This window comes from Myxine glutinosa, chromosome 4 (genome assembly GCF_964187855.1).
Source record: "Myxine glutinosa chromosome 4, kmMyxGlut1.1, whole genome shotgun sequence".
Taxonomy (NCBI): Eukaryota; Metazoa; Chordata; class Myxini; order Myxiniformes; family Myxinidae; genus Myxine; species Myxine glutinosa.
In genome coordinates this window covers 75473793-75543688 of record NC_136264.1, presented here as the reverse complement: position 1 = coordinate 75543688, position 69896 = coordinate 75473793, and the positions used below count along the sequence as shown (strand labels likewise).

Here is a 69896-nt window from a genome sequence, read left to right as displayed (position 1 = left end):
TTCTGTGGCCTGGCACCTCTGCTGGGACCGACCATTGTTGCCAGCGGTATCTGGCTTGTGGACCACTGTGTTTTAAAGTGGCATCTATGCCCAGCGGTGGACCACCTACGTTGGCCCTGCTGGCCATGAGTAATAAAAAGCGGACGCGGTGTGTGCCCTTTTATTATTAAAATAACATCAAGCAAGGAGTCAGCCAGAAATAGCGGCCCAGCAGAGAAGAAGAAGACGTCATCATTTTATTATTTAAAAAATGTGATGACTGTGCATTTCTGGTGCTTTTGGTGCATATTTTTCTTATTATGGTGCATATTGGGTACATATGGCATGGTGTATCGGTGCAGTGCATGGCAATGGCATTTTCCCCTTATCAAAAACATCTTCTCTTTTCCCACAAAAGACAGGTCCTGGGTTGCAGTTTGTAAATAATTAGTGTTTTGTAAATAATGCTCCCCACCGGCGAAATGTTTAGTTTGAAGACAATTCCACAATTCGATTAATTGTGGGCGTGAGTCAGTTAGATAGGATGCAACGCAGCAGGTGGGACATATTTAGTGTTAAAACTGTCGCACTCAGGGTGAGGTTAAAAGTAAAGGGTAACCACACCTAAGTGTCACACTAAGTTAAAAGATAGTTCCTTTTGTTTCGGCTCGGCACGAGCCTGGAAAAAGGGAGGGTGCAGTGTTGCGGTTTTAGAACCCACACTTTTGTAAATAAATAACTCTTGTAAATATGACATTAAAGGTTAAAGGTTGCACCCCTAGTTTGTCCACAGCAACACGTAGGCCACCTTAGAAATTCCAGTTATTTCATTATTATGTGTTTTAGTTAAGGCCGTGTTTTGAATCGTTGAATCTGCGTTGCATCAATCAAATAAGGAGTAGGCCCTTTCGTCCATTTTGCGACCTCTCTCTCCAAGCAACGCCATTACGCGCCTTCGTTAGCAGCGTTCGCTGCCATTGAGCTGAAGCTCGTTCAAACAACGCCATTAACAATGCGGTCAGGCTCGAGGAAGAAGGGGGCGGGACGCCAAGAACAAGATGTGGCCCGTCAACCAGCCGTCAAAGACGTGGCCGGTAAGCCCTTGCCAACCAACCAGGGCTGAGGTGAGATCGCTGGCGGGCATGGTTTTGGAGTGTGCGGAGTGATCTGGCTCGCGTTATATAAGCGCGAGCACAAAGCCCTGTTACGGACTTGCACGGACTTCTTCTTTTGGTGGACTTGATGAGAGAGCGCTGTGTGCATTGCGAAAGCCTATACGGAGCGCACATTGGCGAAAAAGGACTCACTCGCTGGCGCTTTGAAGAAAACATTGGAGAGGGTGCGTTTGACACGACCATACGTTTATTATGTACAAAGGACACGAGCCTCCCCCCCCCCCCCCCCCTGCCATATGTAAGGTCATGTCGCGTTCCAACTATGCGCGGAGCTGCCTGCCGGGTTTCGCCCACGGAACCGGTGCCTAGACGGAGTCGACTGGAGCCTGGACAATCTACCTGGACCTTCCACCCTACCAGCCACAATCCCCGTGTGAGTGTGTATTGTTACGGATCTCGGGGGTCCGCGCTCCCCTTATCAAGGGGGGATTAATCCCCTTGTCCTTTAAGCTGGCCGTCCTGAGTCCTGGAAACTACAACGCTCCTCCCGGTCGATCTTGGGTTGGGTGATTGGTCAATTTGGGTCCAAACACCTAATTACCAACACCGACGGCGAGCAGGGAAATAACTCCTGCCCGAACCACGGATATTGATGGAATATTGCCCAGCGGTTAGCAATCCGCGATCAGAGCCATTAACAAATACTAAACCCGATTCTAAGCGGTTCTGAAATCATGCCACAGGTACTCAATGGAAAGAAAGGACGGAGGCGATCGGATTAGGGAAAAACCAAGAAATAACAAGGTGAATTTATTTACAATCAAGAAGAAGAGGAAACAAAAGGAATATACAAGGAAGAAGAAGAAGGAGCAGAACGCAGGACAGGCTTAACTATACAGTCTTAACATAATGACCCCAGACGAACATGCACACTCACACGGGATTGTAGTGGGTAGGGTGGAAGCTCCAGGCAGATGTCCAGGCTCCTCATCCGGTCCCGACTCGTGCCATGGTGGTGATGGAAAAAGGCAGCAGGCCGGCAGCGCGCCACGTGTCGTTGACCACGAGCGGACCTTACATATATCGGGGGGACTGGGATGCTGTGTATGTAATAAATGTATATCGTGCGAAACGCTCTCTCTTTCTCGATCAATGTTCATAGGTGTTACGTGTTCCTCTACGATCTCCTGGTCTCGGTACACCTCGGAACCCCGAGAGGGGCCACGGCAGAAAAATATGTTACTCTGTGTTAGAAATCAATCGTAACAACACACAAATGATTATAAATGAAAAAATAATATTTTGAAAATCACACAGGAATAACGGTACAACAAATGGCAATTAAGAGTTCACTCTATATACCATCAATAAAGTCAGATAACTCACTGCTCTCAGCGAGTGAAACGGACACTCCTCAATGTCTCTATAACCTTTTCCAAGGCGATGTGATTCGCTCCAGCGGTCACTCGAACGATATCCAGTCGAAGCCCGAATCTCGCTCTCCAGTCGATATTTGAATCGCGTACAGTTGACAATGGTGACCGCCCCGCCGAAATGTACAATGGCGCCCTTCAGAGGGGCACCTTCACCGCTCACTCAGCGAACCGCAACGTAATTGGAGACGAAGCGGTCGCACACACACATCCCCGACAAACGGTACGATGTTGGGGTGAAGATGACGCGAGGCAAAACCTTTGTAGGTGTCCGAAGCGCGTGGTTCAAAATGGCCGACAGCTCTTACTTGAGCCGATTCGACTAGGCGAGGATTCGTCGAAATCTCAGCGCCCAAATCTGATAACGCAGATTTTCCACTCCAGCGATAATTCCTATCGCAGGATGTCCCTTCAAGGAACTCAAAATTCCCTCACGACTTTCGGTAGACCAGCCTCGCTATGGAGCCTTGACGTCACGCATCTTCTCCAACTTTGCTCGCGCCGCCTCTTCCTCTTCACCTCCTCATCTTCCGGTTCGGTTTCCTGTATCATTTTAAGTTAACCTTTTTAACTTTAGATAGCTGTTACTGAATAATAAACCTTTTGAGAATAATAATAGTACATAATATCAGAAATATGTCAAGTGGGTGAAAACCACAACAGCGGAAGTGACAAATCCGTAGCACTTCCCCCCCTCAAGGAAGAACGTTTGAACACAGCGAAAACTTTATTTGCATGCAAACTCTTTAAACAAACAAAAATAAACTCACAACCCAAATCACCAATTCCCGTGAACAACAATTATCAACATCTCAAAAATAAAGCAACAAAATGTCACACAACCCACAGAGATTCCCAAAGTTAATTCACTCTGGCCAAAGCATCAGCAACGACATTGTCCCTGCCCTTTACATGTTCAATTTCCAAGTTGAACTCCTGCAAAGCCAAACTACATCTCATCAACCTCTGATTTTTAATTTTCATTTTTTGAATGAAGTTTAAGGGGTTGTGATCAAAATACAAAGTCAAGCAAGTCTACAGCACTTTTCCCCGGGAGGCCGAGCTGAAAGCCAGGTTCCATGGTGGTTGGGTGGTGAGGCCTGGAAGTATTCACTACATGGACGCCTTTAGGAACGTGGAGTTCACGGTTAGTCCGTGCAGGAAAGTTCAGCACATGGACGCCTTTAGGAACGTGGCGTTCACGGTTAATCCGTGTAGGAATCTTGGCTCGGCGGCTCCGCAGCATTCAGTGCTTCAACTTTTCCGAACTTTCATAATAATTACGGTGGGACCACTTGTCACTGTAGTCACATGAATAGCGGTCTCCTTCTCGGCCACTACTCTGACAATCCTTCCTTCAGGAGCTGCCGTAACTCTGGGAGCCTCCATAATAATATCGATTGCGGCCACCACCAAAACTACGACTCCGTGGACCTCTTCTGTAGCCCCCACGACACCTTTGAAATGCCTTCCCTACTGTTATGGTCCGACCCTCCAACTCCTTGCTATTCAGATCCTTTTCTGCATCTCTGGCATCCTTTGAGTTTTCAAACGTGACAAAGCCAAACCCTCTTGTCTTTTGTGTCTCTCTGTCTTTTATCAGCAGCACTTCCAAAAGCGGTCCATATTTGCTGAAGGCAGACTCCAGAACATCTTCCTTGGTTTTGAAGTTCAGTCCCCCGATAAAGAGCTTGCCAATATTGCCTCCATCCCTGACTTGCGTGTGCTGACACTTAGTTTCAGGGTACTTCCTCCTAGGCTTTTCAACAAACCTCGAGTTACCAGAAACTTGACCACCGGCCAAGTCATTCCCGATAACAAAAGATACTCCCTCAACAGGAAGAGTGGCTTGTAAACCTACGGTGACCGGTCCTGACACCAAATCAGACTCCAAATGGATGACATGAAGTGGAGCTCTAACACAGCCACCAATCCCCTGTAAACGAACACTATCACCAGTTGCCGTCTCCTCTGACAATGGCAAAATGCCTTCAAGCATCAAAGACTGATGTGCTCCTGTGTCCCTCAAGACCCTAACCGGTTTCTGGTTAGTCGAGTCTCCATCCAAGGACACAAACCCCTCTGAAATAAATGGTTGGTAACCCTTTTGAGGGCGATTTCTCACATTTGCCATTGCATTCGGAGTGGTACTAGTCCATCGTTTCCCAACCGTTTTCTGATCGAGTACCACTTGGAGGTCCCGTACCGTCGTCGCGTACCACCTGGTTCCAGAAAAACTCAATCCGCGTCCCACCTGGTTCCAGAAAAACTCAATTCGATAAGATATCAGGCTTATTTCAATTTAATGCGAGGGCTGCATCTGTTTCTTCTCCACCAGCTGGTCGATGCGGGCATAACTTTGCTCACAGCACATCGGAAATCATGAAATATATCAGAAATCAGAAATAAAAAAATTATCAGGCCAAATCATTTTTTTTAAAGGTCGAGTCGCGAACCACCTGGAAGGCCCTCGCGTACCACAGGTTGGGAACCATTGTACTAGTCGAACTCCGCTCCTGATTTTCCTTTCCCAGAGCATAACAGTGGGACATCAAGTGTCCCGATTTATGGCAAAAACCTCAAGTAGGCCTGGAGGAGAACCTTGTGGTCTGCCTCGAGCCCCCGGGAGGATACGTCTGCCTTGGAACTGTTGTCTTCGGATTTCTAGAAGTCGTGGTATCAGAGTGGTCCTCAGAGTCATCTCGAGGCCACACCCATGAATTTTCGTTCTCCGCCCCTGATGTACCATCGCTCCCCTGGCTAAGTCTAGGCGAGTAGTTAGGTTTGTGGAACCCCATCCTGTGTGTTAAGGCATAGTCATCTTCCATGGTTGCTGCCTCATACAACTTTGGTACTTTCCTTTCCTCCAGATGAACTTTAATGTCCTCGTGGACACCCTTTTTTTTTTTTCTTTTTTTTTTTTGTATACAAGATCGAGGCTCGTGAAAGAGCGAACATTAATCACACAGAAAGACAAACCGACACATAAAACAAGTAACATCGGGAGCGGTAGACAAGATGGGGAGAGAGGGGGAAGGACACAAACACAACATTTGAGAGCAGGGACCGAGAGACATGGAGACATCGAGAGATCTGTGGGAGGGAGAGGGCTTTGGGGGGGGGAGGCATGGGAAGGGGGGGTGGGAGAGGTATAAAACATATGGACACTGCCAGGACGTCCAGGAAAGAAGTTGGAATTTCAAACAAGGTGGATCTGGGGTGAATTAGTGGGGGTAGAAAAAAAACAAGGTTTTGGATGGGGGAAGATAAGAGATGGTGGTGAACAGCCGTTTTAAAGACCTGTAGGGAGGAGTGGGATTGAAGAGAGTGTGGGAGTTTGTTCCAGAGGCGGGAGAAAAGAGGAATGAAAGAGTGAAGGTGAGCAGACAGCCGAGATTTCGGCAGTTTAACCATCAGAGGGTTGCTGGCAGATGTTGTGCGACCTGTAGGAATATTTGGGGGACAGAGCACAGAGAGAGCTGGGGGAACAAGGCCGGAGAGGAGTCGGTAGAAGACAGAAAGACCACCTACCTGCCTGCGGTGAGTGAGTGAAAGGCCCTCAGAGATAGCTTCATCGCGGGAGATTCCAATGATTCTGAAAGCTTTGGTTTCAACAGCGTGAAGCCGAGCTAGGTGTGAGGCAGGAGCACCAGCCCATAGGGGAGAACAGTATTCCATTGAGCTGCGGATGAAAGCCTTGTATGTGGTGAGGAGCTCAGGTGTGCCTAGGAAGGACTTCGCACGACGGAGGATGCCCAGTCGGCGACTGGCTTTGGAGGCCAGCTTGGAAATGTGGTTTTCCCAAAAAAGATCATGGCAGATAGTGAGACCCAAAAGCTTGAGCGACAGAACTTCTTGGAGAGGATTGTTGAGAAAGTAGATGGGAGGGTTGTCCAGTCGATCTTTTCGGAGAGACATAGTAAGAGTGTGAGATTTGTCAGGCTTGAAAGACATGTTCCACTTGTTTGACCAGGCTGTGATTTTGTCCAGGTCTTCAGAGAGTGAGGAGGCTGCAGACTGCCGATCTGAGGGAAGAGGCATGGAGCGGCAGAGAGTGGAGTCATCATCAAAGAGATAGAGAGGATTTTCCAGAGAGTCGGAGAGATCATTGATAAAGACCAGAAAAAGCACAGGGCCCAGCACACTGCCTTGGGGAACTCCAGCCTGAACAGGAAGGGGAGATGAGAGAAATCCATTCAGGGCCACACGTTGACTACGGCCAGAGAGGAAGTCCGCAAGCCATGCATGGAGATTTCCATGGATACCATAGGAGGAGAGTTTGGTGAGCAGAGCTGGGTGCCAGACCGTATCGAAGGCACGTGATATGTCAAGGGAGACAGCTCTGATTTCCTGTTTGGCATTGAGGACCTCCATCCATTGTTGAGACAGCAGAAGCAGCATGTCCAGAGTAGAGTGACCTGGTCTGAAACCAAATTGATGATCAGAGATCAAGCCATTGGAGAAGAGGAAAGATTTCATATCCGAAGCAATGATGGAATCCATGACTTTGCTGATAATTGGGAGCAGGCTGATTGGTCTGTAGTTGCAAGGATCTGTTTTTGCACCTTTTTGTGAAAAGCGGTAATGTTTGCTGATTTCCAGGATGCTGGCAGATGACCTTGAGCAAAAGAGAGGGTGAAAAGAACAGAGAGAGGGTGAGATAGAGTGGCAGAGCAGGATTTTAGGACCCGTAGGCTGATGCCATCTGGTCCAGTTGCAGAATCAGAGTCGAGGTTTGACAAAAACTCCTCCACCTTGTCAGGAGAGAAGGACACAGAGTCCAGGAGCAGTTGGGTTCGACTGGGAAAGGTGGGAACAGAGAGAGATGGGTTTGGGACTAAAGATTTTGAGGCAAACACAGAGTTGAGGCATTCGGCTTTGTCACATGCGATGTCAACTGTGTGGCCATTTGAGGTAAGGGAGGGGATGGAGGGGGAACAAACACCAGAAACGGATTTGACCAGACGCCACCAGGATTTGGAGGAAGGAGACAGGTTTGAGAGTTCATTCTTGAGTGAGGAGAGATAGTGCTTCCTGGCACTCCTGAGGGTAGACACACACTTGTTCCCTGCTTGGTGGAAGGAACTGAGATTGCCTTCAGTTGGATTAGCCTTCCAAGAGGCAAAGGCAAGTTGTTTCAGGGCAACTGCCTCACCACAAGATTCAGTGTACCATGGACGGGAGGAAGGGTAAGACAACTGAAGACGAGATGGGATAAATCTGTGCATGAGAGAGAGCAGTTTGCTTTGGAAGAATTCCCAGGAAGAATTGATGTCAGAGGCAGTGGAGATGGGAGACCAATCCAGACGATTGATGGCTGCTTGAAGACCGTCCCAGTTGGCCTGAGTGAAATGCCAGACTCGTCGACGCTGAGGACGATCTCTGAGAATGGCCAGAGAGATGTCCACTTTGACAAGCACATGATCAGAAGAACCGATTGGGGCAGAAGAAGAGCAGCAGACATGAGCAGGGAAGTTTAAGTTTGTCATAACCAAGTCTAGAAGAGAAGATACTCCATTGGCTGAGATCCGGGTCAGGAAAGTGACAGATTGTGTCAATCCCAGTGAGTCACAGAAGTCCTTTGCTGAGGTGCCATGACTGGTGAGAGAGGAACCCACACCCAGCCAGGTTGCATGATGACAGTTGAAATCACCACATATGAGGAAGAGAGAGTTGGGATGAGTGGATAGAAGTTGGTCCATGTTGTCAGACAGTGAAATGTAAATGGAGTCATCACTGTTTGGGGGACGGTACAGAACACATATGAACAAAAGGTGGGAGCGGAGAGGAAGCCGCAGCCAGAGGTACTCCTGGGGGTGAGGAGGAGAGAGGGCAGTGCAAGGAGAGTGTGGAAGAGAGTTTTTGATAAAGATAGCCACCCCCACCACCAGGACGAGGCTCAGGTCTATCATACCGGAGGAGGGAGTAACCAGGAAGAGATATTAAGGAATCAGAGACATCTTGAAGGAGGAAAGTCTCTGTTAAGCAGATCAAGTCTGGATTATCAGAAGCAACCTGTATGGAGAGATCAGTCAGGTTTGAGCGAAGGCCCCGGATGTTTGAGGTCCATAACTTTAATGAAGAGAGAGGGGGAGCATCGGGTACAGGACAGGGGAGGGGAGGAGTAGGGTAAGATGAAGGATGAGAGGGGGAGGTAGGGAGAGCAGTTGATAGTGTGTCAGAGATTACAGAAGAGTTCCAAGAAAGGGGAGGATGAAAGGTTTGATGGTGAAGGGATGAGGCACAGTGAGGGGTTGTTTGAGGATTTGGAATTCCTCCACCAGGATCAATTGTCGAAATAGTTCGAAGTCTTTCCCAACCCCTTTTGAATCACACCACCGATCAAACATGGTTTCTTTCATTCTGGCCAACTCCACATGGGTCTCACTCTCCCTCTTCCTGGCATTCCGGAATTTTTGCCGGTAAGCTTCAGGGACCAATTCAGAGGCTTTGAGAATGGTTTTCTTCACTCGCTCATAATCTGCACATTGCTCAATCGGTAAAGCCGAAAAAATATCCTGAGCTTTACCCACCAGAACACTTTGCACTAACATGGTCCGACACTCCTCTGGCCATTTTAGCATTCGATCCACTTTCTCAAAGTGTAAAAAAAACTTGGCTACCTCCTTTTCATTGAAGAGTGGAACCAGCCTAACATGTCTGCAAACATCCCAGGTGTTCTGACTAGTTGTCGAACCCGTCGGCATGGATGGCACCTCTCCCAGTTCTCTCCTTAACTCCAGCTCCTTGCATTTAATTTCCTGCTGAAGCCCCATTTCACGGGCCTTTAACTCCCTTTCGGCTTTTCTCTCCTCTGCTTCGAGTTCCCTTGCCGCTCTCCTTTCCTCTGTTTTTCTTCTCTTCTAACCTTTCCTGGAGTTCTCTTTCCTGTGCTGCTCTTCTTTCCTCGAGTTGAATTCTATCAGGATAGGAACACCACTAGGTAAGTAAGGACAACCTTTATTTAGCAAAGATTGGGCAAAAATTGACCGACTAATTCAAAATATTAACTTATATCAAATAGGTATTTTAAAGTGAAAACGCGATGACGTCACCATGTCACGCGGCACGAATGCGCACCTGTGTCGTTGGAGGTATTGACTTATATAGGGTTGGTTTTCTCAGGCTGGAGCGCAGTGACGTCATCACGTCCCCGGCACGAGGGTCGATTCTGAGGAAATCTCGTTTCATTGTGCACGCCGTCGTTTTACTTCCAAATTAGAATCTGTTTCATTAATTGTTGTTTCCACACCGCGTCGAGAAGCGTAAGTATACCGCGACAAGAAAAAGGTATGTTACGAATTTATGCGAGTTATATTGTGATAGGTATCGTCGAGTGAAGGAATCGTGTTCGGCCGTGGTCTTGACTAGATGTAGGCCGCACCTCATTTTGTCGAATAAAGTGGTATTCGGGTGGTTCGGGGACTCGGATCTTAATTCTGTTTTCAGATTTTGCAGTCGCCAGATTAGCTTAACACTCAATAGAACTGGACCCGCGAAATTTCGGGGATTTTTGGTGGAATTACCTCGGGGTAAAGTTACATAGGAAAGCCCCATGTTGAATTTCCGTCGCCGAAGGACTTTATTTTTTATTACGAAATTCATCCTGACTTCGCCTCTAGGAGGATAGAGGGGTATGTGTACATAACGGGAACCTTTATTTGGCGAAGATTGGACAAAAATTGACCGAGTTATTCAAAATATGGACTTATAAAAAATTAGTCTCTTAACGCTGTAAACGCAGTGACGTCATCACGTCCCCGGCACGACTCGATTCCGAGGAAATTTTGGTTTTATGGTGCACGGCTCCATTTCACAACGAATTTGAATTCTGTGTACAGTTTTGCCACGACAATAAGGTCCCCGCATCGAGTGTGGTATCTTATTTGGTGAAATTCGGTCGATTTGAAGTGGTGAAAATAATATGTGATCGTGGAAAATCGTAGCGAGGGGCCATTTTGAATCTGTTCACCGGGTTACTTACGGTAGATAGGAACACCACTAGGTCAGTAAGGACAACCTTTATTTTGCGAAAATCAGACAAATATTGACCGACTTATGGAAAATATTAATTTATATAAAATTGCGGATAACTGCGTTGTAGTCGTTGGAGGTAAGTAGTCGTTGGAGTAGGCACGTGCCATGGCACGCCAGTCACGCGATTGCGTAAGTAGTCGTTGGAGGTATTGACTTATATAAGGTTGGTTTTCTAAGGCTGGGGCGCAGTGGCGTCGTCGCGTCCACGGCACGAGGGTCGATTCTGAGGAAATCTTGTTTCATTGTGCACGCCTTCGTTTTACTTCCAAATTAGAATCTGTTTCATTAATTGTTGTTTCCACACTGCGTCGAGAAGCGTAAGTATACCGCGACAAGAAAAAGGTATGTTACGAATTTATGCGAGGTATATTGTGATAGGTATCGTCGAGTGAAGGGACGGAAAGTGTTCGGGCCATGGTCTTGCCTAGAGGTAGGCCGCACCTCATTTTGTCGAATAAAGTGGTATTCGGGGGGTTCCGGTATTTGGGACCGCAGGGACGGAAAGTGCAGGTTCGGGGTGCCAGTCACTCCCCAGCCGGCCCGCTCTGAAGGCTCGGATCAGGACACCGGGATTCATTCCGGTCGCCCCGTCGGCCCAGAGGTGGGGGTGCGGGGCTTGTCACGGAACGTCAAAACAAACGGCCTACCGGGGCCGCCCAAAAGTCGGGCGTGAGGGGCGCGTCCACTAATGGAACGCCTCTCGCTTCCCAAATCGAGGGCCACGTGGTCAGGAAAACCTCGTCCCTTCTGGTTGCCTTGCCGTCCCACCGTGAGCGCTGGTCAGGGTGTACTTCAAGCTAAGCTTAAGTGTTAAGTGTTAAGTTTCTCCTTGCCCTCGCAAGGGAAAGGCTAGGGTCAAGCTCTCCCAAATTTCCAAACATTAGAAATCGGACGTCTCAAATTAATTAATTAATTTGTTAATACATCTCAGTCGCCCGTGACCCCTCCAGCGCGGGCGTCGAACCAGTTCATTTCCGGTGCGACCGGGCCGAGTGGCAGAAGCCGTTGATTCCGCCGTAGCACGCTAACGCGTAGGCTCGCGCGTCCCTGGTCCGCCGGGGCTCCGCGGGTGTCCTACCGTGCCTGACGCCGTTACCCTCTCAACTTTCGGGAGTAGGCGCCAGTGCCCAGGGACGGATTTTGCTGTCTAAGCATGGTAGCGCTAGGCCAGTGGGACCGCCGGGACCCATGTGCACTCACAAGTTGTTATGCGCGTGGGCAGCAGTATCAGACCGGGGCGCCCAAACGCTCCCCGGCTAAAGTTCATCCTGAAAGCGCCCACATTGTGCGGACAAACTCCACCAATTGGCCGGTCACACTGTGCCTATCAGCCGGCCTCGAAGACCGAAATTGTGGCGGTTACCGATCCTTCGGGTTCGGAACTATGCCACCCTGAAAATCATGCAGCGGAAATGAAGGAAATTCATTCATTTCGTCATCTAACCAGTGACGCGCATGAATGGATGAACGAGATTCCCACTGTCCCTATCTACTATCCAGCAAAGCCACAGCCAAGGGAGCGGGCTTGACGGAATCAGTGGGGAAAGAAAACCCTTTTGAGCTTGACTCTAGCCCGACTCTGTGAAGGGACTTGAGAGGCCTGAGGCACTCAATAGGGCTGGACCCATGAAATTTCGAGGATTTTTGGTAAAATTACCTCGGTAAAGTTACATAGGAAAACCCCGTGTTAAATTTTCGTCACCGAAGGACTTTATTTTTATTACGAAATTCATCCTGACTTCGCCTCCAGGAGGATAGAGGGGCATCTGTAGGTAACGGGAACCTTTACTTCGCGAAGATTGGGCAAAAATTGACCGAGTTATTCAAAATATGGACTTATATAAAAGGAGAAGAAGAAGAGTTCAGAGTTGGACACGAGGCAGAGCAGACGCCATTTGGGGGAGCTGAGAGGATTCAGTCGTGATCGAGTACACTGGACACTTTTTCCCTCCCGTTCTTTCCTGCCTATGTTCCCTCCATCTTCCCTGCGATTGTGTGGGTGGGAGGAAATTCGAGGCGAGGACATGTTTGTTGGTGGTCGCCTTGCTTCGCCGTTTCTTCAACCTCGGTTACCTGTGCGAGACTGAGTCTGAGTGAGTATACCAAGACAAGAACAAGAACTAGGAGGAGGTATGTACGATGCGAATCATATAATATATTGTTTAGTTATCGTCGAATGAGGAATTTGGGGTCGGGATGCGTGGTCGGCCTTGGTGACTTGGTCTTGACTAGATGCTAGGCCGCGCCACATTTAGTCGAATAAACTGGTCTTCAAATATTTTTTGACGGCTATGGACTTATACAAAATTAGTTTTCCAAGGCTGAAGCGCAATGACGGCATCACGTCCCCGGCACGAGGGTCGATTCTGAGGAAATCTCGTTTCATTGTGCACGCCGTCGTTTTACTTCCAAATTAGAATCTGTTTCATTAATTGTTGTTTCCACACCGCGACGAGAAGCGTAAGTATACCGCGACAAGAAAAAGGTATGTTACGAATTTATGCGAGTTATATTGTGATAGGTATCGTCGAGTGAAGGAATCGTGTTCGGGCCGTGGTCTTGACTAGATGTAGGCCGCACCTCATTTTGTCGAATAAAGTGGTATTCGGGTGGTTCGGGGACTCGGATCTTCATTCTGTTTTCAGATTTTGCAGTCGCCAGATTAGCTTAACAATCAATAGAACTGAACCCGCGAAATTTCGTGGATTTTTGGTGGAATTACCTCGGGGTAAAGTTACATAGGAAAGCCCCATGTTGAATTTCCGTCGCCGAAGGACTTTATTTTTTATTACGAAATTCATCCTGACTTCGCCTCTAGGAGGATAGAGGGGTATCTGTACGTAACGGGAGCCTTTATTTGGTGAAGATTGGGCAAAAATTGACCGAGTTATTCAAAATATGGACTTATAAAAAATTAGTTTCTTAACGCTGTAAACGCAGTGACGTCATCACGTCCCCGGCACGACTCGATTCCGAGGAAATTTTGGTTTTATGGTGCACGGCTCCATTTCACAACGAATTTGAATTCTGTGTACAGTTTTGCCACGACAATAAGGTCCCCGCATCGAGTGTGGTATCTTATTTGGTGAAATTCGGTCGATTTGAAGTGGTGAAAATAAAATGTGATCGTGGAAAATCGTAGCGAGGGGCCATTTTGAATCTGTTCACCGGGTTACTTACGGTAGATAGGAACACCACTAGGTCAGTAAGGACAACCTTTATTTTGCGAAAATCAGACAAATATTGACCGACTTATGGAAAATATTAACTTATATAAAATTGCGGATAACTGCGTTGTAGTCGTTGGAGGTAAGTAGTCATTGGAGTAGGCACGTGCCGTGGCACGCCAGTCACGCGATTGCGTAAGTAGTCGTTGGAGGTATTGACTTATATAAGGTTGGTTTTCTAAGGCTGGGGCGCAGTGGCGTCGTCGCGTCCCCGGCATGAGGGTCGATTCTGAGGAAATCTTGTTTCATTGTGCACGCCTTCGTTTTACTTCCAAATTAGAATCTGTTTCATTAATTGTTGTTTCCACACTGCGTCGAGAAGCATAAGTATACCGCGACAAGAAAAAGGTATGTTACGAATTTATGCGAGGTATATTGTGATAGGTATCGTCGAGTGAAGGGACGGAAAGTGTTCGGGCCGTGGTCTTGCCTAGAGGTAGGCCGCACCTCATTTTGTCGAATAAAGTGGTATTCGGGGGGTTCCGGTATTTGGGACCGCAGGGACGGAAAGTGCAGGTTCGGGGTGCCAGTCACTCCCCAGCCGGCCCGCTCTGAAGGCTCGGATCGGGACACCGGGATTCATTCCGGTCGCCCCGTCGGCCCAGAGGTGGGGGTGCGGGGCTTGTCACGGAACGTCAAAACAAACGGCCTACCGGGGCCGCCCAAAAGTCGGGCGTGAGGGGCGCGTCCACTAATGGAACGCCTCTCGCTTCCCAAATCGAGGGCCACGTGGTCAGGAAAACCTCGTCCCTTCTGGTTGCCTTGCCGTCCCACCGTGAGCGCTGGTCAGGGTGTACTTCAAGCTAAGCTTAAGTGTTAAGTGTTAAGTTTCTCCTTGCCCTCGCAAGGGAAAGGCTAGGGTCAAGCTCTCCCAAATTTCCAAACATTAGAAATCGGACGTCTCAAATTAATTTATTTATTTGTTAATACATCTCAGTCGCCCGTGACCCCTCCAGCGTGGGCGTCGAACCAGTTCATTTCCGGTGCGACCGGGCCGAGTGGCAGAAGCCGTTGATTCCGCCGTAGCACGCTAACGCATAGGCTCGCGCGTCCCTGGTCCGCCGGGGCTCCGCGGGTGTCCTACCGTGCCTGACGCCGTTACCCTCTCAACTTTCGGGAGTAGGCGCCAGTGCCCAGGGACGGATTTTGCTGTCTAAGCATGGTAGCGCTAGGCCAGTGGGACCGCCGGGACCCATGTGCACTCACAAGTTGTTATGCGCGTGGGCAGCAGTATCAGACCGGGGCGCCCAAACGCTCCCCGGCTAAAGTTCATCCTGAAAGCGCCCACATTGTGCGGACAAACTCCACCAATTGGCCGGTCACACTGTGCCTATCAGCCGGCCTCGAAGACCGAAATTGTGGCGGTTACCGATCCTTCGGGTTCGGAACTATGCCACCCTGAAAATCATGCAGCGGAAATGAAGGAAATTCATTCATTTCGTCATCTAACCAGTGACGCGCATGAATGGATGAACGAGATTCCCACTGTCCCTATCTACTATCCAGCAAAGCCACAGCCAAGGGAGCGGGCTTGACGGAATCAGTGGGGAAAGAAAACCCTTTTGAGCTTGACTCTAGCCCGACTCTGTGAAGGGACTTGAGAGGCCTGAGGCACTCAATAGGGCTGGACCCATGAAATTTCGAGGATTTTTGGTAAAATTACCTCGGTAAAGTTACATAGGAAAACCCCGTGTTAAATTTTCGTCACCGAAGGACTTTATTTTTATTACGAAATTCATCCTGACTTCGCCTCCAGGAGGATAGAGGGGCATCTGTAGGTAACGGGAACCTTTACTTCGCGAAGATTGGGCAAAAATTGACCGAGTTATTCAAAATATGGACTTATATAAAAGGAGAAGAAGAAGAGTTCAGAGTTGGACACGAGGCAGAGCAGACGCCATTTGGGGGAGCTGAGAGGATTCAGTCGTGATCGAGTACACTGGACACTTTTTCCCTCCCGTTCTTTCCTGCCTATGTTCCCTCCATCTTCCCTGCGATTGTGTGGGTGGGAGGAAATTCGAGGCGAGGACATGTTTGTTGGTGGTCGCCTTGCTTCGCCGTTTCTTCAACCTCGGTTACCTGTGCGAGGCTGAGTCTGAGTGAGTATACCAAGACAAGAACAAGAACTAGGAGGAGGTATGTACGGTGCGAATCATATAATATATTGTTTAGTTATCGTCGAATGAGGAATTTGGGGTCGGGATGCGTGGTCGGCCTTGGTGACTTGGTCTTGACTAGATGCTAGGCCGCGCCACATTTAGTCGAATAAACTGGTCTTCAAATATTTTTTGACGGCTATGGACTTATATAAAATTAGTTTTCCAAGGCTGAAGCGCAATGACGGCATCACGTCCCCGGCACGAGGGTCGATTCTGAGGAAATCTCGTTTCATTGTGCACGCCGTCGTTTTACTTCCAAATTAGAATCTGTTTCATTAATTGTTGTTTCCACACCGCGTCGAGAAGCGTAAGTATACCGTGACAAGAAAAAGGTATGGTACGAATTTATGCGAGTTATATTGTGATAGGTATCGTCGAGTGAAGGAATCGTGTTCGGGTCGTGGTCTTGACTAGATGTAGGCCGCACCTCATTTTGTCGAATAAAGTGGTATTCGGGTGGTTCGGGGACTCGGATCTTAATTCTGTTTTCAGATTTTGCAGTCGTCAGATTAGCTTAACACTCAATAGAACTGGACCCGCGAAATTTCGGGGATTTTTGGTGGAATTACCTCGGGGTAAAGTTACATAGGAAAGCCCCATGTTGAATTTCCGTCGCCGAAGGACTTTATTTTTTATTACGAAATTCATCCTGACTTCGCCTCTAGGAGGATAGAAGGGTATCTGTACGTAACGGGAACCTTTATTTGGCGAAGATTGGGCAAAAATTGACTGAGTTATTCAAAATATGGACTTATAAAAAATTAGTCTCTTAACGCTGTAAACGCAGTGACGTCATCACGTCCCCGGCACGACTCGATTCCGAGGAAATTTTGGTTTTATGGTGCATGGCTCCATTTCACAACGAATTTGAATTCTGTGCACAGTTTTGCCACGAAAATGAGATCCCTGCATCGAGTGTGGTATCTTATTTGGTGAAATTCGGTCGATTTGAAGAGGTGAAAATAAAATGTGATCGTGGAAAATCGTAGCGAGGGGCCATTTTGAATCGGTTTTCAGTGAATCGGTTTTCGATTATGACACCGGGTTATTTGTGGTGGATAGGAACACCACTAGGTAAGTAAGGACAACCTTTATTTAGCAAAGATTGGGCAAAAATTGACCGACTAATTCAAAATATTAACTTATATCAAATAGGTCTTTTAAGGTGAAAACGCGATGACGTCACCACGTCACATGGCACGAATGCGCACCTGTGTCGTTGGAGGTATTGACTTATATAGGGTTGGTTTTCTAAGGCTAGGGCGCAGAGACGTCATCACGTCCCCGGCACGAGGGTCGATTCTGAGGAAATCTCGTTTCATTGTGCACGCCGTCGTTTTACTTCCAAATTAGAATCTGTTTCATTAATAGTTGTTTCCACACTGCGTCGAGAAGCGTAAGTATACCGCGACAAGAAAAAGGTATGTTACGAATTTATGCGAGGTATATTGTGATAGGTATCGTCGAATGAAGGGGTCGTGTTCGGGCCGTGGTGGCATAGTTCCGAACCCGAAGGATCGGTAACCGCCACAATTTCGGTCTTCGAGGCCGGCCGATAGGCACAGTGTGACCGGCCAATTGGTGGAGTTTGTCCGCACAATGTGGGCGCTTTCAGGATGAACTTTAGCCGGGGAGCGTTTGGGCGCCCCGGTCTGATACTGCCGCCCACGCGCATAACAACTTGTGAGTGCACGTGGGTCCCGGCGGTCCCACTGGCCTAGCGCTACCATGTTTAGACAGCGAAATCCGTCCCCGGGCACCGGCGCCTACTCCCGAAAGTTGAGAGGGTAACGGCGTCAGGCACGGTAGGACACCCGCGGAGCCCCGGCGGACCAGGGACGCGCGAGCCTACGCATTAGCGTGCTACGGCGGAATCAACGGCTTCGGCCACGGCCGGGCCGATATTCGGCCCGGTCGCACCGGAAATGAACTGGTTCGACGCCCGCGCTGGAGGGGTCGCGGGTGACTGAGATGTATTAACAAATTAATTAATTAATTTGAGACGTCCGATTTCTAGTGTTTGGAAATTTGGGAGAGCTTGACCCTAGCCTTTCCCTTGCGAGGGCAAGGAGGAACTTAACACTTAAGCTTCGCTTGAAGTACACCCTGACCAGCGCTCACGGTGGGACGGCAAGGCAACCAGAAGGGACGAGGTTCTCCTGACCATGTGGCCCTCGATTTGGGAAGCGAGAGGCGTTCCATTATTGGACGCGCCCCTCACGCCCGACTTTTGGGCGGCCCCGGTAGGCCGTTTCTTTTGACGTTCCGTGACAAGCCCCGCACCCCCACCTCCGGGCCGACCGGGCGACCGGAATGAATCCCGGTGTCCCGGTCCGAGCCTTCAGAGCGGGCCGGCTGGGAGTGACTGGCACCCCGAACCTGCACTTTCCGTCCCTGCGGTCCCAAATACCAGAACCCCCCGAATACCACTTTATTCGACAAAATGAGGTGCGGCCTACCTCTAGGCAAGACCACGGCCCGAACACGACCCCTTCACTCGACGATACCTATCACAATATACCTCGCATAAATTCGTAACATACCTTTTTCTTGTCGCGGTATACTTACGCTTCTCGACGCAGTGTGGAAACAACAATTAATGAAACAGATTCTAATTTGGAAGTAAAACGAAGGCGTGCACAATGAAACAAGATTTCCTCAGAATCGACCCTCGTGCCGGGGACGCGACGACGCCACTGCGCCCCAGCCTTAGAAAACCAACCTTATATAAGTCAATACCTCCAACGACTACTTACGCAATCGCGTGACTGGCGCGCCACGGGACGCGCCTACTCCAACGACTACTTACCTCCAACGACTACAACGCAGTTATCCGCAATTTTATATAAGTTAATATTTTCCATAAGTCGGTCAATATTTGTCCGATTTTCGCAAAATAAAGGTTGTCCTTACTGACCTAGTGGTGTTCCTATCTACCGTAAGTAACCCGGTGAACCGATTCAAAATGGCCCCTCGCTACGATTTTCCACGATCACATTTTATTTTCACCACTTCAAATCGACCGAATTTCACCAAATAAGATACCACACTCGATGCGGGGACCTTATTTTCGTGGCAAAACTGTACACAGAATTCAAATTCGTTGTGAAATGGAGCCGTGCACCATAAAACCAAAATTTCCTCGGAATCGAGTCGTGCCGGGGACGTGATGACGTCACTGCGTTTACAGCGTTAAGAAACTAATTTTTATAAGTCCATATTTTGAATAACTCGGTCAATTTTTGCCCAATCTTCGCCAAATAAAGGTTCCCGTTACGTACAGATACCCCTCTATCCTCCTAGAGGCGAAGTCAGGATGAATTTCGTAATAAAAAATAAAGTCCTTCGGCGACGGAAATTCAACATGGGGCTTTCCTATGTAACTTTACCCCGAGGTAATTCCACCAAAAATCCCCGAAATTTCGCGGGTCCAGTTCTATTGAGTGTTAAGCTAATCTGGCGACTGCAAAATCTGAAAACAGAATAAAGATCCGAGTCCCCGAACCACCCGAATACCACTTTATTCGACAAAATGAGGTGCGGCCTACATCTAGTCAAGACCACGGCCCGAACACGATTCCTTCACTCGACGAATTGCTAATAGAATTCCCTAACATCCTCGTCCAGATGAAAGGGGTAATAGGAAAGGGAGTGACATCAAGGAACTTAAGGAAATGGTGGCATCTGGAACCAAAGAGGAAATGGAGTGTCCGTCAGAGACATCTGGGAGTGAGGTTGAGCAAACGGTGCTGGTCCGAAAGAGACTTGTTGAAGAACAACACGGAGATTCGGAGATCCGGAGTTTAATTGGTAAAGCCGTTACAGAGGAAGAGGCCATGAAGATACCTGTTGGTTACTTCATGAAAGGGGAAATACTCATGAGAAAATGGAGACCACCGGAGGTGCCAGCAAACGATGAGTGGAAAGTTCATTACCAAATTGTGGTGCCACCGCCGTACAGGAAGGAGATATTGAGTTTGGCGCATGAGACACCTTTGGCCGGGCACCTTGGAGTGAACAAGACATGTGACAGAATATTGGGACATTTTTTCTTGCCAGGATTGCGACGTGATGTCGCGGATTTCTGAAAATCTTGCCATTCTTGCCAGCTGGTGGGAAAACCTAATCAGAAAGTCCCATCCGCACCTTTAAAACCCTTTCCAGCTTTTGAAGAGCCATTCAGCTGTGTCATTATTGACTGTGTAGGCCCTTTACCTAAAACTAAGGCTGGACATCAGTATTTGTTGACCATCATGTGCGCTTCCACAAGGTTCCCACAGGCAGTGCCTCTTAGAAAAATTAGGGCGGCAGTTATTGCGAAGGCCTTGATTAAATTTTTCACTTTGGTTGGCCTACCTAAGGTCATCCAGTCTGATCAGGGTTCCAATTTCACATCCACACTTTTTCAGCAAGTAGTACACATATTGGGAGTGGAGCAAGTAAGATCAAGTACTTACCATTCCGAGAGCCAAGGGGCCTTGGAAAGGTTTCACCAGACATTGAAGAATATGATCAGAACGTATTGTTTTGAATGTGACAAGGATTGGGATGAAGGAATACCCTTATTGTTGTTTGCTGCGAGGGAATCTGTTCAGGAGTCAATGGAGTTCAGTCCTTTTGAACTTGAGTTTGGACACGCAGTGCGAGGACCATTGAAATTGGTGAAAGAACAGTGGCTACAGGAGGAGTCACAGTCAGCATTGGTGGAGTATGTGTCAACGGTTAGGCACAGATTGGCAAAGGCTTGTGAAGTTGCGAGGAGAAACGTGAAAGTGACACAGTATAAAATTAAAGTGAGACATGACAAAAAATCTCAGATAAGAAATTTCAGTCCTAAGGACCGAGTGTTAGTGTTGCTTCCTGTTCCAGGTCAGCCACTGCAGGCTAGATATTTTGGTCCCTATGCAATCGAAAGGAGGGTTAATGAAAGATTACGTGGTGACAACTCCCGACCGACGGAAAAAGCGGCAGCTGTGTCATGTCAACCGACTGAAGAAATATTGAGAGGAAGCCTGTGGAAGAAATGGTTCCTGTCTCACCTGTCGTGCCTGTAGCCGGGGTGCAAGAGAATCCAGAGGTTGAGGCCGGTGTGAAGTTTGTTAACTTTGAAGACCAGGTTTGTCCCAGATTGACAACAACGGAAGTGACGAATCCATAACAATTGCTATAAGGGACACCAGGATAATAGGGCGGGTCATACTCAGGTGCCAAAATGATTCTGAAGGAAATCCTAACATGAGGGGTGTCCATATTATGTGTTTTTTTATGGGGAATTCAAATATGAGTTTATTTTTTGGATAGGATAACTCTAACCTACATCAATTTGTATTTCTAAATTGCCAATTTTACCCTTTCGAACCCCTTTATAAGATATTAAAAGATATAAGGGAAATCATTCATATTGACACAGCCAAATCAAATGTACATATTTATTAACAGGTGAACTACATGTATATCACTGGTTACAATTACAAAGATCAATCTCCTTACTTCTTGAACTTTACCAGGTTGCACAAGTCCTGCTTTGACTCATTCTTGGACATCAGCCTCCTGCTGGTCTCCTGAGCCCTGATGCCTCCATCCCTCTTTTCCTGTGAGAAGTACTTAGCAGAAGCCTCATTCACCATTTTAACAACCCTCTCAATGCTTTGTGTGTGGCAAGGCCAGTTGAGCACCTCCATGGGGGTGTTGATGAAGTTTTTCACCTCCGAGGTGCTTAGGGAGCAGGTGAGATGTGGCTCCGACACACCTTCTGACCAGCTGATCAAGTTACCAATGCTGGAAGCATCACAGTTGATGTCAGGTGTCTTTCTGGTCCTGACAGAGGAGTCCCCCAGCTGAGGGTCTGGGTCCCCCTCTCCCCTGATGGCCAGGATTCTCTCCACCCCTCAGTCCTCTCCTTCTGATCCTCAGAGCACAGCAGTGTTTGGAGGATGGCTTCACTGTGGGCATACCAAGCAGATCTTCTCACAGTCGGCATCACAAGGTCCAGCACCTCCTTCCTCTGGGACTTGAGGCAGTCCAGCTGAAACAAGATGTGCCTTGGCCCTTCGATCCAGGAGTGCTTGACTTTCACGTTGAACCAACATGGATAATACACTCCAATGATGAATTCCACAATGAATTGTAGATTCTTCCGGTTCTTTCCTTTCAGTTCATGCTTTGACACCCAGAGCCTGAGAAGTCTGTTCGCTGTGGTGAGCCAGCGGCTGTGGTTTACTGGTCCAATCTCCACTAGAGCCAGCCTTGCAGGAAGCACCCCATCCCTGATTGCACAGACAATTTTATAGCCATAGTGTTGATCAGTTGAGAGATCTTCAATGGCCTTGTCAGACAGCTTGATCAGTGGAGGGCCAACAAAGATCCGGGTGAAGTTTGGATTGATATCCAAGTCTGTAGCAGAAGCAAGGAGCTTTCCTATTGGCCCAGAAAATGTGTTGTCTGACAGAGTAGGGCCATCAAGGTGAACAATGAGATGGCGCAGGGGAAGTTCACCAGTGTGCAGGTTGCACACTAACCAGACCAGCTTTCTCCCCAGGTGCAGCTCCAGCTTCCGCATTACTCCAGCTTTCACGCCAGTGTTGACATTTGTTGAGTCTCCTCCAATGGCCCACAAGGTCTTATCAAAACCCCTCTCTTTCAGCCAGGCAAACAGGACCTTAGCAATCTGCTCTGCATGTGACTCCTCTTTAGTTGCTTTCTCTGGGGTAAAGTGGAACAGATAGTAGCTACCAGGCTCACGAACAACACTATAGTGTTCTTCCTTGATCTTTGCAGGAAAAGATTGGTCACTGCCCTCAGCTTCCATCCTCACATTGGTCAGGTCAATCCGCCCATCAAAGAGGATGCAGGAGATCCCCTCCTCCTCCCTGCACTTCTCATCAAACTCTTCCCCCAGCTCTGTCATCAACTTCTCCTGTGCTCTATTGACCTTGTTCTTATCAATCACTTTACTTGTATTGTCTTCTGTGATGATTCCTGCATCAATCAGAGCTGCAGTTGCTATCGCTGCAGTTGGCCTCAGCCCTATGCCATACCTTACACTAGCAAGGGCAATGTTTGGAATCTCATCATAGTTTTTCTGGACCTTTGCTGAAGCTGCAGGCTCAGTGTCAGTTTCAGGGAAGAGCTCAACTTCAGTGACAAACTCATCTTCAGCACCACTTCTCTCCAATTCCAGATCCTCATCACTATCTGACAAAAATCTCTCGACATACGCACTCAACTCAACTCAACAATCTCAACCAAGGAGTTCCGCACGTGAAAAAGCTGAATGCCTCAACTCTGTGTTTGCCTCTAAATCTTGTGTCCCAAACCCATCCCTCTCTGTACCCACCGTACCCAGTCGTACCCAGCTGCTCCTGGACTCTGTGTCCTTTCCTCCTGACAAGGTGGAAAAGTTTCTGTCAACCCTCGACTCTGATTCTGCAACTGGACCTGACGGCATCAGCCCACGGGTCCTAAAATCCTGTTCTTCCGCTCTTTCACTCCCTCTCTCTGTTCTCTTCACCTTCTCTTTTGCTCAAGGTCATCTTTCATCTGCTTGGAAATCTGCCAACATCACCGCCTTGCACAAAAAGGTGCAAAAACAGATCCCAGCAACAACAGACCAATCAGCCTTCTCCCAATTATCAGCAAAGTCATGGAATCCATCATTGCTTCAGATATAAAATCTTTCCTCTTCTCCAATGGCTTGATCTCTGATCATCAATTTGGTTTCAGACCTGGTCACTCTACTCTGGACATGCTGCTTCTGCTTTCTCAACAATGGATGGAGGTCCTCAATGCCAAACAGGAAATTAGAGCAGTCTCCCTTGACATATCATGTGCCTTCGATACGGTCTGGCACCCCGCTCTGCTCACCAAACTCTCCTCTTTTGGTATCCATGGAAATCTGCACGCATGGTTGGCAGACTTGCTCTCTAGTCGTAGTCAACGTGTGGCCCTGAATGGGTTTCTCTCATCTCCTCTTCCTGTTCAGCCTGGAGTTCCCCAAGGCAGTGTTCTGGGCCCTGTGCTTTTTCTGGTCTTCATCAATGATCTCTCTGACTCTCTTGAAAATCCTCTCTATCTCTTTGCTGATGACTCTACTCTCTGTCACTCCATTTTTCATCCCTCAGATCAGCAGTCTGCAGCCTCCTCACTCTCTGCAGACCTGGACAAAATCACAGACTGGGCAACCAAGTGGAACATGTCTTTCAATCCTGACAAATCTCACATTCTTACGATGTCTCTCCGAAAAGACCGACTGGACAACCCACCCATCCACTTTCTGAATAATCCTCTCCAAGAAGTTCTGTCACTCAAGCTTTTCGGTCTCACTATCTGCCATGATCTTTCCTGGAAAAACCACATTTCAAATCTGGCCTCCAAAGCCAGTTGCCGACTGGGCATCCTCCGTCATGCGACGTCCTTCCTTGGCACACCTGAGCTCCTCACCACATACAAGGCTTTCATCCGCAGCTCAATGGAATACTGCTCTCCCCTCTGGGCTGGTGCTCTTGCCTCACACCTAGCTCGTCTTCACGCTGTTGAAACCAAAGCATTCAGAATCATTGGAATCTCCCACGATGAAGGTAACTCCAAGGGCCTCTCACTCACTCACCGCAGGCAGGTTGGTGGTCTTTCCGTCTTCTACCGACTCCTCTCTGGCCTTGCCCCCCCCAGCTCTCTCTGGGCTCTGTCCCGCATATATTCCTACAGGTCGCACAAGATCTGCCTGCAACCCTCTCATGGTTAAACTGCCAAAATCAAGACTCTCTGCTCACCTTCACTCCTTCATGCCTCTTTTCTCCTGCCTCTGGAACAAACTCCCTCACTCTCTTCAATCCCACTCCACCCTCCAGGTCTTTAAAACAGCTGTTCACCACCATCTCTTATCTTCCCCCATCCAAAACCTTGATCTTTTCTACCCCCGCTAATTTCACCCCAATTCCACTTTTTTGAAATACCAACTTCTGTCCTGGAAGTCCTTGGTGTCCTTGTGTTTTATACTTCTACCTCCCCCCCCCCCCCCTTCCCACGCCTCCTCCCCCCAAGCCCTCTCCCTTCCACACATCTCCCTGCTCTCAAATGTTGTGTTTGTGTGCTTCCCCTTCTCTCCCCATCTTGTCTTCCGCTCCCTCTTTTTATATATTTTGTTTGTCTGGTTGATTTGTTTGTGAAGTAAATGTTAGCTCTTTCACGAGCCTCGATTCAGTATACAAAAAAACAAAAAAAAACAAAAAAAAAATCCTTCCTGGCTGCCTTCTCTGCTGCTGCAGCATTTTCCTACTTGCTCTTTCTCCTTTTCTCTGCATTCCTTTTCTTTTCCTGCCTTTCCAATGTCCTCACCTGTCTCTTGTGCTCTGGCAGATCAGGGCTCCCCATTTGATGGGGTCCTTTACTTCCAACCTTCTCTTTCTGTCCCTTGATGAAGGCAAGATCTTTCACAGGAATCATTTTCTCTCTGCTGCAGGAACAGTTAATGTGGGCTTGGATCACACAGCCCTCACCGGCCTCACAGCCTCCCCCCTCACAACTGGTAATCTGACACTTGCTAGTCAAAATATCAAATAACTTGTCTAACTTGACAATGAACCTCTCTTTGGCATCAGGTTTGCCCTTCCCAATAGAAAACTTCACTGCCTGATTCCAGACCTCCTTGAGCTTGGACATGATGGTCACCTTTTCATTGATAACAGGAGGCTTGAAAAGAGCATTAGCTTTGCTCCACTGACAAATCAGACCAGGGTAGATGTCAGACACGAGCTGGTCCACTGGGTAGTTCCTCCTGTCATCCTCACTTTGCTCCCTCAAGTAGATGCCATACCTCAGGATATCCCTCACAGTTGGCAGTTCAGTAACCAACAGCTCCTGCCCAGTGCCAACAAGAATACTTAAATGAGAACTTGATTTCATCCTTGTTCTGACTTGAGCCATTTTTAGTAGTTCACACTGAAATAAAAACAATAATACACAGGTAAGTATCCACTAAAAAAAAAAAAAAAAAAAAAATCCTTTCAAGGCCATTTTTCCCCGAAAAGCGGGGGTTGGCCTTTTTCGGGGACCGTGGTTGTTGTTGTTTTTCGGTCACCTTTTTGAAGCAATGTTTTACGGCCGGATGCCCTTCCTGCCGCCAACCCTTTTTGTCGGCTTTTACGATAAACAGGGAATTACCAGTGAACTGGTACTCAATTTGCCGACCCCGGAAGGATGACAGGCCGAGTCAACCCCGCTGGCATTAATTCAGCGATCAACCGGGATTCGAACCCACGATCCTAGGTATCCTAAGCCAGCACCCTAGCCGCTAGCCCAACACCAGGATACAGGTAAGTATCCACTACAGACAGATATTAAGGTATTACACAGGTATTACAGAAAACCGTCAAAATACTCACTTCACAGGTCACTATTTTCCTTCACATGAAACTCAGGCTAGCAATAGGTAAGTACACAAATCAATTAACAAATATAATATAAAACAAGGTAATTTACATCTAAAATTATTATCTATTTGTTCCTCAGGTTCCTAATCAAAAACGTACTTACTGGCAATGCCATAAGAAGAGAAGAGAAGACGGATGGATAAGGATTGCCAACCTCCTCAACATCGAGCTTTCAGCAACAAGATGGCTACAACTGCCGTCCCAACAGGAAGTTACCAAAATAAAAGCCTGAACTTCAAATTTAAAAACGGCTCTTTTTTTCCAGAAGAATAGCAAAATAATCAAAAATTTAATAATATAATCAACTGCAAATTGATGTAGGTTAGGGTTATCAGAATTTTTTTTTTAAACCTCATATTTGTGTTCTACACACCAAAATACGTAATATGAACACCCCTCTCGATTGATTTACAAAAAAAAAAAGAAGTATGGCCCGCCCTACCGGGATAATCACAGAGGTTTCACATATGTACAATGGAGTTAGCATAATCCCGAGAACTATTTATCATGCCCCATTCCTTGTCATGGGGACGAAGATACAGCTTAATCCGAATAAACCGCCCAAACAGAACTTATTACAGGTGAGGTTTCCCTATCACGACAGACGAAGCACCTACCTATGCAGATATACCGAAATCTATATATGCCTACCCAACCAACATAACAATATTGTTATGAATTTTGGGTTGGGCATAAATAGATCCAGGTAGATTTGTGTTGGTATTATGCTCCGGCTGTTGAGATGGGAATCCTCACCTGTAATAAGTTTGTTTAGGCGGTTTGTCCGAATTAAGTGCACATCTGTGATCATACAAGGATGATCATGTGATCGGTAGAGTAGGGATTATGCTGGTTCCCCTGTGTGTCAGACCTGTTGTTATGGATTTGTCTCTTCCGTTGTTGTGGTTTTCATCCCCTTGAAACATTTCTGGTTCTATGTCTTATTATTATTATTATTGTTTGGGGGAAATAGCCATTATTATTGTCACAAGGTAAAAATGTTAATGTTAAATGAAACAGGAAACCGGATCGGGAACCGGAAGACGAGGAAGAAGAAGAAGGAGAGAAGAAAGGGCGGAGCGAATGAGTCGGACAAGAAAGCCGAGTTGCTCCGGGTTCTGAAGCGAACGTTGGCGAGCCAGAGTCACTAGCGAACTTTCGGGTTTCCGGGAGAGGAATTCCTACGACGGAGTTGTCGTCGCTGTGACCGGTCAACCAGCATGTCAGGTTTTGTGATCGATTCAGGAGAAAATCATCGCCATGCCATGCGCCACGGGACCGGGTCGTTGGCCATTTTGACTCGCGCAGGATTTGTGCTTCGCTCGCGGTTTCGTTTCTTTTCGACAAATCTCACCGCATTCAGACGTCAATCTCGGGCGTGTGTGTGACGTGGATTTTTGAAGGCTAATTCGTCCATACCCAAGGGTGTGATCTCTCAGTCGCCTGTAGGGCACCTTTGGATTTCCCAGTCGCCTTGAGGGCGCCTGTGTACAGCTTCGGCTGTGTGACTGCCCTGGCCATCCACGCGGGCTTCTGGTCGTTTGGACATCGTTCTAGCGATTGCTGGAGCGAATCAACTTCGTCTTGGAGCCGGGAATAAGAAACATTGGGGAATGTTGTTGTTACACTCACTTGGAGCACAGTGAGTTATATATTGCAAAACTGATGGTACCATCATAGGACATATTGATTGTACTTTTGAATACTATTGTTTTTGTACCGTTATTCTTGTGTGATCTCAATACAATATTTGTTTGTGAGTAACAATTGGGGTGGCTTCTCCATTGATCTTTGACACACAGAATAACACATTTTTCTGCCGTGACTCCTCTCGGGGCTCGGATGTGCACCGTGACCAGGGGGTCGGGGAAGAGCACGTAACACCTGTGATCATATCTGGTGTCCCATATGGCAATGCACTCATATACATTAGTTAGGCCCAATAGCGCACCACACTAATTAAGTTCCCCCCTCCGCCACAATAACAAAGGAACTGATGGAAGAACAGATGGCAAGCGAGCACGCACTTGGACTGACAACACCTGCATGAAGACAGACATCGCACAGGCAGGCCGGGAACCACGCCCAGGAAAGTTCCTGACTGGCCGGGGGGAGGAATTAGCCTAATCCCTACAACTATTTAACACACGATCATCCTTGGATGATCACAAATATACACTTCATCTGACAAACCACCTAAACAAACTTATTTCAGGTGAGGATTCCCTATCACGACATACAAAGCACCTACCTATGCAGATCTACCTGGATCTAGATATGCTTACCCAACCGACATAACACAGCCCCCCCCCCTCCCCCCTGGAACCGTAGCCCCTGCGAGGTTCACTGCAGGCGCTACCATTCCAGTCTTAACACTTACTGACTGACACTTAATTAGCCTATGAAATAAAACAGGAGGGCTGTGGGAAGTGAGCTGAAGCTTCCTTCCTATGCTCCTTAACACGCTAACCCCCTGAACCAATCATGCATTTCACGTATTTACAATAATTTATAACGGGTCGTTCCTGCGGAGGGAGGAAACAAACAACAGCACGCAAAAACTAACTTAACCACAAACCTTAACCAAACTTGCAAAACTTTCAAAAATTCTAAACATTTGAACAACCCCATCCTTCAGACCGTGTCCCCCGGTGGATGCCACAGGACGCAACGTTACCTGCGGGGCCATCCCAATGCACCCCAAATTTCCGCAGGCCCCGTCCTGGTGTCACAGGTGAGTGATGTGGCTTGGTGGATTTCTCCCCCATTCATTCTACACAAACCCATAACCACTCATACACGTTCCAAAAATCATCACAACTCTAAAATCATAACCAAGCACTTATTCACCCCCTGCAGGACCATGGCATAGATGTGATACACATATGCGTTTCTCTCAACTAGGCAGCGGGGAGGTACCACTTCAGTAAGATGGTGGGGGCGCTTCAGGCTGTGGTGCCTGCAGTCCCAAAAACAAGTCACGACTTGCAACTTCATTGCCCTCCCCCCCTCTTTACCTCTTGGCCCTGTGACAGTCAAGCAGCCCTTTCTGCCGTTACTCCTCCGGTGGGGGTCTCCACACTCCAGGCTCCATTGGCTCCTGCTTCCTCGCAGCTACATGAGTCGCTTTGGTATCATCGTCATACATTGCCTTCCTTTGACTATAACCAGGGTCACCATCTTTTCCAGTTGTCATATCAGGAATAAAACCTTCAACACACCCCTTACACATTCTATCATTAAACGAATATAACGTAAATTTCATCATTTCAGTTATAGCAGAGACAAAATCAACCGCTTCCATGTCTTGCGTTCCAATATACAAACGAATACTATCAAAGATTTTCCAGAAGAAATCATTGTAGCGTTTGTGTTATTTGCAGCCTTAGTGAATTCAAATTTACACACCAAGAAACTATCGGCTAGATTCAAGTAAGTTTGTTGATTATTTATCTCAAAACTGTTTGTTCCATTCGTGTTCCAATCTGTTCCCGTTATAGCATTTACCTTAAAATAATCCTCTTTTCTCAGAGTTTGAGATGATAATCGTATCATCCAAATAATAAATACTGTCAATTGCTTCCATACCTTTTTATATGGCAATAAAAAAATATAATAAATAAATTTATTATATGTATGAATAATATAAAATATTTAAAACATTTGAAAACCCGACCCAAATAATTTAATTAATTTTTGTTTTTCTTGAGGAGTTAGTGAAGTTTTATCTTTCTTAATTTCTTTGATTGCTTGTAATTTATGAGACTCCTTTTGAGTGTCTTTTATACTCTTTACAGGACCTGCTACATTTCCCATGGCAGAAGTGGTTGAACCAATTAGGTCTTTATGTTCAAGAATAGTTGAACCCATACCCATGAGAGTATCAATCATCCCATCTCCTTTATTTCACCATCTCCTTAAATTAGTTTTATATTCTATCTATAATTAACTGGTTTTATTTATTGAAAAACTTCACGTAGGTGAATTCTGATGGATATAATTCCATCATTGAAAGAAATCATCCGATTAGCTTGATCGGTTATCCTAAAATTTACTTTATTAATGGTTTTTCCTGAGACGGGTAAATAGATGAGATTCTTTGGTTCCATATTGAATTTATAACCTATTGGGGTTGAGTAAGCGCTGAATGAAAATATTGTATTTGTTTTTACTCCGTCGTTATAAGCACCATCAATCAAATCACATTTAATCAATACCGAATTTATACCTGTGGATATTTGAATGACGTTATCACTGTAAAATGTTTTGTTTGATTCAATCTCTTTTGCAGAGAAACCTAATAGCTCTCGGAATGAATTATTAATCGTGAAATCGATTTTATAATTATTTTTAAGTCTAATAGTTGATTTTAATGTTTTTGAATATCTATAACAATATTTTTTGGTTAATCTCCCTGTGCTTTAATAAGACGATCAATTTCAGAAGATATTTGAGAAATCTCGTAAGCTCCAGGTGTAACTTCTATCGTTTTATATCCACTCCCTGGATTATAACTAAACTTGTTATTCTTTTCTGTGATATTAAACAATGTATTATAAGTTTCCATGGACAATAACGCCGCTTCATATTCTTTTGTGGGATCAAGTTGTAACGGGTATGGGAATGATTCTGCAGAATCACTCTTTGTAAAATTAAAACTAAGTACTGTGTTTCTCATTTTATATAACATGCGATAAAATATATTTGTATTGACATTTATTAATTATTTTCCGATTCAACAACTGATCGGGAATGGCTGATGCTTCATTAAAACAATTATTGTTTCCCGCCTCCTTACTACCGAACAACAATAATAGTCTATTGACTAATTGCGATGAGTCATTTGGAAGAAAACTAACACCTGAACAAAGCTTACTTAAAGCATTAATAATATCTTTTTCCTTCTCATTCTTCTTACCTTTACCAGCAACAGAAACTCGATAATCAAGCGAGTTTAATACATCAATATATACCTTATCTTCCTCATTTTCCATATCAAGCGGTTCATCAAAATATTTTGAATTTGTATACCCAACTTTTGTGAGAAGAAACATTAATCTAGGGGTTAATTTAATAGGCGGTAGGTCAGAACTTAAGATTGCCAATTTATCATTAAATATAAATACCTTTTCTTTAACAAGATAAAACTGTGCGGGTTCTTCTGTTGGAATGAGCCCCGCTTTGGTTTTTGAATCCGTTGAATATTCATTGTTTTGAAGAGCTTTCACAACATAATCAGGAGGTTGATTTATCTCCTCAAGGTGTCGGAATGATTCTTCATCATCAGATTTTGATGCTCCTATATCTCCAAGCTCTTGCTCTGTCATTTGACTAAAATCTTTTATCATTTGAAGTTTTTTTGGAGTATATTCCATCGCAGGACTTTGAAATGAAACCGCTTTTTGTTCGGAAGATTTTAAGAGGTTTAAAAAACTTCTCTTGTTTTCTTTCAAATATTTCTTCACCTGATAGTTTCTGTCTCCATTTCTTCTTTACCTCTTCATGTTGTTGAACAACTTTTGAAGCTAATAATTGATTATATTCCTTAAATTTTCTTGCTCATTCTTCAGCGTCCATTTTATTTATACAAAATGTTTTATTGGTTATTATATCATCTTCTCTAACAACAATATATTTCTATTTTTCAACGGAATGTTTCAGATACCCCTCAAATTCCTTTTTACTACATAATGTTGAACAATTATCTCTCCAAAAATTATTCGTATCTATTGAATTTAGTTTGAATAAAATAAAAGTATTAGCATTATTTCTTATTGAGCGACGAGGGAGTTGAAAGTATGATTGACTGAGATAAATACAATTGCAAGAACAATGTCGCCCCCTTGTATCGTAGCTGTCCATAACCATTTGGTTTCTCTCATTAACACAATCGTCAAAGATAACGAGGTTCTTTTTTGTTTCATCTAAATCTTGGGGTAAAGGTATATCATCCGTATTATCACTGAGAATACAAGTTATGGTTGTAGGTGATGTGGGTTTTGATTTCTTTTTAACTTTTTGTGGATTATCACAAAATAGTTGTATTATATCTTTAATCTTGTACTCATTTAGTTTGTGTTGAAGTTTAAATAAACCGATTATATCTTCTTTTTGAAGACCCGCATTAAAACCTTGTGATGGTAGTTGATACTCTGGTTGAAAACTTGACTTTGTGAAAATTATTACATTTTCATAATCTAAAACGTTTGGAGTAAGGAGCATCTTTAAAAGCAAACAGGTTTTCCCACATCCACTTGAACCAACTATTAGACATCTTAATTAATTTTGGAGATTGTTATGATTATTAAATTTTATTTTACTTTCCCAAACGGGTAAAAAATCATTCATTTTACATTGGTTTGAAAATACTTAGCGTTTAATCATTCAGGTTATGGACAGGCAGGACAATACACATTGGACAGGCAGGACGAAGGCCGCTGATTGGCAAAGTAGGGAAGGACCGGTGATTGGCCAGGGGAGGGGCCAGAAGCTTCCCTGGGATTGGTGGAAGGAAGGGAGCAAGAAGAAACAGACTGATTGACCACCGACGGATGACGTGAGGAGGAGAGCGTGAAGTGCTCGGCCAATGGTAAAGGACCACGGGGGGAGGAAGATTCGAGAGGTCGAGAGGTGATGGACTGATTGGTAGGGAGGGCCGGTGACGTCAGACGACGAGCGACAAAATGACTCGCGAGCCGGCATTTTCTCTCTCTCTCTTTGGATGCCATAGCGGATGGTCATGGACCCCTTCCTCCCTTTTCGCTCTATTGGCCTTCTCGTTCTCTTCTCATTATTGCTCGTTGTTGGATCCCTGGGTGCGTGGATCTCGTTCGCTCCTGCCCTCACGATTCCTCTGCTCCGACCTCTTTTCCTCACGCCTTCCTTTGCCCTCGGCCCTCTCTCCCTTTCAAAACAAGCGTTGGGTGCATCGCAGTTCCGTGCCGAGTCCGCGGGGACATTGCACGGCTGAGGGGGCAGGTTGCACGACCGCTCGCTCACTTACTGACTGGACGATCGCTGCCAAGGCGCCAATCGAGATGAGTGCACGATAATGTGCACGATTTAAATTCCCATTTTTGTGATTCAGTCTGGTGTGGGGACGTCCCGATTTAGGATATGCATTTACAGTCACATTTATCTTGGCCCGGCAATCCGTTGTAAATAAACCTTTATTATTTTCCCTGTTATTCTAAATTCGTTTTCGTGAGTTTAATTTCCTGCAACTTTGAAGACTGCTCGGGGATCGCGTCAGGTAAAGCTCCCGCTTCTTCTTCCTCTGCCTTCCTCTGCGCATACATCGTGAAGTCCGCATTCGATCGTCACCTTCATTAAAGCTCAATTGGTCATCCGTGTGCTCGGTCGTGTGCTCGGTGTAAATCGAGATGTCCACATGAGAATACAGCCGCAATTTCAACCTGCGGTAAATTTTTCACATAAACACAGTCAACACAAATGCAAATACAAGCAAACAAATTACAACACCCAATTAACATAATAAATACCAATTAAAAATCTGTCAATCATCTTCTGAAAAGTTTGGACAATTTAATTATTGAGTCCATCAATCACTCCAAGTCTAAATTAATTCCACAACAACATTCCACCAACTCGTTCATGAAAGAGCTTCAGGCGTGTTGAACTTTGTATCATGTATTCTGTGGCACCAGAAATGCAATGGCGACAGCTCTGTTTATTATTTGATTTTCACGACGTGAAACGGTGAGATATCGAAGTCTGAAAGATTATTAGAGGCTTAAAAACCAAGGATCCCGAGCACTTTGTTGCAGTGATGTTTCGTGCAATTAGAGGCCACACTCAACTGAAAGTTGTTTCCGGAGAACAGTTACATGGCTCGACGAAAGAGATTGGAATTGAGATTCTCTTGAAAGAGGATTCATTGGAAAGAGATTGAGAAATGGAATAAATAGATTTTCTGAGTTCGTGGTAACTGCCCCGTCAGTTCAGATATACTAGAATATAAGACCCGTCTCTTCGCTGACGGAAATGCCAATCTCTGCTGTGATGGCTAATCTATGGGGGTGGGGGGGAAGGATTCCTGGGAAATTCTGCTTTCCGTGTTGGCATTTGCAGTTTTGACACGCGTGTCCATGTACCCATAAAAGAAAAAAAAATTGGGATCACAAACTCCCAGGAGTTATGCAAATCCACCGTAATTGGCTTTATTGAAATCTGTTAATCCGTCTCAAGTGAAAACACGACAAACACAGACACGGCTCCTTTTATAATATCGATAGGAGCAGGTTGGACAAACGTTGGACCTCATCAAATTTGATCCTGACTACCCAACATACTGTTACGGACCGCGGATAAGATGTTGGTTTTGCCGAGCGGAGGCCCCGCGGCCCTAACAGTTACCCCGACTAACCCGATTCCTGAACGTTGGTCGGATCGCGCCACAGATATTCAATAGGGAAAAGACTAAGGCGACACGGATGTGAAGAAGAAGAAGACAAAAAGGTTGGAAATACGAATCTAATTTATTTACTACTTACAGGCTCAAAAAAACCAAGGAGAAGGAAAGATAAGAAAATAATATACAGAAGATATTAGAGACACAGTGCAAATTCCTTATACAAGCTTAATTAAATACCAATGGACAGAACAAACAAAACAAACTCACGTACACAAGAAGGATGGAAAGGCAGGAGGTGGATGGCTGGAGGGAGAGGAAGGTCCAATGGTACTGCAGCACGATCGGCGCGTTTGACCGCCGCCGTTCCTTCACGGCCCCACTCCAAACTGCCGTCCAGGCCCCAAGCTGCTGTATCTGAAGCTGCGTGGGCGTCGCGTGCTTTGCCAGGACTCGTCTGGTCCAACCACACCACTGAACAACGTGCTTGCTTCTTGCCCAACTCTCTTGCTTGGTCCAACTTTGGCGAGCAAGGCGACGAATAGCAGGCTGTGTGCTTCCCTGGATCATCTCCTTAATGTTCTCTCTGGATGATCTCTCTGGATGATCTCTCTGGATGATCTTTTGCAGTACCTTGTGCGCGCGCTTTTTATAGCGCCTCCGGCGATCAAGCCGCCGGCCTTTTGGACACGCCCATCGGTGTGCTCACCTCGGCCCTGGTTGATCGCGCGACCCTCTGGCTCCGCCCTTGATGACGACGGGTGGGCACGGCCTTCTTCCCTGACCCGAGCACATGTTCAATGGTGGTTTGGGAGGGGATGTAATTGGCAATCGAGGCTTGGCAATGACGAAAGGGGAAATGGAGGTTTTAGGAATGGGAATGAAGAATGAAGGGAATCTACTCTATTTCACTTGGTGCAATGGAGTGTCATCTTAATGGGAGACAAGGCCTTACCCTAATACACATAATAAAGATATAACTATCAACCAGGGGGAAATCTATGATTGGTTGACGTGTATGCTTTATGGACTAATTATGGGACGCCCTTTGACCTTTACACAACACTGGAGGCAGGAGGGTCCAGAATCAAGCAATATTAATAAAACACACAATAAAAAAAATACAATCCTCATATCCGCAACAATACATACCCACCTCAATCAATTATGTTCCAAGTCGTTATGACCAACAACAACCCTATCCATGGAATAATAGGAAGTTTTAACAGGACTACTTTTTACTTCAGTATAATGCTGATGATTACCTGACCTGCACTTTAATATGAACCACATTTCTCGTTACAGATAACATCACGTGGTTCTTTCACCAAGGAAGGACACGAAGAGGAAAAGTCGCACTCCATCAAAGAAACATTGAGTGGCTCTGAAAAGAGCCGTTTGGGGAAGAACTCGAGAAACGAGTCCGAGCTCACTTGGAGCTGGTGTACTTGGTCACGGCCTTTGTACCTTCGGACACGGCATGCTTGGGCAACTCCCCGGGAAGGAGCAGACGCACTGCCGTCTGGATCTCCCGCGATGTGATGGTGGAGCGCTTGTTGTAATGCGCCAGACGAGATGCTTCGGATGCCATGCGCTCAAAGATGTCATTAACGAAGGAATTCATGATGCTCATCGCTTTGGAAGAAACACCCGTATCGGGGTGAACTTGTTTCAGCACCTTGTAGCTGAAAATGGCGCAGCTTTCCTTTCTGCGATGACGCCGTTTCCCGGGACCCTTCCGAGTCGCTTTGGAAACGGCTTTCCTCGAACCATACTTTGCCACCACTTGCTTTGGTGGATCCGCAGGCATGACGAGCAGCTATTTAAACAACCAAAAATGATCTGGATGGAAAAATAAAGCACAAGATCAACCTCCTCTATTAAAGAATACATAAAGCAAAGTGCAAGACGCCTGAAGCTCTTTCATGAACGAGTTGGTGGCTCTGAAAAGAGCCGTTTTGTTGTTGTCGCTGTTGATGAACACCACCACCAAAATGTTTAACCACCGAAACCGTAAAGTGTACGGCCCTGGCGCTTCAAAGCGTACACCACATCCATGGCAGTAACGGTCTTTCGCTTGGCGTGCTCCGTGTAGGTAACAGCATCGCGGATAACATTTTCCAGGAACACCTTGAGAACTCCACGGGTTTCTTCGTAGATGAGACCCGATATGCGCTTTACCCCACCACGGCGAGCAAGGCGACGAATAGCAGGCTTTGTGATTCCCTGGATGTTATCACGCAGTACCTTGCGATGACGTTTAGCACCTCCTTTTCCGAGACCCTTTCCACCTTTACCACGTCCAGACATGACCACACCGTTTGATTCCAAACCCGAATAAGCTAAACGACGAGCGTTCGCGTGTTCATATGGATGGTGGTGTTGGTGGTGGTGGTGGTGGTGGTGGTGGTGGTGGTGGTGGTGGTGGTGGTGGTGGTGGTGGTGGTGGTGGTGGTGGTGGTGGTGGGACTGAGGTTTTATATTGGTGGCGAGCTCAAAGTTGTCATTTGCTCTTTAACCTTTGCACTTTGCCTCCCATATTTCATTATTTCCTTGAGAAGAAAGGGTGGTTATTTGGTTATTTTGGTTATTTGGTTATTATTTGGTTATTTGGTTATTTGGTTATTTGGTTATTTGGTTATTTGGTTATTTCTTGGTTATTTCTACCACCGCCGCCTGAGTGCACTTTGCACCTCTTGCCGCGCATGCGCACGGTGTCCTTACACCTTGCCAACGTCCAACTGCACTCGCTCTTCCGGTCCCTTCGCTTTCGCTCGAAGAAACACAGAATCTTGTCAAATGAGGGTGAAGTTAGGCAGTAATTTATGACGATTTCATTCTGAACACAACTGCAGAACTTTGCCAAAATAAACAACAAACGCAAACGGCCCCGAAGTTATAAATACGCTGCAAAGGTATCAAATATTATGGAAGGATCGATATTTTCATGATCGATATTTCAATTTTAAATTTCAAGAAAAGTAAAACTACCCTTTTTGCCGGACTTTAACCTCGTTGAACCACCGTCCATTGTAAATGTCATTTTATTAAGGTTCAAACAATGAATTCTCGTGACGTTCAACCAGTAAACCACAACATTTCGCAATTATCACGAAGCTTGACGTAAACGCGTGGAAGATCTTTGAAGTTGCTGCATGTAAGACCTTGCACCTCTCTTGGACGACAGGGGATTAATTGAACCAGTCAAGTAAGTTTTAATGACATATCACAACAGTTTCGTTTACAACACCTGGATGCATCCAGAACATCACACGAAGCACGACACAAGAACAGGGGAGAAACCGGGTCGACGATTTTATTCGCCTTTTGTTTTGAAAAAACTTTCCAACCATTGCTTACACCCGTGTGCTGTTGGTGAGTGGTAACCAAGTATATTCACATTTGTGCTGGTTCATGCTAAGATGACCTCGACACGAACCTCCAAAAAGGAGTTTTTTTTCTTGTTTGCTTCACTGCTTTGCAAAGGTGGCTGCAGAGATGTGCACATTTCACCATGAACTTTGTGAGGTTTAAGTCGGGTCAAAGAAAATATTTTACTCGTGAAAAACAGATTCTGAGCATAGAAACCCCTTGGGCGAAGCCCGAGAACGTGTTCGAGAAAGCAATGTTCTGTCAAAGCAGATCGTCCATCTGCCGTGTCGGGCCGTGGAATGCGGCGAAAGGGCCAGATATTAGAAAAGATGCTTCTCTCCGTTTGCCAGGATGTGTTTGTACCTGAAACGATTGTGCGCATTGTGCATGGAGTTATCGTTCATGTGAAAAACAAAGCTCAAAGTGACGCGGGAAACACAAACGGATACGGTGAACGACCCCATCGTTTTCCGAATGCTGATGTTGATTTCTACCACGTCCGCTTCTTCACGCCATCACTATAACAGGCGACGTGGCGAAGCGACGCTTTTGTTTGTGAAACATTTCGTGTTACTTACTTGTCATACTCTTGTTGGTGCGAAATGGCAGAGTCTGTTCCTGTTTCAGCAGAACATTCAATTTCGGTCTCGTCTGTCAAGCGAAGGAAGAATAAACCTGGCGCTTCCAAGACCCCGAAGAAGACTGACGCCACCCTTTCGGAAAAGATTCTCAAGGTGGTGGGATCGAGCAAGGAGCGAAATGGTATGTCGCTTGTCGCTCTGAAAAAGGCCCTGGGGGCAGATGGCTACAATGTCCAACGGAATTCCGTTCGTATCAATTCGGCTGTGAAGAGGCTCGTTGCAAGTGGAAATCTTGTGCAGACCAAGGGAACGGGCGCTGCCGGTTCTTTCAAACTGAACAAGCAGAAGAGTGCCAAAGTGAAGAAGAGCACCAGTCCCAGAAAAATTGTGAAGACCACAATCAAGTCTAAAGCGGCCAAGAAAGCGACCAAAAAGCCAGCTGTGAAGAAGGTGGTGCGGAAGGTATCTCCCAAGAAACCGAAAAGATCTATCGCCGCCTCTTCGAAGCGATCCAGTAAGTCGCCTGCAAAGGTGAAGAAAAACGTGAAGAAGGTTCTGCCGAAGACGAAGGGAAAGACCAAGACGACGAAACCTAAGTCCAAGCTTGCAACCAAGGGGTTGAAGAACAAGAAGGCGACGCTCAAAAAGAAGTGAGAGGAGGCGAAGACGAGAGAGTCGAGGTGAAGTTTCTCTTGTTCCTCCTCGTCTCATTTGCCCAAAACCCACAACGGCTCTTTTCAGAGCCACCACCTCGTTCACTTGAAAGGAGCTGATCCGATGGTTCATAAAAACTACGTTCAAAGTGCAACATTCAAAGTGTGCCATCACGACTACCACAATTACGTTGTATTTAACAAATTACTAATTTCTAAGATCACTTTGTAATTGACCCATTTGCCCCAATGTACAGGAACAATGTCCGAGCAAGAAATGAAACTTGGCTCATTTGACATTGACAAAGGTCGTTGACCATCCCCGTTTACCTGTAAACCCAGTGCCTCGTGTCTGGAAAAGCTCGAACATTACACGATTCTTCGTCCTTCCTTTGCACGAGGTTTCCTCATTCGGAATCCAAATACAAAGTGCTCGCAGTATTTATGAACCGTACACAGTACTATGCATATACCTGCATCTCGTCAACAAATGAGCCCAACTAATTCAGACATGTCGATATTTCACTGAACCATCCTGAAGCCCCGTCCCGATCCACCCAGCGCCTCCTGTCTAGTTCATCAAATCAATTCTCTGGGTCTTTATCTTTTCCTAGTCTTTGTTGAAAACAAACCAAAATGTTTCATAAAACGCGTCTTTGCGTCTCTTTGTGACCGGTAGACACAATACACGCACAAAAGGTAGTGAGAGGTGGCGAGTTCGGTGAAAGGTCGAACACACTTTCAAGAAAGGTGTTGTGGCTCTGAAAAGAGCCGTTGGGTGGTGTGGTGCGGAAGCTGTGCACAAGACCTTGGACGAGCGGGTTAAGCTCGCTCCCCGCGGGTTCGTCGTGCCAGCTGGATGTCCTTGGGCATGATGGTGACACGTCTGGCGTGAATTGCCGAGGTTCAAAAGATCAAAGTTCAAAGTTCAAAAGATTCTGTCTCATATGCAAATACAGTATATGGATCACAGAGTTTGGAGGCGGAGTAAATAACCTGATGTTCAGCCATTGGATGGATAAAAGGTGGGCGTGTATGATTCCTGACCCGACTTCACCCTGAAAACTACCCATTTCGCACCATGACATTCAGTCATAGCAGGGTTATTTAGATTTATTTTATTTTTTTTGTATACAGAGTCGAGGCTCGTGAAAGAGCTAACATTTATCAAACAAACAAATCAAACAAACAAGCAAACAAAGTATATAAAAGGGGAGCGGTCGACAAGATGGGGAGAGAAGGGGCGGAAGCACACAAACACAACATTTGAGAGCAGGGACATCGGGAGATGTTTTTGGAGGGAGAGGGCCTGGGGGGAGGCAGGATAGGTATAAAACGCAAGGACACAAAGGACTTCCAGGAAAGAAGTCAAAAGTCACCTCAAAAAAGTGGATTTGGGGTGAAATTAGCGGGGGTAGAAAAGATAAGGTTTTGGATTGGGGAAGATAAGAGATGGTGGTGAACAGCCGTTTTAAAGACCTGGAGGGAGGAGTGGGATTGAAGAGAGTGAGGGAGTTTGTTCCAGAGGCGGGAGAAAAGAGGAATGAAGGAGTGAAGGTGAGCAGAAAGTCTTGATTTTGGCAGTTTAACCATAAGAGGGTTGCAGGCAGATCTTGTGCGACCTGCAGGAATATTTGGGGGACAGCGCCCAGAGAGAGCTGGGGGAGCAAGGCCGGAGAGGAGTCGGTAGAAGACGGAAAGACCACCATCCTGCCTGCGGTGATTAAGTGAAAGGCCCTCGGAGATAGCGTCATCGCGGGAGATTCCAATGATACTGAATGCTTTGGTTTCAACAGCGTGGACGAGCTAGGTGTGAGGCAGGAGCACCAGCCCAGAGGGGAGAGCAGTACTCCATTGAGCTGCGGATGAAAGCCTTGTATCTGGTGAGGAGCTCAGGTGTGCCAAGGAAGGACTTCGCACGACGGAGGATGCCCAGTCGGCGACTGGCTTTGGAGGCCAGCTTGGAAATGTGGTTTTCCCAGGAAAGATCATGGCAGATAGTGAGACCCAAAAGCTTGAGTGACAGAAATTCTTGGAGAGGATTATTCAGAAAGTAGATGGGAGGGTTGTCCAGTCGGTCTTTTCGGGGAGACATCGTAAGAGTGTGAGATTTGTCAGGATTGAAAGACATGTTCCACTTGTTTGCCCAGTCTGTGATTTTGTCCAGGTCTGCAGAGAGTGAGGAGGCTGCAGACTGCCGATCTGAGGGATGAGGAATGGAGCGGCAGAGAGTGGTATCATCAGCAAAGAGATAGAGAGGATTTTCAAGAGAGTCAGAGAGATCATTGATGAAGACCAGAAAAAGCACAGGGCCCAGAACACTACCTTGGGGAACTCCAGCCTGAACAGGAAGAGGAGATGAGAGAAACCCATTCAGGGATATTCAGGGATATCGGTTCCGCTCTTCGAATCATGTCAGGGCGTGGTAAAGGTGGTGGCAAGGCTCGTGCTAAGGCAAAGGCTCGTTTTTCCCGTGCTGGGCTGCAGTTTCCCGTGGGCCGTGTCCACAGACATCTTCGCAAAGGCAACTACGCCAAGCGCGTCGGTGCCGGCGCTCCCGTCTATCTGGCGGCTGTGCTCGAGTACTTGTCTGCAGAGATCCTGGAGCTCGCCGGTAACGCTGCACGAGATAACAAGAAATCGCGCATCATCCCGCGTCATTTCCAGCTCGCCATCCGCAACGATGAGGAGCTGAACAAACTGCTGGGCGGGGTGACGATCGCGCAAGGTGGTGTACTGCCGAACATCCAGGCCGTGCTGCTCCCCAAAAAAGCCAGGGCAAGTAAACGGCTCCGCTTCACAAGAGTTCTTCAGCTCTCCCACAACGGCTCTTTTCAGAGCCACTCAAACCTTTCCAAAAGCAGCATCAGCGATACCAAAGGTGGGCGGTCCGCTTCGAAAGTCCGCTTATCCGCTTATCCGCTGCAGCGGACTAACGTTTTCGAAGCGGATAAGCGAATCGGAACAACCCCCGGAAACCGAAGCGGATAAGCGTAAGCGGACTACCGAAAAATTAAAGCGCATCGCGATTCGCCAAATCAGCTGTTAGCCTGAGCCGTTACTCTAGAATTGTGAATATTTATTTAAGTGAATAATAAGTGAAACCCTAACAACTCGGCTCTCGCCCAATCTCTTCCCGCTCGAGTTCCGTGATGCTTGGGTAACTCTATTTCTCAGGCAGAACACGCCGCTCCCGAGCTCTGCCTCGGTCGAGCGCGTGTTCAGCTACGGGTCGGACATCCTCAGGCCTAAGAGGTCGGCCCTGGCTGCACCGAACTTCGAGGCCCTCGTCTTCATGAAGGGCAACCTCCAAATCCTCAAGAAGGCCCACGAGGTGGAGGAGGAAGACGAGGACTAGTCAACAGACTGCTAGTCTGTTGACTAGTAGACTCTCTTGTCAAAGAAAGGACGGGCAAATTGATTTTTCTTTAATGTAACTTGCATATATTAAAATTATATTTAAATTAACTGTAGCGTAGAGTAGAGTCGAGTGGAAAACTTTATTTCAATAAATTTTGAATAAATTTTATTTAAATAAAAATGTATATTTTTGATCTTAAAAGCTTTGTTTGTCTTTGTAGTAGTTAGAAATGGCTATTTAGGCTTAAAAAGCATTAAATTCCCTTTAGAAACGTCAAAAATCGCTTTTAAAACGTCGAAGCGCTTTAAAAAAATCGAATCGAAGCGGATAAGCGGATAAGCGGTAAGCGGACTAAGATTTTCGGCCGCTGAAGCGGATAAGCGAATCGGACTACACGGGCTGGCGGAGCGGATAAGCGGTAAGCGGACTTAAAATTTTCCGAATCGCGCCCACCTTTAAGCGATACACGATCCGTGTTTTACACAAAACTCTGCTGTGTGTTGAAAAACCCTACACGGTACTTTCTTGTTTCCTTTACATTTCAAAACCACATACAGAACTTTGAACTTTATGAATTTCACTTATGAATTTTCATTCATGCACAATTTTCACTTACTAGCGGGGTCACCCGTGGGATTCCCACGGGTGACCCCGCAAGTTTGCATTGACGTTCGTCGATGGACTCGTTCGCCCGTCTCATTCGTTTTCTTGCTGCATCCTGTTCAAGTCTGCGTTCTTCATCGATCGTCTCATTCATTTTGGAAATAGAAGTTTCCACGCAGCGCATGAATTGTCACGATCCTCAAGAGGAATTTGTCTCGTAATCATCAAATGATAAATGGCAAGTAAATTATATTGTGGAAAATTAAAGATTTCAAATAAACCTATTTAAATTGTATTCGCACATAACTAATTTTAAAAAACGAAGAAATATCTCTCGGTAATTTCCTGAAACATATTTTACTTCCGGCTAATAATGTTGAATTAAATAAAAACGAAGAAATATATGTCGGCATCATTGTTGACGTTTTTGTGACGACTGTCATCAAACGAAAAAGTAATATATCTTAACGGAAAAGCAAAAGCGAATTTTTAATATATATCGACACGTTGCCGTCGGTGTCATGTTGGGCGGTGTATGATACACCATGACGCGATTTTTAAAAATATATCTCTGCATTTTCCCGCGTGTGTGGAATGTTCTCAATTATTGCTGACACCGAGTCCAAAACCATCGATAAAAATGAAATCATATGGTGAGTTAGATTGGAGATAAAGGCGTGAGAGAGACTCAATGGCCTTGAAGTTGAAGTTACAGGCGTTTGAGAATTCATTTCGTTCTATAAACGGCAACTTTCATTGGATTTCCTTCCCGTTTTTTTTCAACCGAGTCGAAAACTATGTTAGCGACTGTGAAAAATGAAATGATATATCGAATTTTTAATATGTATCGACACGTTGCCGTCGGTGTCATGTTAGGCGGTGTATGATACACCATGACGCGATTTAAAAAAATATATCTGCATTTTCCCGCGTGTGTGGAATGTTCTCAATTATTGCTGACACCGACTCTAAAACCATCGATAAAAATGAAATCATATGGTGAGTTAGATTGGAGATAAAGGCGTGAGAGAGACTCAATGGCCTTGAAGTTACAGGCATTTGAGAATTCATTTCGTTCTATAAACGGCAACTTTCATCGGATTTTCTTCTCGTTTTTTTTCAACCGAGTCTAAAACTATGTTAGCGACTGTGAAAAATGAAATGATATATCGAATTTAAAATAGATATCGACACATTGCCGTCGGTGTCATGTTGGGCGGTGTATGATACACCATGACGCGATTTTAAAAAATATATCTCTGCATTTTCCCGCGTGTGTGGAATGTTTGTGGAAAATTAAAGATTTCAAATAAACCTATTTAAAGTGTATGCGCACATAACTAATAAAAAAAACGAAGAAATATCTCGGTAATTTCCTGAAACATATTTTACTTCCGGCTAATATGTTGAATGAAATAAAAACGAAGAAATATATGTCGGCATCATTGTTGACGTTTTTGTGACGACTATCATCAAACGAAATAGTAATATATCATAACGGAAAAGCAAAAGCGAATTTTTAATATATATCGACACATTGCCGGCGGTGTCATGTTGGGCGGTGTATGATACACCATGACGCGATTTTAAAAAATATATTTCTGCATTTTCCCGCGTGTGTGGATTGTTCTCAATTATTGCTGACACCGAGTCTAAAAGTAAAACCATCGATAAAAATGAAATCATATGGTGAGTTAGATTGGAGATAAAGGCGTGAGAGAGACTCAATGGCCTTGAAGTTACAGGCCTTTGAGAATTCATTTCGTTCTATAAACGGCAACTTTCATCGGATTTTCTTCCCGTTTTTTTTCAACCGAGTCTAAAACTATGTTAGCGACTGTGAAAAATGAAATGATTTATCGAATTTGATTTGAAATAAAACTGGGGGAGAGCAAGACACCACGGGCCTACAAAACAGGACTCAAAGCTATGCGAGTTAATAAAATGGTGGATATTTGTTTATAGCCACTCCCAGAATGGGTGGAGCTATGGGTGGAGCTACTCTGCAAACCGAGTAAGCCACACCCCGGACAGACACCCAACAGATAGACAGACAGACAGACAGAATCATCTACGGCTATTATAATATAGATGAATGCCCAATAATTATGAACTTTGCACTTACTCATGCGTCACATCACAGAAACCCCAATCATTGTCCGTCTTGTTGGGTAGATTTTATCGTATTTTGACGATACAGAGAGTTGCAGCACAGTATGATGTAAAAGAGCAGGAGTGAGTGTGTTCAAGGGTAGAAACAGAAAAGGAACAAAGCAAAAGGGGTTACAGAGGAGGGGGGGGGGCGGAGGGGGTGGGTTGAGAACTTGAGACTCACAATAACTTAGAAAAACAGGTGCTTGGGGTTACAAAAGGTACTAGTCCGGCAGCTAAGCTAAATACAGCATAACAATTGTGCATTTTGTGAGGAAAGCACCAAATTTGGCACACTAGTAGACTATCATATTATGAAAGGATCTGGATATTGGGCCATCTCAGATTCAGAGATTTGATTTTTGCAAGATTTGCAGATTTTGCAGATTTGCAAGCTGAGATTGCAACGCCAGGGATGGCCGACTTCTTCCTGCGAGCTGGCCACGTCACCCGCACAAGAAGTGCTCATCAAATCACTGCAGCGGCACTGCACATCCTGCAACACCGTGCATATGAACGCCACTGAATGACATATGCTGATGATGCAGAAGACCTGCCTGAGTTCGAAGACTGGTGTCACCAGAGAGGAGAAGACATTCCCAACTTTCAGTACTGGGCAACTGTGCTGGAACTAGAGATGTTGGTACTGGTCTACATGCGTTCTCTGCGGCAGGCTTCATTCACGATGTACCTTGATGCCCTGACGGAACTGGTCCCATGGTTCCATGCCTTAGACCACACACACTATGCCAGGTGAGTCCCTGTTCACCTGAGGGACATGGTTGCACTCCCAATGAAGCACCCATATGTAGCCAGAGAATTCAGAGACGAAGAAGGTGTTCTCTTCGATCCCAATCGAATCGAAATCTTGCAAAAATCAAATCTCTGAATCTGGATGGCCCAATATCCAGATCTTTTCATAATATGATAGTCTACAAGTGTGCCACATTTGGTGCTTTCCTCACAAAATGCACAATTGTTATGCTCAGTTGCCCCACTATACCTCTCATTGGGATTTTCCAGTCTTTATTAACTGTTAAAGACCTGAACAAAAATTTATTCTGACAGATTTGTATTCACAAACAAAAGGATGTTTATGGGTTCTGGAAGCGCCAGTTTTATTATTGTCTCGTTTGAGAAACTAGGTCGAAAGTGCTGTCGGAAGGGGAACAGTCTCCGCCATTTCACACCGAATAGAGTGAGAAAGAAGACGAGAATCCAAAATCAATGCAGTATTGTACAAACGACACATCGTCTCGTCACGCCGCCGATGTTATTGTGACGGGAGCAGCGGACGTGGTGGAAATAGACGTCGGCAATCGGAATCGATGAGAAGTGTTCTTGTGTTTCCGTTTGTTTCTCGCCTCACTTTGAGCTCCGTAATTAACGTGAACGATACATCCATGCGCAATGTGCACAGCATTCTCAGGTACAACAAGCACATGCTGGTGAAAGGCGAGAAGCACATTTTCAATCCTCTGCACCTTTCACCATCTTCCACGGGCCGACACTGCAGATGGAAGAGCTGCTTTGACACAACATTGCTTACTCGGTCGGATACGTTCTCGGGCTTCCCCAAGGAGCTTCGTGACTCAGGCTCATTTTCACGAGGTGAATCTATTCTTGGACCAAACTGAAACGTTAAAATTTTCATTGTGAAATGTGCACCTGTCTGTAGCCATCTTTGCAAGGCAGTCAAGCAAACAAGCAGAAAATCAGCTTTTACGAGGCTCATGTTGAGGCCACCTGAGCATGGACCAGCATGAGAGTTAAAATACTTGGTCATAAACAGCACACGGCTCGTAGCAATGCTTTGAATGTTTTTTTTAAACAAACGTCACAGTCATCGAGCTTGCATCGTGCTTCGTGTGATGTACCGTTTGCATCCCGGCCTTGCAAACGAAACTGTTGCGTTGTCTCATTCACAATGAGCTGCTCAAATTAATCACCTGTCATCCAAGGTAGCGCAATGATGTAGAAAATTTAAGAATTCATTGTGTTTGAACCGCAATGTAATGACACTTGAAAGAGAAAATTTTAAACGAGGCCACAATCGAGGGTTCAACGAGGTTAAAGTTGGCTCGCGGACAAAAGAGGTATTTTTACTTGACATCAAATCCAAACTGGCATCAAAATATCGTACGATGACGATGCTTTTGAAGCTTATTTCCAACTTCGGTGATGTGGGCGCGCGTTGTTATTTGCCAAAGTTCTGCAGTTCAAGTTGTGTTCCGAATTAAATCGTCGTCAATTTTGCAAAACTTAAACCACATTTGACAGGATTCCGTGTTTACTTGAGTGAAAGCGATGGGATCGGAAAAGCCAGTGCAGTTGCATATTGTCAAAACGAAAGGACGACGTGCGCATGCGCGGAAAGTGGGGTGAAAGGGTAAAGGGCACGAAGAGCACACGCGGACGTGGTAGAAATCACCAAAGGAAAACGCAGTGAAAATAATTAAATGTGGGAGGAATCGTGGAAGGGTCAAAGAGCAAATGGTAATATCGAGTTCCCACCAATAGAAAGCCTCGGTATCACCATCAAAAAGACACACGAACGCTCGTCATTTCGTTTATTCACCTTTGGATTCAACTCCGATCGTCATGTCTGGTCGTGGTGAAGGTGCAAAGGGTCTCGGTAAAGGAGGTGCGAAACGTCATCGCAAGGTACTGCGTGATTACATCCAGGGAATCACAAAGCCTGCTATTCGTCGCCTTGCTCGTGGTGGTGGGGTAAAGCGCATCTCGGGTCTCATCGAACGAGGAAACCCGTGGAGTTCTCAAGGTGTTCCTGGAAAATGTTATCCGCGATGCTGTTACCTACACGGAGCACGCTAAGCGAAAGACCGTCACTGCCATGGATGTGGTGAACGCTTTGAAGCGCCAGGGCCGTACACTCTCCGGTTTCGGTCGTCAAACATTTTGGGGGTGGTGTTCATCAACAGCAACAACAAGACGGCTCTTTTCAGAGCCACCACCTCATTCGTGAAGGAGCTTCAGGCGACCCGCGACTTCAACTTTGCTTTATGTATTATTTGGCACCAGAAATGCAATGTTGATCGCAGGGTTTGTATTATTATTTTGGGTTTGTGGAGATGAACGGGTCAAATAATACATGTTATCGTTAAAATGAAAAATGTGTATTTTAACATGAACCACCTTCGATGTATCATGACAAATTAGTGTCCTCAAACAGCCCAACGAGGTAGGCCTCGCTCGCCTCCTGCAGCGCCATCACTGCGGAGCTCTGGAATCGCAAATCGGTCTTGAAATCCTGTGCGATTTCACGGACGAGGCGCTGAAACGGCAGCTTGCGAATGAGCAGCTCCGTGGACTTTTGGTAGCGCCGGATCTCGCGCAGCGCCACAGTTCCTGGGCGGTAACGATGCGGCTTTTTCACGCCACCGGTGGCTGGAGCACTTTTCCGTGCCGCCTTTGTCGCCAACTGCTTTCGGGGAGCTTTTCCACCTGTCGATTTGCGGGCGGTTTGCTTCGTTCGAGCCATCGCAACCGGCAAAGATCAACACAAAACAAAACAACAGCGAATGAAACAAGATGACAAATGCGCGGTATGATTTTGTTTGCGCCGCGAGACGCTTCGGCTATTTGCTATTGGCTGCCACGATTTGCTCGGTTGCAATTGGCTGCCACGATTTGCTCGGTTGCAATTGGCTGCCACATTTTCACGTTTGCTATTGGCTGCCTCAAACCCATTCCCATTCGCTGAAGAATTAAGCCCCACCTCACGCTCCATCCATTGGTTGAAAGTTCATTCTCCCCTCTCCATTGGCTCAAATCTGAGCCCGATGTGATCCGCTCCGTAAGGGAAAGCTTCGTCCGCCTTCCCTTGCTCGTTTCTCCCACCAATATCTATCCCGAGCTCCTTTGGGCCTGTTCAGCGCTTCCTTTCACGTGAACAAGCAAAAGGCAAATCCTTGCCGAATATTTCCGTTTGTGTCCCGTAATATAAAAAATTCACAATTCCACTCACTATTCCATTTCAAAATTGGGTAGTTTGTCTTGGTGGGACAGAACTACATTTTTATTATATCACAGTCGTTGTACGTTATTTGTAAATAAAACATTATTGCGATATTGCAGGAACCGCACATTTGTCAATGAATCGAGAAACAGCAAATGGACGCAACAAAAGCTTGCTTGAAAGACGAACGTGCAATTGCGCAAACCCCGCAGAATGGTAATTCCATCGCCGAACACAAGCAGGAGATTAAATTATTTGGTTTCCAGAGCTCCGATCTGATGGCGTTGCCGGCGACATTTTGACCTCACTCGTCGGTCTGTTTGAGGACACGAGCATAGCGTCATCCACCGTCTACAAAACTCGAAACCGACAAATCCATTTTGTGCATTTATCTGTCAGAATGGATATGTTCAGAACTTGAGAGTAAAGAGAGTAAAGAAGAGGAGAGATCAAACGGTAATAAGGCAAGGGTCTTTCACTCAGTTGTTAATGTATGGAATGGTTCCTCCGGAAAGGTCGTGGCAGCAGAAACTACATTCGTCTAAATCGGAATGAGAGAAGTACCCGGAAATAATGTAGATCGAGACGTCTATGGATATTTGCAGAACTTCTTGGTCGCTTGAGCAAGGATGGGTCATTGTGAACACCATTGCGGATTGTTGGCTGTTGGGAGGGGGGAGAGGGAGGGGGGGAAAGGAGGGGGGGGAAAGGAGGGGGGGAGGGAGGGCGGGGGGGGGGGGAGAGGGACGGAGGGGGGGAAAGGAGGGGGGGATGAGGGGGGAGGGCGGGGGGGGGGGGGGAGAGGGAGGGCGGGGGGAAAGGAGGGGGGGAGAGGGAGGGGATAAGGGGGGCTCGCTCGTCAAGAGGTGGTGTATGGTCGATGTGATGTTTCTCCCACAAAAACCGTTTTCGGAAAAAAGGAGTCCCCCCCTCCCTCACCCCCGGGATGAAAAACTCCCCCCTCCCCCCTCCACCACCCCCGGAAAGAAACAACTGATATACAAAAACATTTCTCATTTTTGATATAAATTTGTTTGGTGTTGATGAGGTGCAAGAATGACGGACCGAATGGACACCTGCTGGGTCTAAATTCCTTGCGCACCTTGAACTGTCAAGGCTGGAAAAAAGCCAACGTGGAGATACCTGCGATGACCCCACTCTCACGCATTGTTGTTTTCCAGGTTATTATTGTGCATTAAGTGCAAAGTACATAATCATCGAATGTTCTGTATTTGGCTTGGAAGTGACAGAACGCCATGATTTGTACACAAAAAGAGAAATCCAAATAACTTTACTGAATTTTATACGAAGGTGACGAATTTAGTTATTTTGAAGGGAAATTCGGATCAAGAATGATACACGCCCACTTTTCATCTAACCAATGACTGAGCATGAGGTTGTGTACTCCACCTCTGAACGCTTTGTGATCCAGATATTTGCATATGAACCCTTTATAAGAGGGAATCGTTCACACTCGTCTTCTTATTCTTTCTCTGAAGGTTCATATTTAACTGGTTCAATATCGACTCGTCATGCCTACGGATCAGCCCAAGCAAGTGGCAGCAAAGAAGGGTTCGAAGAAAACCGTTTCCAAAGCGACTCGGAAGGGTCCCGGTAAACGGCGTCATCGCAGAAAGGAAAGCTACGCCATTTACATCTACAAGGTGCTGAAACAAGTTCACCCCGATACGGGTGTTTCTTCCAAAGCGATGAGCATCATGAATTCCTTCGTTAATGACATCTTTGAGCGCATCGCATCCGAAGCATCTCGTCTGGCGCATTACAACAAGCGCTCCACCATCACATCGCGGGAGATCCAGACGGCAGTGCGTCTGCTCCTTCCCGGGGAGTTGGCCAAGCACGCCGTGTCCGAAGGTACAAAGGCCGTGACCAAGTACACCAGCTCCAAGTGAGCTCGGACTCGTTTCTCGAGTTCATCCCCAAACGGCTCTTTTCAGAGCCACTCAATGTTTCTCTAATGGAGTGCGACTTTTCCTCTTCGTGTCCTTCCTTGGTGAAAGAACCACGTGATGTTATCTGTAATGAGAAATGTGGTTCATATTAATGTGCAGGTCAGGTAATCATCAACATTGTACTGAAGTAAAAAGTAGTCCTGTTTAAACTTCCAATTATTCCATGGATCGGGTTGGTATTTGTCATGACTTGGCACATAATTTATTGTGAGGTAGGTATGTTTCTTGGGTAGTCAGGATTAAAAACTTTTTTTTACGGGTACATGGACACGTGTGTCAAAACTGCAAATGCCAACACAGAGCACAGAGAGCAGAATCTCCCAGTAATCCTTTTTTATTTATTTCCCCATACATTAGCCATCACAGCAGAGATTGGTATTGCCGTCAGCGAAGAGACGGGTGTTATATTCTCGAATATCTGAACTGATGGGGCAGTTACCACGAACTCAGAAAATCTATTGTTCCATTTCTCAGTTACTCTTTGACGAAACAGCTCTTTCGTAGAGCCATGTGTTGCGTGCTCCTCCCCAACCCCCGGTCACGGTGTACCTCCGAGCCCCGAGAGGAGTCACGGCAGAAAAATGTGTTATTCTGTATGTCAAAGATCAATGTTGAAGCCACACCAATTGTTACCAACACACAAGTATGAAGATCACACAAGAATAACAGTACAACAATAATAGTAATCAAAAGTACAATCAATATATATCCTATGATGGTACCATCAGTTTCGTAATATATAACTCACTGTGCTCCAAGTGAGTGAAACAAGAACATTCCCAATGTCTTTCCCTGCTTCAAACCAAAGTTGATTTCGGTTTCAAGCCAAAGTCGAGCCGCTCCAGCGATCGTCAGAACGATGTCTAATCGAGACCAGAATCCCGTTCGGATGACAGTCACAGCGATGCAGCCAAAGCTGCGCAAAGGCGCCCTCATGGCGACTGGGAAATCCAAAGGCGCTCTCCAGGTGACTGGGAAATCACACCCTCGGGTATGGACGTTTCACGGCTGTCGGCGAACCGCAAATTAACCTACAAAATCCACGTTGCACACACCAGATAAATGTCTGAATGCAGTGAAAACAGCTGAAGCGAAGCCAAGAAAACCTTGCGCGACGCGCAAAGCACGCGAGTCAAAATGGCCGACAGCCCGTACTTGAGACGTCACGGCCCGACGATTCTCTTCGGAATCGAGCGCAAAACCTGACACGCAGGTTGATCTGTCACAGCGATAACTCTGTCGCAGGAATCCCTTTCCTGGGAAACCCTAAAGTTCGCTTGTGACTCCAGTTCGCCAGCGTTTTCTCCAGAACTCGAAGCAGCTCCGCTTTCTTGTTGAACTCACTCGCTACACCTTCCTTTCCTCCTCTTCCTCTTCTTCGTCGTCCGGTTCCGGTTTCATTTAAAACATTAACTTTTTACCTTTTGAAAATAGCAATATCTATTTCCCTTAAACGACAACAATAATAGTACATGGAATCAAAAATGTTTACAGTGGATGAAAACCACAACAACCGAAGTGACGAATCCGTAACACGTGTAACTGTTCTCCGGAAACAACTTTCAGTTCAGAGTGTCGCCTCTAATTGCCCGACACATCACTGCAACAAAGTGCTCGGGATCCTTGGCTTTTAAGCTTCTAATAATCTTTCAGACTTCAATATCTGACCGTTTCACCTCGTGAAAATTAAAGTAATAAACAGAGCTGTCTCAATTGCATTGCTGGTGCCACAGAATACATGATACAAAGTTCAACACGCCTGAAGCTCTTTCATGAACGAGTTGGTGGCTCTGAAAAGAGCCGTTTTGTTGTTGTGGCTGTTGATGAACACCACCCCCAGAATGTTTAACCACCGAAACCGTAGAGCGTACGGCCCTGCCGCTTCAAAGCGTACACCACATCCATGGCAGTAACGGTCTTGCCCATCTCAACATCGCGGATCACATTTTCCAGGAACACCTTGAGAACTCCACAGGTTTCCTCGTAGATGAGACCCGAGATGCGCTTTACCCCACCACGACGAGCAAGGCGACGAATAGCAGGCTTTGTGATTCCCTGGATGTTATCACGCAGTACTTTGCGATGACGTTTCGCACCTCCTTTACCGAGACCCTTTCCACCTTTACCACGTCCAGACATGACACCAACGTTTGATTCGACGACTTCGACGACACACGACACCCGACACACGAAGCCCGAGAACGTGTCCGAGTAAGCAATGTTCTGCCAAAGAAGCTCTTTCCTCTGCAATGTCGGCCCGTGTGAAGATGGTGAAATATGTAGAGAAACACAATGTGTTTCTCGCCGTGCGCAATGCGCAGGGAGTCATCGTTCATGTGAATAACAGAGCTCAAAGTGATGTGAGAAATACAAACGGATACGAGGAACCATAGTTTTCCGAGAGCCGACGTTGATTTCTACCACGTCCGCTCCTCCACGCCATCACTTTTACATCGAACTGTTAAAATTCCATCATTCATGTGTGTGTGCAATATGATGACAATATGTTTATAATGTTGGGGTTCGAGGAACCGACTCCGAAGGCAATTTAAACCAACATACAGGTCACTTAGTTAGTTATACTAATAGTATAAGACCAGAGTATTCCCATCCCTTTGTGTCGTTGGTTGATTGTGCTGGAATGCGTTGGTGAGGGTTCGGGAGGTTTTTCCCCTTTTTCTCCCCTATTTCCTTGGGGGTAATTGTGCACTGCGTACGGGCTTCGTGGTGTGCGATGTGCAACACGTGCGCTGGCTCATTTGCATATCACGCCAAAACCTAGTTTGAATCACGCGCCAAGACTAAACTTCCACCTTGCTTAACTCCACCACAATCTTCTTTTAAAACCCACAATTATTACACAACCTTTAACATTTATTGGTACCCATTTTTATTTCCCCTTGGTTTTTATTTCACGTTAGATTACATTGCATCAAATTTATTAGGCATGCTGTTTATCACTCCAAGACCGCAAAACACCACCAAAACTATCACTTTTTAAGTTATGTACTTATCCCTAAAAATGTATACTTATAAAAAACGTCGATTCTTACTTACATTGTGTTTGTAACTCTGTCATGTTGAACTGTAGCTTTGCAAGTGAAATTCTGACATTTTGCTCGATCTGGTCTGCACATTTCGCTAATTTCCTGTTTGATTTTCACTTTTATAGAATGGCTGTGGTTGTTGCTGTTTTTTGTGGTTGCTGTTGTTGTGCCGTGTTGAAATTTGTGGACAATTCGACTGTTCTCTTTAGGGACTACGTAGCTGCGGGACAACTCACCTTGTATTTACATTTTTAGAAGTACCTCGAGGTGCTCCGCACGAAATGAAAACAAATCTGGTGAAAACGGATGTTTGAAACAGTAAGTTTAATAGCTGGAATGATTTTCAATTTTGTTTGATTGCCAGGCAGGCAGACAGAGTAAACTTATTCTCTCACTCCTCTCTCCGCATGTGCGATTGGTACGCATTCAGAGCCAGTACATGGTAAAACGGCAAACTTGCCTTCGGATTCAAATCGAAAAATGTAACATTCAATTTAAATAACTTGTTTCTCGATAATAAAGCAATTGCTCAACCTCGTTGCTTCACTTTGCGTGTGCAACTTAACTACTAAAGCCTGAATCTAAAGGTACTTAAAAAGAAAACTGGGGAAACATTTCTGTCTTCTGAATGGATTCAAAGTTTAAAGAATGCTATCATAGAAAGGGTATCATATGCAAATATGTGGATCACAGAGAGTTTGGAGGCGGAGAACATATCCTGATGTTCAGCTATTGGATGGATAAAAGATAGGCGTGTGTGATTCCTGATCCGACTTCACCCTTAAAATATCCCAATTCGCACCATGACTTTCAGTCACTTTGAGGTTATTCAGATATCGGTTCTTCTCTACAAATCATGTCGGGACGTGGTAAAGGTGGTGGAAAGGCTCGTGCTCGTGCTAAGGCAAAGACGCGTTCTTCCCGTGCTGGACTACAGTTTCCCGTAGGTCGTGTCCACAGACATCTTCGCAAAGGCAATTATGCCAAGCGCGTCGGTGCCGGCGCTCCCGTCTATCTGGCGGCTGTGCTCGAGTACCTGTCTGCAGAGATCCTGGAGCTCGCCGGTAACGCTGCACGAGATAACAAGAAATCGCGCATCATCCCGCGTCATTTGCAGCTCGCCATCCGCAACGATGAGGAGCTGAACAAACTGCTGGGCAGGGTGACGATCGCGCAAGGTGGTGTACTGCCGAACATCCAGGCTGTGCTGCTCCCCAAGAAGAGCAAGGGAACGTAAACGGCTTCGCCTCACACAAAGCCCAAGAGTTCTTCAGCTCTCCCACAACGGCTCTTTTCAGAGCCACTCAAACCTTTGCGAAAGCAGCATCAGCGATACACGATACGTGTTTTACACAAAACTCTGCTGTGTGTTTTTTATCAAAACTCATTTTTACAAACAACATAAAAATCGTGTAATATCACAAAAATGCATTATTTACAAAGACTGCAGTTCCTGAATATAAAACTTTATTTCCGGCGACACCACCTCCACAAACTACCAAATTTTGAAATCAAATCGTGAGTAGAATTGTGAAATTTTTAGTATTGCGAGACAAACACTCGCCATTATTCGGCAAGGATATGCCTTTTGCTTCTTCACGTTCAAAGAAATGCTCAACAGGCCCAAGAGCTCAGCTTCAGGATATTGATGGGAGAAACGAGCAAGGGAGGGCGGACGGAGCTTTCCCTCGGGGAGCGGATCACATCGGGCTCGGATTTCAGCCAATGGAGAGGGAAGGGTGAAGTTTCGACTCGTGGAAAGAGCTTAAGGTGGGGCTTAATTCTTCAACGAATGGGAGTGTTTGAGGCAGCCAATAACAAATGTGCAAAATATGCCAGCCAATAGCGAACGGCGGAAGCGTCTCGCAGTGCAAATAAAATCATACCGCGCATTTCTAATCTCATTTGCTGTTTTGTTTTGTGTTGATCTTTGCCGGTCACGATGGCTCGAACGAAGCAAACCGCCCGTAAATCGACTGGTGGCAAAGCTCCCCGAAAGCAGTTGGCGACGAAGGCGGCACGGAAAAGTGCTCCAGCCACCGGTGGCGTGAAAAAGCCGCATCGTTACCGTCCAGGAACTGTGGCGCTGCGCGAGATTCGGCGCTACCAAAAGTCCACAGAGCTGCTCATTCGCAAGCTGCCGTTTCAGCGCCTGGTCCGTGAAATCGCACAGGATTTCAAGACCGATTTGCGATTCCAGAGCTCCGCAGTGATGGCGCTGCAGGAGGCGAGCGAGGCCTACCTCGTTGGGCTGTTTGAGGACACTAATTTGTGCGCGATTCACGCCAAACGTGTCACCATCATGCCCAAGGACATCCAGCTGGCACGACGTATCCGCGGGGAGCGAGCTTAACCCGCTGATCCAAGGTCTTGTGCACACCTTCCGCACCACACCACCCAACGGCTCTTTTCAGAGCCACAACACCTTTCTTGAAAGTGTAATCGACCTTTCACCGAACTCTCCACCTATCTCTACCTTTTGTGCATGTATAATGTGTATATGGGTGGGAAGGAAATACGTTTTGTGATTCCCTTTTTTTGAAGACAAAGGGAAACGTTGAACAAGACGGTGGAGTTTCGTTGTCTTCAGGGAATGGGGTTTCACAATGTTTCAATGAAACCATAGGATTAATAAGTGACAATTGCTGGGGATCATGTGTCGTGTCGCTTGCAAGGTGGTTCATGTTAAAATACACATTTTTCATTTTAACCATAACATGTATAATTTGACCCGTTCATCTCCACAAACCCAAAATAATATGAACCCTGCTATCATCGCATTTGTGGTGCCAAAGAATACAGAGTTCAAGTCGCCTGAAACTCCTTCATGAACGAGGTGGTGGCTCTGAAAAGAGCCGTTTTGTTGTTGAAGATGTTGATGAACACCACCCCCAGAATGTTTAACCACCGAAACCGTAAAGTGTACGGCCCTGGCGCTTCAAAGCGTACACCACATCCATGGCAGTAACGGTCTTGCGCTTGGCGTGCTCCGTGTAGGTAACAGCATCGCGGATCACATTTTCCAGGAACACCTTGAGAACTCCACGGGTTTCTTCGTAGATGAGACCCGAGATGCGTTTCACCCCACCACGGCGAGCAAGGCGACGAATAGCAGGCTTTGTGATTCCCTGGATGTTATCTCGCAGAACCTTGCGATGACGTTTAGCACCTCCTTTGCCAAGACCTTTTCCACCTTTCCCACGTCCAGACATAACCACACCGTTTGATTCCAAACCCAAATAAGCTAAACGACAAGCGTTCGCGTGTTTATATGGATGATTGTGGTTCTGAGGCTTTATATTTGTGGAGAGATCGACGTTGTCATTTGCCCTTTAACTTTTGCACTTTGCCTCCCATATTTAATTATTTCCTTGATAAGAAAGGGTGCCTGCTTGGTTATTTATACCACGTCCGCGCGTGTGCTCTTTGCCTTTTCACCTCTTGCTGCGCGTGCGCACGTTGTCCTCACGCTTTCACAATGTCCAACTGCACTCGCTCTTGTGGTCCCTTCGCTTTCGCTCAAAGAAACACAGAATCTTGTCAAATGAGGGTGAAGTTAGGCAGTAATTTACGACGATTTCATTCTGAACACAACTGCAGAACTTTGTCAAAATAAACAACAAACGCAAACATCCCCGAAGTTATAAATACGCTGCAAAGGTATCAAGTAATGGAAGGATCGATATTTTCATGATCGATATTTCAATTTTAAATTTCAAGAGAATTTAATACGACCCTTTTTGCCGGACTTTAACCTCGTTGAACCACCGTCCATTGTAAATGTCATTTAATTAAGGTTCAAACAATGAATTCTCGTGACGTTCAAACAGTAAACAGCACAACATTTCGCTGTTATCACGAAGCTTTACTTTAACGCGTGGAAGATCTTTGAAGTTGCTGCATGGAAGACCTTGCACCTCTCTTGGACGACAGGGGATTAATTCAACCAGTCAAGTAAGTGTCAATGAGATGTCACAACAGTTTCCTTTACAACACCTGGATGCATCCAGAACATCACACGAAGCACGACACAAAAACATGGGAGAAACCGGGTCGACGATTTTATTCGCGTTTGGATTTAATAAAACGTTCGAAGCATTGCTTACACCCGTTTGCTGTTGGTAACCAAGTATATTCACATTTGTGATGGTCCATGCCAAGATGACCTCGACACAAACCTCCAAAAAGGAGTTTTTCCTGTTTCATTGCCTTGCAAAGGTGGATGCAGACAGGTGCACATTTCACCATGAACTTTGTGAGGTTTAAGTCGGGTCAAAGAAAATATTTCACTCTTCAAAAACAGATTCTGAGCAGAGAAACCCCTTGGGCGAAGCCCGAGAACGTGTTCGAGTAAGCAATGTTCTGTCAAAGCAGATCGTCCATCTGCCGTGTCTGGCCGTGGAATGCGGCGAAAGCGCCAGATATTAGAAAAGATGCTTCTCTCCGTTTGCCGGGATGTTCTTGTACCTGAAACGATTGTGCGCATTGCGCATGGAGTTAACGTTCATGTGAATAACAAAGCTCAAATTGACGCAGGAAACACAAACGGATACGGTGAACGACCCCATCGTTTCTGAACGCTGACGTTGATTTCTACCACGTCCGCTTCTTCACGCCATCACCATAACAGGCAACGTGATAATGCAACGCTTTATTTGTGAAACACTGAACTTCTTTTTCGATCTTCGTGTTACTTGTCATACTCTTGTTAGTGGGAAATGGCGGAGTCTGTTCCTGTTTCAGTAGCACCTTCAACTTCGCCCCCATCTGTCAAGCGAAGGAAGAATAAACCTGGCGCTTCCAAGACCCCGAAGAAGACTGACGGCACCCTTTCGGAAAAGATCATCAAGGTGGTGGGATCGAGCAAGGAGCGAAATGGTACGTCGCTTGTCGCCTTGAAAAAGGCCCTGGGGGCAGATGGCTACAATCTCCAACGGAATTCCGTTCGTATCAATTCGCCTGTGAAGAGGCTCGTTGCACGTGGAAATCTTGTGCAGACCAAGGGAACGGGCGCTGCTGGCTCTTTCAAACTGAACAAGGAGAAGAGTGCCAAAGTGAAGAAGAGCACCAGTCCCAGAAAAGTTGTGAAGATCACAATCAAGTCGAAAGCGGCCAAGAAAGCGACCAAAAAGCCAGCAGTGAAGAAGGTGGTGCGGAAGGTATCTCCCAAGAAACCGAAAAGATCTATCGCGGCCTCTTCGAAGCGATTCAGTAAGTCGCCTGCAAAGGTGAAGAAAAACGTGAAGAGGGTTCTGCCGAAGACTAAGGGAAAGATCAAGATGACGAAACCTAAGTCCAAGCTTGCAACCAAGGGGTTGAAGAACTAGAAGGCGACGCTCAAAAAGAAGTGAGAGGAAGAGAAGACGAGAACATCGAGGTGAAGTTTGTCTTGTTCCTCCTCGTCTCACTTGCCCAAAACCCACAACGGCTCTTTTCAGAGCCACCACCTCGTTCACCTAAAAGGAGCTGAACCGATGGTTCATAAAAACTACGTGCAGACATAATAGATATAACCTTTGTATGCATTATTTGATGAAGTGGTTTGTGAAAGCTTAAAAAACAAGAGCACAAGGTTCAAATTATTTGCAAGACCAACAAAAGTTGTTCCATATTCATTCATAACTTATTTATATCAAACAATGACCAAAGAATGGCAAGTCACGTGACTCAACACGCAATGTTAAATATGCAAAATTCAAAGTGTGTCATCACGACTACCATTACTTAGTATTTATCAAATTACTAATTTCTAAGATCACTTCGTAATTGACCCATTTGCCCCAATGTACAGGAACAATGTCCGACCAATAAATGAAACTTGCCCCATTTGACATTGACACACGTCGTTGACCATCCCCGTTTACCTGTAAACCCAGTGCCTCGTGTCTGGAAAAGCTCGTACATTGCACGATTCTTCGTCCTTCCTTTGCACGAAGTTTCCTCATTCGGAATCCAAATACAAAGTGCTCGCAGTATTTATGAACCGTACACAGTACTATGCATATACCTGCATCTCGTCAACATATGAGCCCAACTAATTCAGACGTCGATATTTCACTGAACCATCCTGAAGCCCCGTACCGATCCACCCAGCGCCCCCTGTCGAGTTCATCAAATCAATTCTGTGTGTCTTTATCTTTTCCAAGTCTTTGTTAAAAACAAAACAAAATGCTTCATAAAACACGTCTCTGCATCTCTTTCTGACCCGTGTACACAATACACACACAAAAAGTCGTGACATGTGGCGAGTTCGGTGAATGGTCGATCACACTTTCAAGAAAGGTGTTGTGGCTCTGAAAAGAGCCGTTGGGTGGTGTGGTGCAGAAGCTGTGCACAATACCTTGGACGAGCGACTTGAGGTCGCTCCCCGGCCCCCGCGGATCCGTCGTGCCACCTTGGCGTGTCCTTGGGCACGATGGTGACACGTTTGGCGCGAATCGCCAAGGTTCAAAAGGTCAAAGTTCAAAGTTCTAACGATTCTGTCTCATATGCAAATATTTGGATCACAGAGAGTTTGGAGGCGGAATCCACAACCTGATGTTCAGCCATTGGATGGATAAAATGTGGGCGTGTACGATTCCTGGTCCGACTTCACCCTTAAAACAACTCAATTCGCACCATGACTTTCAGTCACAGTAAGGTTGTTTAGATATCGGTTCATTGCTACGAATCATGTCGGGACGTGGTAAAGGTGGTGGAAAGACTCGTGCTAAGGCAAAGACTCGTTCTTCCCGTGCTGGGCTGCAGTTTCCCGTGGGTCGTGTCCACAGACATCTTCGCAAAGGCAACTACGCCAAGCGCGTCGGTGCCGGCGCTCCCGTCTATCTGGCGGCTGTGCTCGAGTACTTGTCTGCAGAGATCCTGGAGCTCGCCGGTAACGCTGCACGAGATAACAAGAAATCGCGCATCATCCCGCGTCATTTGCAGCTCGCCATCCGCAACGATGAGGAGCTGAACAAACTGCTGGGCGGGGTGACGATCGCGCAAGGTGGTGTACTGCCGAACATCCAGGCCGTGCTGCTCCCCAAGAAAAGCCAGGGCAAGTAAACGGCTCCGCCTCACAAGAGTTCTTCAGCTCTCCCACAACGGCTCTTTTCAGAGCCACTCAAACCTTTCCGAAAGCAGCATCAGCGATACACGATCCGTGTTTTACACAAAACTCTGCTGTGTGTTGAAAAACCCGACACGGTTCTTTCTCGTTTCCTTTACATTTCAAAACCACATACAGAACTTTGAACTTTATGAATTTCACTTATTAATTTTCATTTTTTAATGCCCAATAATTATGAACTTTGCCCTTCGGCATCAATCATTCATGCATCTCGTCATCACAGAAGCCCCAATCATTGTCCGTCTTGTCGGGTAGATTTTGTCGTATTTTGACGACACAGAGAGTTGCAGCACAGTCACAGTGTGATACAAAAGAGCAGGAATGAGTGTGTTCAAGGGTAGAAACAGAAAAGGAATAAAGCAAAAGGGGTTAGAGGAGGAGGGGTGGGGGCGGGGTGTGAGACTCAATAACTAAGAAAAAAGGGTGCTTGGGGTTATAAAAGGTACTTCTGCATTGGCATTTTCCAGTCTTTATTAACTGTTAAAATTTTGAACAAAAATTAATTCTGACATTTGCATTCACAAAATAAGGGGATGTTTATGGGTTCTGGAAGCGCCAGTTTTATTACTGGCTCGTTTGAGAAACGAGGTCGAAAGTGCTCTCGGAAGGGGAACAGTCTCCACCATTTCACACCGAATAGAGTGAGGAGGAAGACGAGAATCCAAAATCAATGCAGTATTGTACAAACTACACATCGTCTCGTCACGCCGCCGATGTTATTGTGACGGGAGAAGCGGACGTGGTGGAAATAGACGTCGGCAATCGGAATCGATGAGAAGTGTTCTTTTGTTTCCGTTTGTTTCTCGCCTCACTTTGAGCTCCGTAATTAACGTGAACGATACATCCATGCGCAATGCGCACAGCATTCTCAGGTACAAGCACGTGCTGGTGAAAGGCGAGAAGCACATTTTCAATCCTCTGCACATTTCACCATCTTCCACGGGCCGACACTGTAGATGGAAGAGCTGCTTTGACACAACATTGCATTGCTTACTCGGTCGGATACGTTCTCGGGCTTCCCCCAAGGAGCTTCATTACTCAGGCTCATTTTCACGACGTAAATCTATTCTTAGACCAAACTTAAACGTTAAAATTTTCATTGTGAAATGTGCACCTGTCTGTAGCCATCTTTGCAAGGCAGTCAAGCAAACAAGAAGAACAATCAGCTTTTACGAGGCTCATGTTGATGTTGAGGCAACCTGAGCAATGCGCATGGACCAGCATGAGAGTGAAAATGCTTGGTCACGAACAGCACACGGCTCTAAACAATGCTTTGAATGTTTTTTTTTCAATCGAAACGTCACAGTCATCGAGCTTGTATCGTGCTTCGTCTGATGTACCGTTTCCATCCCGGCCTTGTCAACGAAACTATTGCGATGTCTCATTCACAATGAGCTGCTCAAATTCATCACCTGTCGTCCAAGGTAGCGCAATGATGGAGAAACTTCAAGCATTCATTGTGTTTGAACCGCAATGAAATGACATTCGAAAGAGAAATTTTAAACGAGGCCACAATCGAGGGTTCATCGAGGTTAAAGTTGGCTCGCGGACAAATTTTTTACTTGACATCAAATCCAAACTGGCATCAAAATATCGTACGATGACGATGCTTTTGAAGCTGATTTCCAACTTCGGTGATGTGAGCGCGCGTTGTTATTTGCCAAAGTTCTGCAGTTCAAGTTGTGTTCAGAATTAAATCGTCGTTAATTTTGCAAAACTTAAACCTCATTTGACAGGATTATGTGTTTACTTGAGTGAAAGCGATGGGATCGGAAAAGCCAGTACAGTTGCAGATTGTCAAAACGAAAGGACGACGTGCGCATGCGCGGAAAGTGGGGTGAAAAGGTAAAAGGCACGAAGGGCACACGCGGACGTGGTAGAAATCACCAAAGGAAAACGCAGTGAAAATAATTAAATGTCGGAGGAATCGTGGAAGGGTCAAAGAGCAAATGGTAATATCGAGTTCCCACCAATAGAAAGCCTCAGTATCACCACCAAAAAGACACACGAACGCCCGTTTCGTTTATTCACCTTTGGATTCAACTCCCATCATCATGTCTGGACGTGGTAAAGGTGGAAAGGGTCGTGGAAAAGGAGGTGCTAAACGTCATCGCAAGGTACTGCATGATAACATCCAGGGAATCACAAAGCTGAGAGTTTATTAAAGATTATTGCATATTGTAAAATCGTAAGGACAACGCACGCATGCGCGGCAGAGAGGTGCAAAGAGCACACGCGCGGACGTGGCGGAAATCACCAAGGCAGCACCCTTTCTCGTCGAGAAAATAATTAAATGGAGGAGGCAAAGTTTCAAGGTTGAGCAAATCGTCATATCGAGCTCTCCACCAATATGAAGCCTTGGTACCAACACCATCGGTATCGACACGCGTGTGCTCGTTCGTTTGGTTAAATTGGGGTTTTGATCGAAACGCTCATTATGTCTGGACGTGGTAAAGGTGGAAAAGGTCTCGGTAAAGGTGGTGCGAAACGTCATCGCAAGGTGCTGCGTCATAACATCCAGGGAATCACAAAGCCTGCTATTCGTCGCCTTGCTCGTGGTGGTGGGGTAAAGCGCATCTCAGGTCTCATCTACGAAGAAACCCGGGGAGTTCTCAAGGTGTTCTATTCCTGGAAAATGTTATCCGCGATGCTGTTACCGCCACGGAGCACGCCAAGCGAAAGACCGTCACTGCCATGGATGTGGTGTACGCTTTGAAGCGCCGGGGCCGTACCCTCTACGGTTTCGGTGGTTAAACATTTTGGTGGTGGTGTTCAACAGCTACAACAAAACTGCTCTTTTCAGAGCCACCAACTCATTCATGAAAGAGCTTCAGGCGACTTGAACAACTTTCCTTTATGTATTATTTGGCACCAGAAATGCAATGTTGAGAGCAGGGTTTGTATTATTATTTTGGGTTTGAGGAGATGAACGGGTCAAATTATACATGTTATGGTTAAAATAAAAAAATGTGAATTTTAACATGAACCACCTTGCAAGCGACATTACACATGATCTCCAACAATTGTCACTTCTCAATCCTGTGGAGGTTTCATTGAAACATTGTGAAACCCCATTCCCTGAAGACAGTCAACCACCACCGTCTTGTTCAACGTTTCCCTCTCAGTCTTCATAAAAAAAGTCAAAACAAAACGTATTTCCTTCAAGCCCGTAAGTAGATGATAAATGTTGTTCCTGGGACAAACCCATTTAACATGAGAAATCCCTATCTAATGTCGTTTACCCCCCTGTCTTTTCCCACTTTTGGAAAACACCCCTATTAATCCAAAAGACTCTATGAGCCTTTTGGCCTTTTGAACCATGAGCTTATTGGCCTTATGAGCCAATTAATCGACTTGGGCTAATACATAATGAAGATATTTTAATTGAGCTAGGGCTGAATGGTAAACCCATCTTGATGTCCCAGGCTGAACACTAACAGCTTGGAACAAATCCTTCATTGAACCTCCAAATCTCCATTCACTTACATGTAAATTTTCCTCTCACCATCACTTTTCTTCATTTCCCCTTAACACCTCTATTCCTGACCCCCTTGGTCTTATGGGCCTTTTACTCATACTATCAATGATCATTGTTGTTTAGTAGACCACTGAAACAATGATCCTACAAATATTTGTTTATGTGTGGGAAATAATTTAATTCTCCTCCAACTTCCATCACCATCTAATCCATTAACAAAGTATATGTTTGAGTTTGGTTCTTTATCAAGATATTTTAACTGAGCTGAGATAAAATGATAAACCTCCCTCAATGTTCTTGTCTGAGCGCCTCCTGTGCCACACACCATTTTTAAATTAAAGTATATATTTTCCTGGCAACCATCAAAGTTTTTCGTCCACTCAAAAATATTTCCATCTTTTTTACCCAACTCACCAGTATTTAAATTAATTCTCTTATTTATTTTGTGAACTTTTTTGCCAGTTGCCTTTTCAATAAGTCTTATTTGATATTTTTCACATTCATTATGTTTTCCATTTATATACCAAGGTTGATTACACCTCCACTCTTTAGTCTGGTTGATACTTGTGTTACGTGGTCCCCTCGGTGACTACCTGGTCTCGGTGACCCCCGGACCGCGAGAGGAACTTCGCCAGAAAGTAATAGTATATATGCGCTTTCGCAACACAATCCCTATGAATTCCACCCAAGAGAAAACTGATGTTCAATGATATATTTCAAGGGTAATGATACCAAACAATTTCAATGATACAATCAAGGGTATATTCCCCGAGCAATCCACCATCCACAATTCACACTCAACAATCAATCAATCCCCTAGAGGTTTAAGATGGCCATCTTATATATGTGTGTCCCCTTTTGGTACTCACGACCCCCTTTTGGTCTCTGCCCCTCACAATGTCTCTGGGCCCCTCCTGACCAAGATGATGGTCGGCGTCGCCGCACTCGGGCGGTGGAACGAACCCCGGGTGGACGTGTTTCCACCGGGCAGGTATCGTACCAGGCACCACGGCTGCAGCCTCTCGTGGCCACGCGAAGCGGGTACGGTAAAGCAAGCCAAAAGCCCCAGCCGCTTGCAACGCGTGTTAGGCCCCAACGTGCGACCCGTACGCGTCTTTTTAGACGGTGCCGCGAACGGTGCCAGACGCGGGGTCGGTGCACGGCCCCACGTCAACTTGACGTCTCCACCGGGTAGGTACACGTCCCGGTAACTCCTCTCGCCAGACGGGCTTCGGAACGCCGCTTTTCCACGCGGCGCAAGGTCGATCCCACCTTTCGTCGGAGCGGGGCGAGGAAGAAGAAGCCTCGTCGCTTTTCTTCCTCGTGTCTTTTCCTCTTCCGTTTCCGGCCTCTTTTTCAGAAGGGCTCCTGACCCTCCAACCACAACAACCCTTCATCGACTACACATTGATAAGCAAAGACCTGAATGGTAATTCACAAACATTCACATAAATATGTAACACTCCCCCCCTTCACGAAAGAAAGTTTGAACCCAGAGAAAACTTTCTTTGCCGGCCAATTTGGAGAAACAAACCAGATAACTCAACCCCCCCCCCCCCCCCCCCCCCAGATTACTCACTCTGGACTAAGCACCAGCAACGACATTGTCCCTGCCCTTTACATGTTCAATTTCCCGTTGGACTCCTGCCAAGCCAAACTCCACCTCATGACCCTCTGACTTTGACCGTCAGTTTCTTGTGAATGAAGGTTAAGGGGTTGATCAAAGATCCAAAGTTAAGCAACTCGATAGCACTTTTTCCGGGAGGCCAAGCTGAGTATTCACTACATGGATGCCTTTAGGAACGTGGAGTTCACGGTTAGTCCGTGCAGGAAAGTTCTCTACTAGGGCGCCTTGAGGAACGTGGAGTTCACGGTTAGTCCGTGCATGAAAGTTCACTACATGGACGCCTTTAGGAACGGCGTTCACGGTTAATCCGTGTAGGAATCTTGGCTCGGCCGCTCCGCCGCATTCAGTGCTTCAACTTCTCAGAACTTCCCTAATAATTATGGTGGGACCACTTGCCCTGTAGTCCCATGAATAGCGCTCTCCTTCTCGGCCACTACTTTGACAATCCTTCCTTCGGGAGCTGCCGTAACTCAGGGAGCCTCCATAATAATATTGATTGCGGCCACCACCAAAACTACCGCCCAGTTGTCCTCTCCTGTAGACCTCTCGACGCCTACGAAATGCCTTCCCTACTGTTATGGTCCGACCCTCCAAATCCTTGCCATTCCAATTCTTCTCTGCCTCTCTGGCGTCTTTTGTGCTGGCAAACGTGACAAAGCCGAACCCTCTTGACTGTTGCGTTTCCCTGTCTCTTACCAACCGCACTTCCACCAGCGGCCCATACCTGTTGAAGACAGAGGTCAGAACTTCTTCCTCTGTTTTGAAGTTCAGTCCCCCTACAAATAACTTGGCACTTTTGTCGCCATCCCGAGCTGGTGTGGTGTTATTTTCCCTGCTGGGCTCTTTACCAACCCTCAGGTTACCATAAACTCGACCCCCGGCCAAATCATTCCCGATAACCACAGATACACCCTCTACAGGAAGCGTGGCTTGTAAACCGACGGTGACCGGTCCTGACACCAAATCGGACTCCAAATGGATGACATGAAGTGGAGCACTAACACCGCCCCCGATCCCCTGTAAACGAACACTATCCCCCGTTGCCGTCTCCTCGGACCATGGCAAAATGCCTTCAAGCATTAAAGATTGATGTGCTCCTGTGTCCCTCAATATCCTAACCGGTCTCCGGTTAGTCGAGGCTCCATCCCGTGACACAAACCCCTCTGAAATAAATGGTTGGTAACCCTTTTGATGGCGATTTCTCACAATGGCCATTGCATTTGGAGTCGTAATAGTCGGACTCCGCTCTGGGTCTTCCCTTTTCATGCGGTAACAACTGGACATCAAGTGTCCAGGTTTCTTGCAAAAAGCGCAAGTAGGCCCGGAGGAAAAACTCGTGGTCTGCCTCGGGCCCCCCGAACTATAAGTTTGTCTTGGGCCCGCATCCCTCTGATTTCGAACAGGTGGGGTATCCGCGTTGTCCCCATACTCCTCTCGAGGCCGCCGCCATGTATTGTCGTTCTCCGCACCTGCTGTTCCCCACCTCCCCTGCGGAGATCTAGGCGAGGAGTTAGGTTCGTGGACCCCTATTCGGTGGGTTAAAGCATAATCATCTGCCATGGTGGCTGCGTCCCACAACTTTGGTACTTTCTTTTCCTGCAGGTACACTTTGATGTCCTCGTGGACACACTGCTGAAATTCCTCCACCAGGATCAAGTCACGCAATGTTTCTAAGTCTTTCCCGACTCCTTTTGACTCACACCACCGATCAAACATGTTTTCTTTCACTCTGGCAAACTCCACATGGGTCTCACTCTCCCTCTTCCTGACATTCCTGAATTTTTGCCTGTAAGCTTCCGGAACCAACTCATAGGCCTTGAGGATGTGCTTCTTCAGTACCTCATAATCTGCACATTGGTCCATTGGTAGCGCCGAATAAATCTCTTGAGCTTTCCCCACCAGCACACTTTGCACTAGTATGGTCCAGGCCTCCTCCGGCCAGTTTAATTGTCGAGCCACTTTCTCAAAGTGTGGAAAAAATTTCGCGACTTCCTTTTCACTGAACGGTGGAACCAGCCTCACATGTCTGCCCACATCCCAGGTTTTCTGGTTAGGTGTCGACCCCGTCAGCGAGGGTGGTGCCTCTCCCCGTTCTCTCATTAACTCCAGCTCCTTGAATTTAATTTCTTGCTGAAGCTCCATGTCACGTTCCTTTAATTCCCTTTCTGCTTTTCTCTCCTCTGCTTCGAGTTCCCTTGCAGCTCTCCTCTCCTCTGCTTGTTTCTCTTCTCTCCTCTCTTCTGCTTTCCTTTCTTCTTCTTTTAACCTTTCCTGGAGTTCTCGTTCCACTCTCCTTTCCTCTGCTTGTTTCTCTTCTCTCCTCGCTTCTGCTTTCCTTTCTTCTTCTTTTAACCTTTCCTGGAGTTCTCGTTCCACTCTCCTTTCCTCTGCTTGTTTCTCTTCTCTCCTCTCTTCTGCTTTCCTTTCTTCTTCTGCTCTTTCCTTTTCTGCTTTCCTTTCCTCTTCTGCTCTTTCCTTTTCTGCTTTCCTTTCTTCTTCTTTGATCCGTTCCTGGCTCCGTAATTGCAACTCCAGTTTCCGGAGCTCAACGTCTTCTGGTTCTTCGGGTAGCCACTCCCAGGCTAACTCGTCCCATGTTCCTAATCCCACCATAGATTGTATCACCGTGGCCTGCAACTCTGCCTTCCTCAAATTAGTTCGGACCTCAAAGTTAAAATGTTTGGCCAATTTCAAGAGGTCCGACTTTAGTAACGCTCGGAACTGTGCCTCACTCGGTGTTACCGCAAAGTTCTGTGCCACAAACGCCATGGTGACTATCGTTAACACCTGTTAACCTTCACCCAAGACTTTACCCCAATTTCCCCAAAAATTTTCCAATTAATACTTAATTAATAAATTTTAATTAATAAAAATATTATTTTATTATTTTATACAATTTTAGATCCCGGACGTAGACCCAATTGCGAATCCGCAAATCGTAATTTGGATGAGCCCCCAATTCTGTTACGTGGTCCCCTCGGTGACTACCTGGTCTCGGTGACCCCCGGACCGCGAGAGGAACTTCGCCAGAAAGTAATAGTATATATGCGCTTTCGCAACACAATCCCTATGAATTCCACCCAAGAGAAAACTGATGTTCAATGATATATTTCAAGGGTAATGATACCAAACAATTTCAATGATACAATCAAGGGTATATTCCCCGAGCAATCCACCATCCACAATTCACACTCAACAATCAATCAATCCCC

At 46.1% G+C, this 69896-nt stretch overlaps 11 protein-coding genes and 1 pseudogene across 11 annotated transcripts; 7 read left to right on the top strand and 5 right to left on the bottom strand.

The window, feature by feature from the left end:
• Positions 1-35958: 35958 nt before the first annotated feature.
• Positions 35959-36558, bottom strand: LOC137426123 (histone H2B 1/2-like). Its single transcript, XM_068114816.2, has one exon. The coding sequence runs from the start codon at positions 36556-36558 to the stop codon at positions 36178-36180; it is 381 nt and encodes a 126-aa protein (XP_067970917.2). The 3' UTR covers positions 35959-36177.
• Positions 36559-36746: 188 nt separating this feature from the next.
• On the bottom strand, positions 36747-37058 carry LOC137426122 (histone H4). Its single transcript, XM_068114815.2, has one exon. It carries the CDS (start codon positions 37056-37058, stop codon positions 36747-36749), a length of 312 nt encoding a protein of 103 aa, XP_067970916.2.
• Positions 37059-38722: 1664 nt separating this feature from the next.
• Positions 38723-39355, top strand: LOC137425881 (histone H1.1-like). Its single transcript, XM_068114606.2, has one exon. The coding sequence runs from the start codon at positions 38723-38725 to the stop codon at positions 39353-39355; it is 633 nt and encodes a 210-aa protein (XP_067970707.2).
• Positions 39356-40176: 821 nt separating this feature from the next.
• Positions 40177-48971, bottom strand: LOC137426121 (histone H3-like). Its single transcript, XM_068114814.2, has 2 exons — positions 48642-48971; positions 40177-40257 (listed from the first exon to the last, which is right to left on the bottom strand). Exons 1-2 carry the CDS (start codon positions 48969-48971, stop codon positions 40177-40179), a joined length of 411 nt encoding a protein of 136 aa, XP_067970915.2.
• On the top strand, positions 41767-47219 carry LOC144891483 (histone H2A-like). The gene is made up of 2 exons (XM_078775103.1): positions 41767-42132; positions 47148-47219. The coding sequence occupies exons 1-2, from the start codon at positions 41767-41769 to the stop codon at positions 47217-47219; spliced, it is 438 nt and encodes a 145-aa protein (XP_078631229.1).
• Positions 48972-50911: 1940 nt separating the features above from the next.
• On the top strand, positions 50912-51465 carry LOC137426120 (histone H2B 1/2-like). Its single transcript, XM_068114813.2, has one exon. The coding sequence runs from the start codon at positions 50981-50983 to the stop codon at positions 51359-51361; it is 381 nt and encodes a 126-aa protein (XP_067970914.2). The 5' UTR covers positions 50912-50980; the 3' UTR covers positions 51362-51465.
• A 1801-nt stretch (positions 51466-53266) lies between these two features.
• On the bottom strand, positions 53267-53560 carry LOC137426119 (histone H4-like). Its single transcript, XM_068114812.2, has one exon. It carries the CDS (start codon positions 53558-53560, stop codon positions 53267-53269), a length of 294 nt encoding a protein of 97 aa, XP_067970913.2.
• A 1764-nt stretch (positions 53561-55324) lies between these two features.
• Positions 55325-55705, top strand: LOC137425880 (histone H2A, embryonic-like). Its single transcript, XM_068114605.2, has one exon. The coding sequence runs from the start codon at positions 55325-55327 to the stop codon at positions 55703-55705; it is 381 nt and encodes a 126-aa protein (XP_067970706.2).
• Positions 55706-56384: 679 nt separating this feature from the next.
• LOC137426118 (histone H3) lies at positions 56385-56821 on the top strand. The gene has a single exon (XM_068114810.2). The coding sequence runs from the start codon at positions 56411-56413 to the stop codon at positions 56819-56821; it is 411 nt and encodes a 136-aa protein (XP_067970911.1). The 5' UTR covers positions 56385-56410.
• Positions 56822-57368: 547 nt separating this feature from the next.
• On the bottom strand, positions 57369-57680 carry LOC137426117 (histone H4). Its single transcript, XM_068114809.1, has one exon. The coding sequence runs from the start codon at positions 57678-57680 to the stop codon at positions 57369-57371; it is 312 nt and encodes a 103-aa protein (XP_067970910.1).
• Positions 57681-61140: 3460 nt separating this feature from the next.
• Positions 61141-61515, top strand: LOC144891609 (histone H2A type 1-like). Its single transcript, XM_078775235.1, has one exon. The coding sequence runs from the start codon at positions 61141-61143 to the stop codon at positions 61513-61515; it is 375 nt and encodes a 124-aa protein (XP_078631361.1).
• Positions 61516-64016: 2501 nt separating this feature from the next.
• LOC137426116 (histone H4-like) lies at positions 64017-64397 on the top strand (annotated as a pseudogene).
• Positions 64398-69896: the final 5499 nt, after the last annotated feature.

Bases quoted from the DNA above. Each gene is read 5' to 3' on its own strand.
- LOC144891483 (XM_078775103.1), top strand. From the start codon at position 41,767: ATGTCAGGGCGTGGTAAAGGTGGTGGCAAGGCTCGTGCTAAGGCAAAG. The intron at 42,133-47,147 runs GCAAGTAAACGG...ACCTGTCTGTAG, and splicing joins TGCTCCCCAAAAAAGCCAGG to CCATCTTTGCAAGGCAGTCA.
- LOC137426121 (XM_068114814.2), bottom strand. From the start codon at position 48,971: ATGGCTCGAACGAAGCAAACCGCCCGCAAATCGACAGGTGGAAAAGCT. The intron at 40,258-48,641 runs TCATGATACATC...ATCTTTTGAACC, and splicing joins TGTTTGAGGACACTAATTTG to TCGGCAATTCACGCCAGACG.
- LOC137426123 (XM_068114816.2), bottom strand. From the start codon at position 36,558: ATGCCTGCGGATCCACCAAAGCAAGTGGTGGCAAAGTATGGTTCGAGG.
- LOC137426117 (XM_068114809.1), bottom strand. From the start codon at position 57,680: ATGTCTGGACGTGGGAAAGGTGGAAAAGGTCTTGGCAAAGGAGGTGCT.
- LOC137426122 (XM_068114815.2), bottom strand. From the start codon at position 37,058: ATGTCTGGACGTGGTAAAGGTGGAAAGGGTCTCGGAAAAGGAGGTGCT.
- LOC137426119 (XM_068114812.2), bottom strand. From the start codon at position 53,560: ATGTCTGGACGTGGTAAAGGTGGAAAGGGTCTCGGTAAAGGAGGTGCG.
- LOC137426120 (XM_068114813.2), top strand. From the start codon at position 50,981: ATGCCTACGGATCAGCCCAAGCAAGTGGCAGCAAAGAAGGGTTCGAAG.
- LOC137425881 (XM_068114606.2), top strand. From the start codon at position 38,723: ATGGCAGAGTCTGTTCCTGTTTCAGCAGAACATTCAATTTCGGTCTCG.
- LOC137426118 (XM_068114810.2), top strand. From the start codon at position 56,411: ATGGCTCGAACGAAGCAAACCGCCCGTAAATCGACTGGTGGCAAAGCT.
- LOC137425880 (XM_068114605.2), top strand. From the start codon at position 55,325: ATGTCGGGACGTGGTAAAGGTGGTGGAAAGGCTCGTGCTCGTGCTAAG.
- LOC144891609 (XM_078775235.1), top strand. From the start codon at position 61,141: ATGTCGGGACGTGGTAAAGGTGGTGGAAAGACTCGTGCTAAGGCAAAG.